The sequence below is a fragment of the Triticum urartu genome, chromosome 2 (assembly GCF_003073215.2).
Source record: "Triticum urartu cultivar G1812 chromosome 2, Tu2.1, whole genome shotgun sequence".
Taxonomy (NCBI): domain Eukaryota; kingdom Viridiplantae; phylum Streptophyta; class Magnoliopsida; order Poales; family Poaceae; genus Triticum; species Triticum urartu.
The window spans coordinates 501014276-501086194 of NC_053023.1; the positions used below are offsets into that span (position 1 = coordinate 501014276).

The following is a 71919-nucleotide window of genomic DNA, read 5'->3' on the forward strand; positions in this document are numbered from 1 at the left end:
ACTTAATATCTGCAGCAAAGTATTTAGTAGCAAAGTAATATGATAGTAGTGGTAACGGTGGAAAAAGTAACGGTAGCAGTTTTGGTTTTATAGTGATTGTAACAGTAGCAACGGGAAAGTAAATAAGCGAAGATCCATATATGAAACGCTCGTAGGCAATGGACCAGTGATGGATAATTATGTCGGATGCGATTCCTCATGCATTAGTTATAACATAGGGTGACACAGAACTAGCTCCAGTTCATCAATGTGATGTAGGCATGTATTCCGAATATAGTCATACGTGCTTATGGAAAAGAACTTGCATGACATCTTTTGTCCTACCCTCCCGTGGCAGCGGGGTCCTATTGGAAACTTAAGGGATATTAAGGCCTCCTTTTAATAGAGTACCGGACCAAAGCATTAACACATAGTGAATACATGAAGTCCTCAAACTACGGTCATCACCGGTAAGTATCCCGATTATTGTCACTTTGGGGTTAACGGATCATAACACATAATAGGTGACTATAGACTTGCAAGATCTTCGTGTGCGAGGCCTTTCTCCGCATCTCGCCACACTTCGGCTTGTGGCTGAAGATCTTCAATGTGAAGCCCAAGGTGGTGAGCGGCGAGCACACCAAGTGCGGAGGCACTATGGTGAGCAAGATGCCCAACATTACATGGCCAACATGTGCTTTTAGTGATTCCGTCAAAGAGTGGCAACAGCAGTGGTTTTACATCACTGAGCCGCACGGCACGGAATGGGCCGCTGCTCCAGAGTTCCGATCCGGAGCCCCTCTGCGGCTTACGTCCTGGCCCAAGAAGGGCCTGAACTGGTCTTCGTCCGACGAACGGTCTATGCTCCAGACGCGAGTTAAAGATATGGAAGAGAAGAACATCGAACTTGTCAATGTAGTCCAGGTGATGTTAGTTCGCCGGATCCTGCCTTGTGAGCACCGGACTTGCAATCTATGGGAATTTGATCCGGCCAAGCATCAGACCCTCCGAAAGCTCTATGGCTCTTCGCACGAAGACATCTGGAAGGTGCTTTTCAAGTCTGGTAAATCATGGACGGACTCGGCCGAGGACCGCGGGTATCAACTGTCCCGCCCTGCAAGCTCGGTAAGTTTTTACACGTTTTATCCGCATGACCCAAGGGAAATGCTTAATGTGTTTTCCTCAACTCCCCTAGGGTTGGACGAAGAAGGCGGGGCGGATCCACTGTCCGGCCCCGTTGCCTGAAGAACCGGCCGGCCCACTTCTGACGAAGATGTTGTCCCCAGCGCCATACAAGGCTCCGAAGAAGAAGACCGAGAAGGAGGCCAAAAAGACCCGGGGCGGCCTTCGTCGACGCGGCACTTCGGGCACAATACCTGAAGGCTCCAACGTCCATTCTACCTTCGAAGAGGAGGAGGAGGCGGAGGAAGACGAATCCCTGGCGGGGGGAAGAAACAAGAGGGCGGCCTCCATACACTTGGAGGCCGAGTCGCCTAAAAGGGGAAAAGCTCCTCTTCCAGAAGAGCCCACTGTCGCCACCGATAGCAGCCCTGCGTGGGATCCCAGGGCCCAGCCCCTGGTGAACTCGTGAGTGTAAAACCCTAACACGTTTACGCGTCCAGACTCATCATGGCATAATATTTTAACCTGAGCTACGTATTTTTTGTAGTCCGGCTAGGTCCCGCACCGTACGATCCTCATCATAGGATTTGCTGAGTTCGTATGCTATGGAGAGCGGGACGCCCCCGAAGGCCCCTTCCCCCAAATATGTGAATAATAACGAGGCTTCGTCCCAGAAAGACCCCGGCCAAGAAGGGGGGAAGGGATCGTGAAAGTGGCGCCTGGAGGTCAAACTTCTGGGGCCGGAGACATGGGGGTCGACGGCGGGAGCCATCTTGAATTCGGCTTCCAGCCGGATGCAATTCTGGAGACCAATACGGCTCCAAAATCAAGCAGGCGGCCTCCCTCGGCTTGAGGGGGCGTGCCTGTTCCACCGGCAATCTCTGTCCAACCAGAGGTGCCGGATGTTTTGTTGGCGGCGCTAGAGAGCGCCTCCATCGTCGATGAGCACCGTGCCCTGATGGGTGCGGTGATTAAGGAGATTCAGTCTGCTGAGAGTGGACTGAATGAAGCCTGTATCAGCCTTATAAAAGGCTTTGAGGTATGTTTTATGAGGTTTCAGAGAGTGTCAGAGTATGGATAGTAGCCCCTGATACACTGTTCGGTGCAAGGAAGGACCGGACAGAGGATAAATTTTATTTTTGCAGGAAGACTCATTTGATGACATTTATCTCTCTTCTTTTATAAGCAGGCGTCTACGGCGGCTGCTGCCTCTCATGCTACGGAGGTCTCCGGATTGAATCAAAGTCTAGAGTGGGCCGAAGAAGAACTTGGTCGGTTGAAAAGGCAATTGGAAGATAAACAAGGTATGCGCCGGCCTTGTTCACGTTTATTGCGAACAAATTCTCAGTATGATAAAAGATGTTTCATCATTTGCGCCAGGGGCGATGACCGAAGTCGAGGTTCTGAGGAAGGCTGTTGCCGAGGCCGAGGAAAAGGAAGCTGCAGAGCAGGCTCTTCGTGAGAAGCACGAGGCCAGTGTTATTCAAGTTGAGAAGGAGCTTCAAAAGTCCGTGAAGAAATGCGAGACCTTGGAGCAGAGTTTAACGGAGAAAGAATCCAAACTCGCCAGGGCTCATCAGGCTGCATGCAATGCCCAGGGGGAAACCCAAGGTGCCCTGCTGGAGATCCAAGAGGCGAGGACGATCGTGGCGGGTAAGGCTTTTTTCATGTAAAGCAAGTATATGAGGAGAAAATCATGTTTCTAATTTTGAGTTCGGATTTCTCCAGGGGTATTTGCAGGACTGCCCCGCAGCATATCGGATGCCGCCCAATTCTACCGAGCCGAAGAAGGGAACACTGTGGATAAGCTCTTCTGGTCGCAATATCTGGCGCCCAATTATCTGGTGCCTTTTGCTGACCAATTGAAACAGTTGATCGAACTGCATAAGGCGGCCGAACTAGCCATGAAGGATTTAATTATCCGACTATGGCATGACGAGCCGATTCCAGGCATCTACTTCGGGCTCGTGAAGCGGCTTGTGAGTGCCTGCCCTCGACTTGACATCATCAAGCGGTCGGTCTGCATAGAGTGTGCTCGAATGGCCTTCGCCCGCGCAAAGGTGCACTGGGGGAAGATGGATTCTGAAAAGCTGATGACCGAGGGACCACTAGAGGGGAAGGAGCACCGCAAGCCCGAATTATATTATGAAAGTGTCCTAAAAGGATCCTGCCTAGCGGCAGAGCAATGCACCAAGGATGTTATATTTCCATGAATACAATCATGTTGTCCTTTGTAATGTTGAACAAGGTCATTTCTATCATTTATTGCCTGTTATATAAAGTTTATCCTCCTGCGGCCGTTTTATATATATATTAATCTTGAGAGTTGGCCAGTCGTCGGCTTCTGCCCCCACATAGGAAGTACGGGGGTGTTCGGGATAAACCTGATCACTCTTTATCCCAGTTTTGGGTCCTTCGAAGTGTTGGAAATATGCCCTAGAGGCAATAATAAAATGGTTATTGTTGTATTTCCTTGTTCATGATAATTGTCTATTGTTCATGTTGTAATTGTATTAACCGGAAACCGTAATACATGTGTGAATACATAGACCACAACATGTCCCTAGTAAGCCTCTAGTTGACTAGCTCGTTGATCAATAGATGGTCATGGTTTCCTGACCATGGACATTGGATGTCATTGATAACGGGATCACATCATTAGGAGAATGATGTGATGGACAAGACCCAATCCTAAGCCTAGCACAAGATCATATAGTTCGTTTGCTAAAGCTTTTCTAATGTCAAGTATCATTTCCTTAGACCATGAGATTGTGCAACTCCCGGATACCGTAGGAATGCTTTGGGTGTACCAAACGCCACAACGTAACTGGGTGGCTATAAAGGTGCACTACGGGTATCTCCGAAAGTGTCTGTTGGGTTGGCACGAATCGAGACTGGGATTTGTCACTCCGTGTAAACGGAGAGGTATCTCTAGGCCCACTCGGTAGGACATCATCATAATGTGCACAATGTGACCAAGGAGTTGATCACGAGATGATGTGTTACGAAACGAGTAAAGAGACTTGCCGGTAACGATATTGAACAAGGTATCGGGATACCGACGATCGAATCTCGGGCAAGTACTATACCGGTAGACAAAGGGAATTGTATACGGGATTGACTGAATCGTTGACATCGTGGTTCATCCGATGACATCATCGTGGAACATGTGGGAGCCAACATGGGTATCCAGATCCCGCTGTTGGTTATTGACCAGAGAGATGTCTCGATCATGTCTGCATTATTCCCGAGCCCGTAGGGTCTACACACTTAAGGTTCGATGACGCTAGGGTTATAGGGAAAGTATGTACGCGGTTACCGAATGTTGTTCGGAGTCCCAGATGAGATCCCGGACGTCACGAGGAGTTCCAGAATGGTCCGGAGGTGAAGATTGATATATTGGACGAAGGGTTTTGGAGTCCGGAAGTGTTCCGGAGGTACCGGGTGATGACCAGCATGACCGAAAGGTGTTTCGGGATCCCCGGCAAGTGTTAGGGGGGCTTCATGGGCTGAGGGAAGGGGGAAAACCAGCCCACTAAGGGGCTGTGCACCCCCCTCACCTATTCCCACGTGACCAGGGGGTTTGGGGCGCCCCATCTAGGGTTCCCACCTCCTGGCTTGGGGGCCAAGTCACCCAAGGGGGAGATCCCATCTGCCCTGGCCACCCCCCCCTAGGGGAAACCCTAGGGCGCCTCCCCTTACCCTTGCCCCTATATATAGTGGAGGTTTTGGGGCTGCACAACACACGAGTCTCTCTCTCCCAAGGTGCAGCCCTACCTCTCTCCCTCCTCGTCTCTCATAGTGCTTGGCGAAGCCCTGCTGGAGTACCGCGCTCCTCCACCACCACCACGCCATCGTGCTGCTGCTGGACGGAGTCTTCCCCAACCTCTCCCTCTCTCCTTGGTGGATCAAGGCATGGGAGACGTCACCGGGCTGCACGTGTGTTGAACGCGGAGGCGCCGTTGTTCGACGCTTAGATCGGAATCGACCGCGATCTGAATCGCTACGAGTACGACTACCTCATCCGCGTTCTAGTAACGCTTCCGCTTAGCGATCTACAAGGGTATGTAGATGCACTCCCCTTCCCCTCGTTGCTAGATTACTCCATAGATTGATCTTGGTGATGCGTAGAAAATTTTAAATTTCTGCTACGATCCCCAACAGTGGCATCATCAGCTAGGTCTATGCGTAGATTCTATGCACGAGTAGAACACAAAGTAGTTGTGGGCGATGATTTGTTCAATTTGCTTGCCGTTACTAGTATTATCTTTATTCGGCGGCATTGTGGGATGAAGCGGCCCGGACCGACCTTACACGTACACTTACGTGAGACAGGTTCCACCGACTGACCTGCACTTGATGCATAAGGTGGCTGGTGGGTGTCTGTCTCTCCCACTTTAGTCGGACCGGATTCGATGAAAAGGGTCCTTGTGAAGAGTAAATAGCAATTGGCATATCACCGTTGTGATTTTGCGTAGGTAAGAAACGTTCTTGCTAGAAACCCATAGCAGCCACGTAAAACATGCAACAACAATTAGAGGACGTCTAACTTGTTTTTGCAGGGTATGCTATGTGATGTGATATGGCCAAAAGGATGTGATGAATGATATATGTGATGTATGAGATTGATCATGTTCTTGTAATAGGAATCACGACTTGCATGTCGATGAGTATGACAACCGGCAGGAGCCATAGGAGTTGTCTTAATTTATTTATGACCTGCGTGTCAATGAAAACGCCATGTAATTACTTTACTTTATTGCTAACTGTTAGCCATAGTAGTAGAAGTAATAGTTGGCGAGGCAACTTCATGAAGACACGATGATGGAGATCATGGTGTCATGCCGGTGACGATGATGTTCATGTCGCGCCTCGAAGATGGAGATCAAAGGCGCAAGATGATATTGGCCATATCATGTCACTTTATGATTTGCATGTGATGTTTGTCATGTTTACATCTTATTTGCTTAGAACGATGGTAGCATAAATAAGATGATCCCTCGCAATAATTTCAAGAAAGTGTTCCCCCTAACTGTGCACCATTGCTAAGGTCCGTTGTTCCGAAGCACCACGTGATGATCGGGTGTGATAGGTTCTAACGTTCGCATACAACGGGTGTAAGCCAGATTTACACACGCAATACACATAGGTTAACTTGACGAGCCTAGCATGTACAGACATGGTCTCGGAATATGGAAGACCGAAAGGTCGAACATGAGTCGTATAGTGGATACGATCAACATGAAGATGTTCACCGATGATGACTAGTGCGTCTCACGTGATGATCGGACACGGCCTAGTTGACTCGGATCATGTATCACTTAGATGACTAGAGGGATGTCTATCTAAGTGGGGGTTCATTGAATAATTTGATTAGATGAACTTAATTATCATGAACATAGTCAAAAGGTCTTTGCAAATTATGTCGTAGCTCATGCTTTGGTTCTACTGTTTTAGATATGTTCCTAGAGAAAATTTAGTTGAGAGTTGACAGTAGCAATTATGCGGACTGGGTCCGTGAACTGAGGATTGTCCTCATTGCTGCATAGAAGGGTTATGTCCTTAATGCACCGCTCAGTGTGTTGAACCTCGAGCATCGTCTGTAGATGTTGGGAAACATCTGACATACACGTTTTGATGACTACATGATAGTTCAGTACGTAATACTAACGGTTTAGAATTGTGGCGCCAAAGACGTTTTTGAAACGTCGCAGAACATATGAGATGTTCCAAAGACTGAAATTGGAATTTCAGACTAGTGCCCACGTCAAGAGGTATGAGACCTCTGACAAGTTTCTTAAGCCTGCAAACTAAGGGAGAAAAACTCAATCGTTGAGCATGTGCTCAGATTGTCTGAGTACTGCAATCGCTTGAATCGAGTGGGAGTTAATCTTCCAGATGAGATAGTGATGGTTCTCCATAGTCAATGCCACCAAGCTATTGGAGCTTCGTGATGAATTATAACATATCAGGGATAGACATGATGATCCTTGAGCAACTCATGATGTTTGACACCGCGAAAGTAGAAATCAAGTAGGATCATCAATTGTTGATGGTTAAACCACTAGTTTCAAGAAGGGCAAGGGAAAGAAGGGATACTTCATGAGACTGCTCTAGTGAAGAAACCAAAGGTTGAACCAAACCCGAGACTAAGTGCTTCTATAATGAGGGGAACGGTCACTGAAGCAGAACTACCCTAGATACTTGGTAGATGAGAAGGCTGGCAAGGTCGACAGAAGTATTTTGGATATACGTCATATTATTGTGTACTCCCTCCGTCCGGGAAAAGTTGTCTTCGTGATGTTTTTGCAAAAAAATCCTCCCCAGATTCCCGACATAACCCGCACTCCTCGCCTTCTCCGGTCAACACTCCGCCGCTCCGACACAGGTGCATGCACGTCGGAGCTGCCCTGCGCCGCGCTACTCTCCTGCTCTCCTGTGCGTCCTCCACCGCTGCCGCTACTGCCTCTTCCGCCGCTCCCTTCTACCTCACGCAGAATCCCTGCCTACCTTGCCTGCCTCCCGAATCTCTCCTCTTTCTCCCCAAAAATCGTTTCTTCTTCCTCCCGCCGCGTCTCCTGCTCGCGCCCACCCCGTCCCTCCTAGCGTTGATGGAAGAAGCGTGGCCGGCCCTCGGCCCGGCGGTCGGCGACGCGGCCTTCTGCCCCCGCCTCCCCCCGGCGCCGCCGCCCCAGCACCCGTGGCGTGGGGCGCGGCCATGATGGCGCGCCGGGAGACGGTGGCCAAGGAGTCGTCCACGCAGGCGGTGAGCCAGGTCGTGTCCAGCTGCGCCAACTCGACCGGCCTGCCCCCGTCCACCCGTCGTCGATGCCAACGCCATCATCTCGCTCGCCTCCACCGCGGGCCGGCTGGTCATGGTGCGAGAGGTGCTCAAGGAGGTGCGCGATGCCGCAGCGCTCTGGAGGCTCGCGCTCCTGCCCACCCCTGTTGAGACCATCGAGCAAGAGAGGTCGAATGTGTACTTTAGCCGGCCCAGACCCTTGTATTGCTGCTTTCATTTACTGCATAGAGCTTAAACTCTGCACTTTCATGGACTGAAGTTCATTTTTCTTGATGCTCTCTGCATTGCTGTATTCAGTAGGGCCAGCTCGAACCATGTGCACCAGGAAGAAGGCTAGCTCAAACACTGTTTGGTGAAGCAAGCAGTTGAGCTGGTTTTGTTCTTGTCTCCTTGGATTGTGCAGCGATTGGAGGACTTGGTGCAGAGGAATGGAGTATGAGTACAGATGCTGCTTCTGTTGATCTCAGGTGAGCTTGCTAGACGAGTACAGATGCGCCCTTGGTGATTTTACAACTACTGTTAGCCATGGAATTTGAGAGAGCAACCACACATTGAAATAGCATTGGGCATACAGTATGTTTTGATCTCCAATGTTCAACTACTGTTAGCTTGAGATGAACATACAGTATGCTTGACTGTATAACTGTAAATTTGCCTAAACATATGCTTGAGATGAACATACAGTATGCTTGACTGAAATAGTTGTTCATACACCTGGAAATGTTACTATGGGTGAAATTACCATTAAAAATGTATAACAATATTTGGAGTATTTATGATGATCAAAGTGTTTCTTACTGAAGTGTAATTTGTTGCCTCATCCACCATTTAGTATCCCCTGCTTGACTCAAGCTTAGAATTTAGGAGTGGAATAGAGTAGGCTTCAATTTGTCAAAATTGAATTTTAGTCACTGAAAATATGACAGTGGAGTACTGTCCAAACTGTATTCACTGTCTAAATTTCATTGATGTCAAATTTTATTTATGTGTCAAGTTTGACATCAACTTGACAGATCAAAACCTGACAGAAATTGACAGGTTTTGGAAGAAAATGACAGGTTCTGAACATCAACTTGACTGAATAATATAGTGTCAATTATGATTGTTAACAGCAGAATAATACAGTTAATAGCAGTGTAATGGAGTGAGAAATCTTATTGTAAATTCAGTTACTGTAGTTACTAAAACTTCACTGTAAACTTCCAGTACACAAAATTCAGTTATCTTTTTAGTAGGAAAATTTCTGTAACAAATTTCAGAAGCTTGTATTTTCACACACATTGTGCTCTAGCCGATACATCTACGTGTTCTAGCATTCTCCTTCCAATGCATACCGATATGAAACTTCCTTTTTGTTTAATTTGTTGAGTTATTGCTACTGTGGTCGGACCCTTTCCCGGACCCTGCGCAAGCGGCAGCTACATGCACCGGGATGCCCCCTTGTTATTGTTGCTGCTTAATCAAACAATGCATACCGATCTGCTGCTGCTTATGTTTGGGACTTTGGGGTGCTGCATCGATGTGCATCAAACATGATTAAGTTTTTTGTTGTTGTGATAATCCAAAATGCTTCAGACTACTAGATTCAGTTTCTAGTGATAATCCAAAATGCTTCAGACTGCATAAAATGCTTCTTTTGCTGTGATAATCCAAAATGCTTCAGACTGCATAAAATGCTTCTTTTGCTGTGATAATCCAAAATGCTTCTTTTGAGTACAGTAGCTGTCAAATTTAGCCTATGTTGAGCTTGGGCTTGAGAGCTTCTTTAGCAAGATCACTGAATGCAGTGTACTCCGCTGGAGCTTCTTTAGCCTATCTTGAGCTTGAGCTTGGGAGCTATCTTGAGCTTGCGAGTATATTTGTAGGTTTGCTCACAATGGTGTACTGAAAATTGCAAGTTATATAGTGTAGTGTTTTGTAAATTCAGACTAGATTTGAGCAAGATAAACTTTACTGTTATGATTGATAAAGAAAACTTTAGTGTTATTTAGATTCAGAGCAAGTAAAGGAAAATTTAATAAAAAAATTTACTGTCAAAACTGAAACATGCAGGATATGGTATTAATGTAGTTTTGTGCATTTCTTTATCAGTCATCCTGATGCCATCGTGTGGACATGTGGTAGCACTGAATAATGAATTTGTGTTAACACTGAATTTGTGGACATGTGGATACTGAATTTGTGTGGACATGTGGTAGCATTTTCTTTATCAATCATTGGTTCATGTAAGTACTATAGACCTTCTATATATAATCTGAATATATAGAAGCATTTCTTTATCAATCATTTTCTTCTCTAAAGGAGTAACCTTGCCCCATCAATGGTGAGATAAACAGTGGTATTGGATATTTTCAGTAGAATCACTAATGGAGATAATGGATAGTGCAAAGGCCAATATGATCTTCTTATTTAACTAATCATCAAAACATACCCTAGTTAGTCTTGAGGAATCTGGTGGAATCATATTGCTTGTTTCCAAAATAAATTGATTGATTGTGCACTAAAATTGATTGATTCTTTTAGCAAATTTAGATATGTTTATTTGTTGTTAGAAGAATCTTTGACTAGTTACAAGATATATTCCTGAACTGTTATTTTTTAACTTTGCAAATAATCTATTTCATTTAAACTACAGATGTACTACAATGAAGCAAATAATCTACTACAGTTTGATCTACTGCAAATTACCGAATCAATTGACAGCTACTCCTGGTTATCAATTTGATCTTCATTTGCATAAACCTGGTTGGTGCTCGCACTATTTACTGAAAATAAACCATTATTTACTGAAGATAAACCTAGTTGACCTTCATTTGCATAAACCTGGTTTGTGCTCGCACTATTTACTGAAAATAAACCATTATTTACTGAAGATAAACCTGGTTGATCTTCATTTGCATAAACTTGGTTGAGTATTACAGAGCAATTGACAGCAAATTGATCTGGTTGGAATTCAGATAGCAGCGGTAACAGTTAACTGAACTTCTTTTTTTGTAACATTTCTTCAGAGGACATGATAAATTGTTTTTCAAATTACAAAGCAAGAAAGGTCCGGCACTGGAGATGAAAAAGCAAGGAGCCTTGTATTTCTTCTCACCGATAGCACCACGAGCAGGGGACCTCCGGCGACAACACACCAGCAGGTGACCTCCGGGCGGCTACACGAGCAGGGGACCATTAGCAACTTCCAGAGGAGAAGGGGAAAGAGCTCAAGCTTGAGGTCCAGGACGAGCTTGAGGGAGCTTGAGGTCCTGGCCGGTGGCGGCACAGATCCTGGGTGGCGGAGGGGATATCGGCCGTGCAGGCCTGGCGATGGCGGCCCAGGTCCTGGGTGGAGGAGGAACACGTCCAGCATGGCGGCGGAGCAAGCAATTGGGTGGTGCAGGTGCTAGGCGGTGGAGGACCACGTACTTAGCGGCGGCGGAGCAAGTAATTGGGCGACGCAGGACCTGGGCGTCGGAGGAGCACGTCCTGGGCGGCGACGGAGCAAGAAATTAGGCGTCGCAGGTCCTGGGCGGCAGAGGAGCAAGCCCTGGGCAGCGCCGGCGTAGGTCCCCGGCGGCGACTTGCCCAGGGGACGCACGTGGGCGACGGACAGAGGAAGAAGGAAGGAAAAGGCGACCTGTTTGTAACAAATTTTAAGCTACGAGGGCATTTTTGCAAAATTCGCAGTACACTAAGCTTTGGACAACTTTTCCCGGATGGAGGGAGTACTTTACTAGTACTCCTAGTAGCACCAGGGTAATAAATACCGGTTTGGTTGCTAAGCGTTAGTAACTCAAAATAAAAGGTTGCGGAGACTAGCTAAAGGTGAGATGACGATATGTGTTGGAAGTGTTTCCAAGGTTGATGTGATCAAACATCGCACGCTCCCTCTACCATCGGGATTGGTGTTAAACCGAAATAATTGTTATTTGGTGTTTGCGTTGAGCATAGACATGATTGGATTATGTTTATCGCCACACGGTTATTCATTTAAGGAGAATAATGGTTACTCTGTTTATTTGAATAATACCTTCAATGGTCTTGCACCTAAAATGAATGGTTTATTGAATCTTGATCGTAGTGATACACATGTTCATGCCAAAAGATATAAGATAGTAATGATAGTACCACCAACTCGTGGCACTGCCACGTAAGTCATATCGGTATAAAACGCATGAAGAAGCTCCATGTTGATGGATCTTTGGAATCACTCGTTTTTGAAAAGATTGAGACATGCGAACCATGTCTATTGGTAGATATGCATGAAGAAACTCCATGCAGATGGATCGTTTGGACTCACTTGATTTTGAATCACTTGAGACATGCAAATCATACCACATGGGCAAGATGACTGAAAGGCCTTGTTTTCAGTAAGATGGAACAAGAAAGCAACTAGTTGGAAGTAATACATTTTGATGTGTGCGGTCCAATGAGTGCTGAGGCACGCAGTGGGTATCGTTATGTTCTTACTTCACAGATGATTTGAGTAGATGCTGAGTATATTTACTTGATGAAACACAAGTCTGAATTATTGAAAGGTTTAAGTAATTTCAGAGTGAAGTTGAAGATCGTCGTGACAAGATGATAAAATGTCTATGATATGATCATAGAGATGAATATCTGAGTTACGAGTTTGGCACACAATTAAGACATTGTGGAAATTGTTTCACAACTAATACCGCCTGGACCACCATAGTGTGATGGTGTGTCCAAACATCACAACTGCACCCTATTGGATATGGTGCATACCATGATGTCTCTTATCAAATTACCACTATCGTTTATGGGTTAGGCATTAGAGACAACCGCACTCACTTTAAATAGGGCACCACACAATGCCGTTGAGACGACACCGTATGAACTATGGTTTAGAGAAACCTAAGCTGTCAAGTTTGGGACTGCGATGCTTATGTGAAAAAGTTTCAGGCTGATAGGCTCGAACCCAAAGCGGATAAATGCATCTTCATAGAATACCCAAAAATAGTTGGGTATACCTCCTATTTCAGATCCGAAAGCAAAAGTGATTGTTTCTAGAAACGGGTCCTTTCTCGAGGAAAAGTTTCTCTCGAAAGAATTGAGTGGGAGGATGGTGGAGACTTGATGAGGTTATTGAACCGTCACTTCAACTAGTGTGTAGCAGGGCATGGGAAGTTGTTCCTGTGGCACCTACACCAATTGAAGTGGAAGCTTATGATAGTGATCATGAAACTTCGGATCAAGTCACTACCAAACCTAATAGGTCGACAAGGATGCATACTACTTCAGAGTGGTACGTAATCCTGTCTTGGAAGTCATGTTGCTAGACAAAAATGAACCTACGAGCTATGGAGAAGTGATAGTGGGCCTAGATTCCGAAGAATGGCTCGAGGCCATAAAATCTGAGAGAGGATCCATGTATAAAAGAAAGTATAGACTTTGAAAGAACCACTTGATGGTCGTAAGGCTGTTGGGTGCAGATGGATTTTAAAAGGAAGACATACAATGATGGTAAGTGTCACCATTAAGAAAGCTCGACTTGTCGTTAAGATGTTTCCCGACAAGTTCAAGGAGTTGACTACGATGAGACTTTCTCACTCGTAGCGATGCTAAGAGTTTGTTGGAATTATGTTCGCAATTACTGCATTATTTATGAAATCTTGCAGATAGGATGTAAAAAACATTGTTTCCTCGACATTTTTCTTGAGGAAAGGTTGTTTGTGATACAACCAGAAGGTTTTGTCAACCCTGAAAGATGCTGACAAGTATGCAAAGCTCCAGCAATCCTTCTAAGGACTAGAGTAAGCATCTCGGAGTTGGAATGTACGCTTTGATGAGATGATCAAAGATTTGGGGTTCATACAAAGTTTATGAGAAACTTGTATTTCCAAAGAAGTGAGTGGGAGCACTATAGAATTTTTGATGAGTATATGTTGTTAACATATTGTTGATCAGAAATGATGTAGAATATCTAGAAAGCATGCAGGGTTATTTGAAAAGTGTTTTTCAATGGAAAATCTGGATTAAGCTACTTGAACATTGAGCATCAAGATCTATAAGGATAGATCAAAAACGCTTAATAGTACTTTCGAATGAATACATACCGTGACAAGATTTTGAAGGAGTTCAAAATAGATCAGCAAAGAAGGAGTTCTTAGCTGTGTTACAAGGTGTGAATATTGAGTAAGACTCAAGACCTGACCACGGCAGAAGAGAGAGAAAGGACGAAGGTCGTCCCCTATGCTTTAGACGTAGGCTCTACAGTATGCTATGCTGTGTACCGCACCTGAAGTGTGCCTTGCCATGAGTCAGTCAAGGGGTACAAGAGTGATCCAGGAATGGATCACACGACAGCGGTCGAACTTATACTTAGTAACTAGTGGACTAAAGAATTTTCTCGATTATGGAGGAGGTAAAAGAGTTTGTCGTAAAGGGTTACGTCGATGCAAACTTTGACACTAATCCGAATGACTCTGAGTAGTAAACCGGATTCGTATAGTAGAACAGTTATTTGGAATAGCTCCAAGTAGCGTGTGGTAGCTGCATCTACAAGATGACATAGAGATTTGTAAAGCACACATGGATCTGAAAGGTTCAGACTCATTGACTAATAAACCTCTCTCACAAGCAAGATATGAACAAACCCCATGGGTGTTGGATTCATTGCAATCACATAGTGATGTGAACTAGATTATTGACTCTAGTGCAAGTGGGAGACTGTTGGAAATATGCCCTAGAGGCAATAATAAAATGGTTATTATTGCATTTCCTTGTTCATGATAATTGTCTATTGTTCATGCTATAATTGTATTAACCGAAAACCGTAATACATGTGTGAATACATAGACCACAACATGTCCCTAGTAAGCCTCTAGTTGACTAGCTCATTGATCAATATATGGTCATGGTTTCCTGACCATGGACATTGGATGTCATTGATAACGGGATCACATCATTAGGACAATGATGTGATGGACAAGACCCAATCCTAAGCCTAGCACAAGATCGTATAGTTCGTCTGCTAAAGCTTTTCTAATGTCAAGTATCATTTCCTTAGACCATGAGATTGTGCAACTCCCAGATACCGTAGGAATGCTTTGGGTGTACCAAACGCCAAAACGTAACTGGGTGGCTATAAAGGTGCACTACGGGTATCTCCGAAAGTGTCTGTTGGGTTGGCACGAATCGAGACTGGGATTTGTCACTCTGTGTAAACGGAGAGGTATCTCTAGGCCCACTCGGTAGGACATCATCATAATGTGCACAATGTGACCAAGGAGTTGATCACGGGATGATGTGTTACGGAATGAGTAAAGAGACTTGCCGGTAACGAGATTGAACAAGGTATCCGGATACCGACGATCGAATCTCGGGCAAGTACTATACCAGTAGACAAAGGGAATTGTATACGGCATTGACTGAATCCTTGACATCGTGGTTCATCCGATGAGATCATCGTGGAACATGTCGGAGCCAACATGGGTATCCAGATCCCGCTGTTGGTTATTGACCAGAGAGATGTCTCGGTCATGTCTGCATTATTCCCGAGCCCGTAGGGTCTACACACTTAAGGTTCGATGACGCTAGGGTTATAGGGAAAGTATGTACGCGGTTACCGAATGTTGTTCAGAGTCCCGGATGAGATCCCGGACGTCACGAGGAGTTCCGGAATGGTCCAGAGGTGAGGATTGATATATTGGACGAAGGGTTTTGGAGTCCGGAAGTGTTCCGGAGGTACCGGGTGATGAACAACATGACCGAAAGGTGGTTCGGGAGCCCCGGCAAGTGTTGGGGGGCTTCATGGGCCGACGGAAGGGGGCAAACCAGCCCACTAAGGGGCTGTGCGCCCCCTCACCTATTCCCACGTGACCAAGGGGTTTGGGGCGCCCCATCTAGGGTTCCCACCTCCTGGCTTGGGGGCCAAGTCACCCAAGGGGGAGATCCCATCTGCCCTGGCCGCCGCCCCCCTAGGGGAAACCCTAGGGCGCCTCCCCTTGCCCTTGCCCCTATATATAATGGAGGTTTTGGGGCTGCACAACACACGAGTCTCTCTCTCCCAAGGCGCAGCCCTACCTCTCTCCCTCCTCGTCTCTCATAGTGCTTGCCGAAGCCCTGCCGAAGCCCTGCTGGAGTACCGCGCTCCTCCACCACCACCACGCCGTCGTGCTGCTGCTGGACGGAGTCTTCCCCAACCTCTCCCTCTCTCCTTGCTGGATCAAGGCATGGGATACGTCACCGGGCTGCACGTGTGGTGAACGCGGAGGTGCCGTTGTTCAGCGCTTAGATCGGAATCGACCACGATCTAAATCGCTACGAGTACGACTACCTCATCCGTGTTCTAGTAACGCTTCCGCTTAGCGATCTACATGGGTATGTAGATGCACTCCCCTTCCCCTCGTTGCTAGATTACTCCATAGATTGATCTTGATGGTGCATAGAAAATTTTAAATTTCTGCTACGATCCCCAACACGAAGGAGGTGTTCAGCACAATGAACCAGGCAATCGGATTATAGGGCTTTATCGCTCTCACTTAGCCATAGGAGCTTTAGAAAATTAAGGTAGGCGCAGCCCCTGGTGTTCGGAAGACCGCCCGAGGGGCTATATAAGCACCTGATCGGAAGAAAGCCGATCCATCGCACACTGCATTGGTTATGGCATTATGCAGAAAAAATCCTTAAAGATTTTACAACCTCTCGAACAGCTGACCAGCTCTCGCCGAATCATGACAGTCAGTGTTCGGCTTTCTCTACTGAGGTGCTTGTCCGGAAGAACTGGGACACAATCGCAGTAGTTCTCCCAGTGCTACCTTAGCCGATATAGCGGAACGTAAGGTACCAAAACATGGGAGCCGGGCAAACCCAACTATTGACCCAAGACATGATTCGGAGCTGATGCATATAATGCTATAAGTTCGGGGTGCCAAACTTCCATGAAGGTGTTCGGACTTGATTGCCGTATTATGGGTAAAACAAAGCCCCTCGCTTATTTGTCGCGGTGTGCGGATGCCACTTGACAAAAGAATTTCAACAAGAAATAATAGTAGATAAGTATTGTATAAATCCACATGTTGTATTTGAGTAGTACGTCGATGCATGTGAGTACATGTAATGTGATGGAAAAGAAATATGACTGTGGAACCTGCTTAGACCAGGGGGGAAGAAGCTGTGTGCGGATCCGGAGTATAGTCGAATGGTCATCGCGGGGAATCTATAAGGATTCCCTTATGCGTTCGAGCTGCTTCCATATCGCCAGTCCTAGTCTGCGCAAAGTTGAACCTACAAACAAAATGTAAGAAATGCTTGTGCACTGCAGAGCGGTTGAGCCGCGGTATGTGGCCTGTCCTGGCCCTCGCTGGAGTGTTTAATTGAGCTGTGGACGAGCCGGGCTATCCTGTCGCGAAGTAGTTCGAAGTCCTTAGGCGGTGTCCGAGAATCGGGTCGTTGACTCGAGGTTCGGTTGGAAGGTGCCACTTGTAGCTTCTGCAGTTAAGGCAGCGGTATACTCCTCGGTGCCAAGGGAAAGTTCGGCCTTGCCATTAACCGTGATGACGCCGCGCGGACCGGGCATCTTGAGCTTACGGTAGACATAATGTGGCACTGCGTTGAATCGAGCGAACGCGGTTCACCCGAGCAGTGCCTGATAATCACTGCAAAAGGGGACGATATCGAAGATTAACTCTTCGGCACGGTAATTGTCTAGTGATCTGAAGACTACTTCCAGGGCGATGGAGCCTGCACAGCTAGCCTCCACACCTGGTATAATACCTCTGAGGGTGGTTGTAGTGGGCTTGATCACCGAATGATCAATGCCCACCTTGCGCAGTGTGTCCTGGTAAAGCAGGTTTAGACTGCTACCTCCATCCATAAGGACTCGTGTGACATGGAACCCGTCAATTATTGGGTCGAGGACTAGTGCGGCTAGATTGCCTTGAGTGGTGTTAACCGGACGATCCGTGTGGTTGAAGGAGATCGGCCCCAGTTTATATTGTGGGACAACTGGTTCCATTAAGTCGACATCCCTGAAGGTGTGCATTCGGTCCGGGTTGGGAGTGTAGGTGCCGTTTACCACGTTCACTGTTTGGATTTGCGGGGGAGGTTTCTTCTGCCCTCCTGTACTCGACGAGCTGGGCTCCTCGTCTCCATCGTCGCTTTGAGACCCCTTATCTTTGTTTTTGGCACCTGACCTGCCGGCTTGTTTGAAGACCCAGCATTCTCTATTAGTATGATTGGCTGGTGTTTCTAGGGTGCCATGAATTTGGCATGGGCGGTCCAGTATGCGGTCCAGGCTGGACGGACCCGGATTGTCATTTTTGAGTGGCCCATTCCGCTGGCTAGACCCCTAAATCCGGCATTGATTATCGTATCTTCGGCGTTTTCACCCTTTTTGCGGCGCTTGTGTTTTTTGCATCGGGGTTTGCCGTTGCTATCTCCGGCTTCTGATGTGCCAGGGTTGCTTGCTGTGTTGTTTCTACGTGCCAACCAACTATCTTCGCCCGTGCAAAAGCGGGTCATGAGTGTCGTGAGGGCTGCCATGGATTTTGGCTTTTCTTGGCCGAGATGTTGGGTGAGCCACTCATCACGGATGTTATGTTTAAAGACCGCTAGGGCTTCGGCATTCGGATAGTCGACAATTTGGTTATTTTTAGTTAGGAACCGAGTCCAGAATTTCCTGGCTAACTCTCCGGGCTGTTGTGTTATGTGACTTAAGTCGTCAGCATCCAGTGGTTGCACATAAGTGCCCTGGAAGTTGTCCAGGAATGCGTCTGCCAGGTTCTCCCAACTTCCAATGGAGTTTTCTGGCAAGCTATTCAGCCAATGCCGAGCCGGCCCTTTGAGTTTTAGCGGGAGATACTTGATGGAGTGTAGATCATCCCCGCGGGCCATGTGAATGTGGAGGAAGAAATCCTCTATCCATACCGCGGGGTCTGTAGTGCCGTCATATGATTCAATATTCATGGGTTTAAACCCTTATGGGAATTCATGGTCCATTACTTCATCATTGAAGCATAGGGGGTGTGCGGCGCCTTTGTGCCGGGCTATATCACGATGTTGTTCATACGAGTCTTGTCTGCTGTGTTCGGCCCGGCCGGATTTGCTTTTAGTATATCCGACGTGATGGTTGTCGTCATGCGTTGGGGCGCGCCCCCGTGATCCGTAGATCGATCTTGCATGTCCTCCCTTGTTTTCCAATACATCTCGTAGGTCCCGCGTGTTACCCCGGGCCTTGGAATTTTTGTGTAACTGGCGACGGGGTGCGGGCTGGACTTCGGCCTGATATGCCTCTTTGTCTCAGCCATGAGGTGGTCGGTCAGCCGCATCATACGCTGGGAGCGTAGGCTTTAATGCTTCCTCCTTAAGTTGGGGTAGCGGCCTGCGTTTTGGGTACCTTTTGGTTGGGCGCTCGAGGTCGTATTCCTTGGCCGTCAGGATCTCAGTCCATCTATCCGCTAGCAGATCTTGGTCAACTTGAAACTGCTATTTATTTTTCTTCAGGTTTTTTGTTGTGGCTATAAGCTGGTGCTTGAAGCGCTCCTGTTCGGCAGGATCCTCGGGCACAATAAATTCGTCGTCGCCGGGGCTCACCTCGCCTTTGGAGAGAGGCATGTAATTGTCATCCTCTGATTCTCTGTCTGCTGCCTGTTCCTTAGGGCTGGCTTGACCATCCTCCCGCTCGAGTCCCGGCTAGAGGGGATTGTCTTCGTCTTCGACGCTATCCGCAACGTTACTGTTTCTTGTGCCGGTATCGCCGTTTTTGCTATGGCGGGGCTTAGAGCAGCACCGTTGACGCCGGTGCTTAAATTGCTTCTCGGGGGGATTATCCTCTGTTGCCTTATTGCCATCGCTTTCTTTGGGGGTGTCCACCATGTATATATCATATGATGAGGTGGCAGTCCAGTGCCCTGTGGGCGGTGGTTCCTGTTCTTCTCCTACATCGTCGTCCATACCTTCGATGTCTTCGGAGCCGAAATCAAGCATGTCGGTTAAGGCGTCGATAGTGGCTATTAAGTGGGTGGTGGGTGGGGGATGAATTTCTTCGTCGTCCGCTTCCCACTCAAGCCGACATAGTTCGGCCAAGGGTCTCCTATCAAGGAGAGAGATTTCAATGAGTTTAGCAAGTCGCCCAAGGGCGAGTGCTGAAAGATATCCGCGGAGGTGAACTCCATGATCGGTGCCCAATCAAATTTGATAGGCACAGACGCGGGCGGTTTAGAGCCTGTGGCCAGGGATGAATCCAAGGGTCCGGCAACATAGGTCTCATAGGGGGTGAAGTCAGTGTTTGGCTCTATCGCCACTGAGTGTGCAGCCTTCGTGGCGGGGTCTATCCACACGTCCTCGGACGGCACGATCTTCTCCGGATCGAAGGCCGGAGTAGCCATAGGCGTGATCTCCCGAACACCGTTCGACGGCAGAGCTAAGTCATGCTTGTAGAGACTGTGCGGCACACCTAACATGGGCTCGAATCCGTTGAAGATCAAGTCTCTGCGTATCTCGGTAGTGTAGTTTAAGCTTCCAAACTTGACCTGATGGCCAGGGGCGTAGCTCTCGATCTGCTCCAGATGGCCAAGCGAGTTGGCCCACAGTACAAAGACGCCGAATACGAAGATCTATCCGGGGAGAAAAACCTCACCCTAGATCGCATTGTTGTCGATGATCGAAGAAGCCATCAAGCCTTATGGCGACGACACAGTGGGACTCTCAATGAAAGCACCAATGTCGGTGTCAAAACCAGCGGATCTCGCGTAGGGTCCCGAACTGTGCGTCTAAGGCGAATGGTAACATGAGGCAGGGGACACAATGTTTACCCAGGTTCGGGCCCTCTCGATGGAGGTAATACCCTACGTCCTGCTTGATTGATCTTGATGATATGAGTATTACAAGAGTTTATCTACCACGAGATCGTAGAGGCTAAACCCTAGAAGCTAGCATATGATTCTGATTGTTTTTTTGTCCTACAGACTAAACCCTCTGGTTTATATAGACACCGAAGGGGGCTAGGGTTACACAGAGTCGGTTATAAGGGAGGAGATCTACATATCCGAATTGCCAAGCTTGCCTTCCACGCAAAGGAGAGTCCCACCTGGACACGGGACGAAGTCTTCAATCTTGTATCTTCATAGTCCAACAGTCCGGCCAAAGTATATTGTCCGGCTGTCCGAGGACCCCCTAATCCAGGACTCCCTCAGATGTCCCTGTTCGTCGCTCTGCGAGACAGGCAGGACATTCCCCCGAGCCGTACCAACCACCTCTGCCTCCACAGCTACATCCGCCTTCCACTGAGCAAATCATGCGAATGTTTGAAGAAAGGAGGAACAACGATCTGCTGGAACTATTGAAAAGTTTGCAAGTTATGGTTGGGCAGAATGGAAATCAGAATGGTAATTACTCCAAGCTATCAGATTTTCAGTGAACCAAGCCTCCCAGTTTCAGTCAAGTTATTGATCCATTGGACGTTGATGATTGGTTAAGGACTATTGAGAAGAAACTGGAAATTGCTCGCACTGAAGATGGAGACAAGGTCCCTTTCGCAACACATTATCTCAAAGGAACTGCCGCGATATGGTGGGATAATGCTAAATTCAGGTGGCCCACGGACGAGGAAATTACTTGGACTAAATTCAAGGATCATTTCCGCAAGTATCATATTCCCGTCGGAATTATGAAAATCAAGCAGCGTGAATTCCTTGCTCTCACTCAAGGAAGCATGTCAGTAAGCGAGTATCTGAATAAGTTCAACCATTTGGTCCGCTATTCTCTCTATGATGTGGCCACTGAAGAACGGAAGATCGACAGATTTCTTGGAGGACTGAATCAACATCTCAAGTGCACTCTCAGTATGTTTGATTTTCCGGACTTTCAAACTCTGGTGAACAAGGCCCTCATCGCAAAAAGGGAACACAAGCTCATGCACGACAATAGGCCAGCTAATAATGGCCACAAGCGCAAATTCGAGCCTAAGAAGGATATGCAAACCGTGCAGAAGGCTCGTACTTGGCAACAGACTCAGATTGACTACCAACCCAACTGGCAGCAAAATGTCAACAAGACCACCACTCAAGTCATAGTCCAGTATGGGAAGAATGTCAGCGCAACAATTCATGTTTCAACTTTGGACAAACCGGACATTACGCAAGACAGTGTCCCAAGAACAGCAAGCCAACAGCTCCATTCCGTCCGCAAGTCAACTACCTGGAGCCAATATTCCGTCTCGAGTGCCATCCAAGGGCAAATCCATCATATCTCCGCCGATGAAGCCCAAGAGGACCCGGAAGTCATCATTGGTATGTTTCCTGTTAATAACATACCTGCCGTAATTTTATTTGACTCTGGGGCTTCCCACTCTTTTATTTCATGGAGTTTTGCTGCCCAAAACAAATTTCCTTGCTCGATTTTGGGAAAACATATGTTGGTACAATCCCCGGGATCCTTGCTTAGAAGCAACCTGGTTTGCCGTAATTTGGAAATTGATATCAAGGGAGTCAAGTTTCCAACGTCTCTGATCATCATCAAATCTGACAAATTGGATATTATTCTGGGAATGAACTGGTTAACCCAATACCAAGTATGCATCAACTATACGACCAGAGAAGTTACCATGGCAAGTCAGGAGGGTCGCACCGCAAGTTTTTATGCCCGCAGAAGTATACCCAAGAAGGATATGGTTTTCACAGCTGTGGAGGAAGAAATGGAATTGATTCTAGTGGTCAGTGAGTATCCAGATGTATTTCCTGAGGAATTGCCAGGAATGCCGCCAGACAGAGAATTGGAGTTTGCAATTGACTTGGTGCCTGGAACCACACTGATACACAAGAAATATTATCAGATGCCTTCATCATAATTGGTGGAATTAAAGAAACAGCTGGATGAGATGCTACAGAAAGGATACATCCGCCCAAGCTCTTCACCATGGGGATCACCCGCAATATTCGTGGATAAAAAGGACGGCAGTCTTCGGATGTGTGTGGACTACCGACAGTTGAATGACATCACCATCAAAAACAAGTATCCATTACCAAGGATTGTTGATTTGTTTGATCAACTCAGTGGGGCCAAAGTATTCTCCAATATTGATTTGAGGACCGGATATCATCAACTCAAAATCAAGAAGGAAGATATTCCCAAGAACGCGTTCACTATTCGATACGGCCTTTATGAGTATACCGTTATGTCATTCGGTCTCACCAACGCCCCTGCCTTCTTCATGCATATGATGAATAAGGTGTTTATGGACTTCTTGGACAAATTTGTGGTGGTGTTCATCGATGACATCCTCATTTATTCAAAAAGCAAAGACGAACACAAGGATCATCTCCGAGCAGTTTTTGCAAAGACTCCGCGACCATCAACTCTACGCGAAGTTCAACAAATGTGAATTTTGGCTCAAGCAAGTGGGATTTTTAGGGCATGTTCTCTCAGCAGAAGGAATAGTCGTGGATCCAAGTAAGGTGAAAGATGTGCTTGATTGGTCCGCACCCACGACAGTCTCAGAAATCCGAAGTTTCCTTGGACTAGCCGGGTATTATCGCCGCTTTATTGAAGGATTCTCTAAGATTGCCAAGCCAATGACAGAACTCCTAAAGAAGGGTAAGAAGTTTGAATGGACCGAGGACCGCGAACGGAATTTCAATGAGTTAAAAATCAGACTGTCGTCAACACCAGTATTGACTCTTCCCCACATCTACCGCAGTTTTGATGTCTATTGCGACGGCTACAGAAAAGGCCTTGGATGTGTACTTATGCAAGATGGCAAGGTTGTGGCCTATGCATCCCGACAACTATGGCCGCACGAAGGAAATTATCCCACTCATGATTTGGAATTGGCTGCGGTGGTGCATGCTTTGAAGATTTGGAGGCACTATCTTATTGGAAAGAGGTGCCAGATATTTACCGACCACAAGAGCCTCAAGTATATATTCACTCAGCCCAATCTAAACCTTCGGCAGCGAAGATAGCTCGAGTTGGTTAAGGATTACGACCTTAGTATAAATTATCACCCGGGTAAAGCTAATGTGGTGGCTGATGCTCTCAGCCGAAAGCCTGACAACCTGAATGCTCTAATGGATTCTTTGCCTCCTGAACTTTGTGAAGAAATCGCTCAGCTAAATTTGCTAATCGTGGATGCCAGTCTTGCCAGCATATTGGGAATTTCTCCTACCCTCGAGGCAGAAATTCACAGCCCTCAAGAAGATGACACAAATCATTGCAATTATATGCCAAGCATTTGCAAGAAGGACATACACAAGATTCCTCTAAGGATCAACAAGGTACACTAAGGTTTTGAGGAAGGATTTGCGTACCCAACCAAGAAAGTCTGAGAAAGAAGATATTGGCAGAAGCACACGAATCGTCATACTCAATTCACCCAGGTGGCACCAAAATGTACGAAGACCTTCGTCAGATATTCTGGTGGGATGGAATGAAGAAAGACATCGCTTACTTTGTGGCTTGTTGTGATATATGCAACAAGGTAAAGGCGGAACACCAAAAACCCACCGGACTCCTTCAACCCTTACCTGTATCGCAATGGAAATGGGACGATGTCTACATGGACTTCATCACGGGTTTACCAAGGACTCACCGAGGGAATGACGCAATATGGGTCATAGTGGACACATTGACGGAGGTAGCCCATTTCCTTCCCATCCAGACCACCTACCGTGCCGATCAACTTGCACAATTGTATGTGTCCAGAATCGTCAATCTGCATGGAGTGCCAAAGACTATCACCTCAGATAGAGGATCTCTCTTCACTTCAGCATTTTGGTCCCAACTAAATCAAGCCTTGGGGACTGCCCTGAAATACAGCACAACTTATCATCCCCAGACAGATGGACAGACTGAGCGAGTAAATCAAATACTCGAGGATATGCTCCGAGCAAGTGCATTGGCCCAAGGATCCAAGTGGGAAGACTGTCTGCCATACGCCGAGTTTTCTTACAACAACAATTTCCAAACCAGCTTAAAGATGTCACCCTATGAGGCCATGTATGGCCGTAAGTGCCGCACTCCACTAAACTGGTCTCAAACAGGAGATAGTCGTATTTTCGGGACTGATTTAATGATCGAAGCTGAGAAGCAAGTCAAGGAGATCTAAGACAGACTGCAGTTAGCCAAGTCACGACATAAAAGTTATTATGACGCAAAACATCGTCAGATCATCTTTGAACCCGGAGAACACGTGTATCTCCAAGTCACCCCTATGAAAGGAGTTAAGAGATTTTAGACCCGAGGAAAATTGGCACCCAGATATATTGGTCCATTTCCAGTCATGACCAGAGTCGGAACAGTAGCCTATCAGTTGGAATTGCCACCAGAACTGTTAGAGGTACACAATGTGTTTCATGTCTCACAGCTAAGGAGATGTATCTCGCCACCGGAGAAAATGACTGATATGGCAGAGATAGAACTGGCTAAGGATTTAACATATTAGGAAAGCCTGGTCAGAATATTGGATGAGACAGAAAGAGTCACTCGCAACAAAGTGATAAGGTTATACAAGGTTCAGTGGGAGCTTCACACTGAGGAAGAGGCAACCCGGGAAAGAGATGAATTTCTAAGGACTGCTTACCCAGAACTGTTTTCCCGAGCAACTGAATCTCGATTACGAGATTCATCCTAAGTGGGGGAGGTTTGTGACAGGCTGGATTTTGCCTTCTCTCTTTTTCCGGACTTGATTTTGCCTTTGCCTTGGATTTGAGTTTTTGGAATCAATTCAAATGGACTTATCACTTGGGCATGCCCTTGACCTTCACCCAAGTGACCCATCTACCTCTCATTCAATCTCATTTCTCTGAAAAATCCCAAAATGGTCAAATGTATATTTTTCATAAAAGAAAAATATTCAATTTCTCTTCTGAAACTCATTTCAGAAACTAGTGCTCCAAAGCAACCCTCATTTTTATTGCTCCAAAAATCCTGAATATTCTTTGAACCTTGGCACACCTCCCCAAGCAAAAATATTGCATGACTATTTGTAATGGCTACAGAAAATCATTTCTCTTCTGGCCCAAAAATGCACTTTGTACAGCAAGTGTATTTTTCCTTGATCCTTTGGCCCCGGTTTTTCTTGAGCCTCATTACCCTCCTAAGTAAACCCCAACCCCAGAAGATCAGCCCTAATGGCCTTCTAGAAGCCCTCCAAATGTAGCGGCCAAGTTTCTGGCCAGAAACTTGCCAAGAAGCTTGAGTCACTTCTGGTCGGCCTGGCAGTGAGTCCTCAGCCTCCCTAGCCTAACACTGCGTGGACTATAGCCCAGACAAGGTTTGGTCGAGCATGGGCATCTGACCATGCCAGGGCGATGACTGCGTGTGGACACGGGGTCTGGCATGTGTTCGACGCGCTCTGCGTCGTGCCAACGCCTCTGTTCGGCGCGTGCTCGAGCCAGAGCTCGCCGACGACTGCCACGCTGCGCCACCAGCTTCGACTCATCACCCTTGACCTCTCCCTGGCGCTCGCCGATGCCGGAGACGCCACAGCGAGCACGGGCTCGTCGCGACGAAAAGCCACAGTGTGCTCGTGCCCTTGTCTTCTTCTTCGCTGCCTCCTGTGCTCGTCCGCGAGCGTGGACAGCTCCCGCCGGCTTCTAGAGAACTCCGACGGCGCCACATACCCCCTACTACTCTGGCGGTGCCACATACCCCCTACTACTCCGGCTATATACAGAGCCCCTCCCTCCATTCCGAAGCCACACACCGCACTTCTCAACCACCACAACCACGTAGGATAGCCATAGCCCGGTCGGGCAGGCCTCTGGCCATCGACCACGACCAGAGATCATCGGCGATCCCCGCAGCCCAGCCACCCTGCTCCAGAGCCCCTCGAGCTCAACCAACCTCTCAGGCACATCATTGGAGGTCCACTAGCATCACCTGGAAGCAGCAGAGCCCCTAGAGTCGCCCCTCGTCGTCGCCTTCTTCCTCTCCAGCAAAACCCGACCACCATCGCCGCTTGAGAGCTTGGTTGCGAGCAGCCCCGGCCATCCCCCGACAAGCCACGGGTATGGGCAGGTGCGCCATGACCCCCTCTCCACTTCTATCCCTCTGGCTTCGCCCAAGAACCTCTCATCACCGGCGTAAGCTCCGGCGGAGCACCGCCGTGCTCTGTTTCTTCTCTCCCCCTCTCTCTCCTGACCGGTGGGGCCCGGTGTCAGCCTCCCCACTCGCACCCGAAGCGGTATGAATGGAGGCATATTCTACCTTTATGCCATCGATGTCACCCCCCAGTCTTCTGTTTTATTCAAATTAATTCAAAAATTTGACCACAACTTTGACCAGTGATAATTTCTAGCCTATAAGTCCAAATGAGTTGATTCTTTTTGCATTGTGTTTGTTTCAGAAAGCTCTAGAAGCACACCAAAATGTGGAATTTTATTTGCTTTCTAGAATTTCTGATGATTTTCAGATTGGTTTTTGACTTTTTGTTTTGTGGTTCTTAAATATTTTCAGAAGGAGAGACTTGCCTTGAAGAAAAACAGGAGGAGTGTGACCCTCCTCTGCACTAAGGCAAGCCACACTAGCATTTGGATGGTTTCATTTGAATATCTATGATTTTTCTTACTTGAATATGAGTTCTTTTATGCATTTAAAATTTGATAAATAAATTTGGTTGAATGCTAGTTACCTTGTCATGCTTGAAATGTTTGTTTAAGTTACTGCATGGAGTAGTTTGGTCTAGTAGAATAGAGTTTGACTTAGTTATATTGCTATGATAAATAATGATAGTTCTTTTGCTTAATGAGAATTTCATATAAATTATGAGTTAATCAAAATATTGCATGATTATAAATAGTGAGGTAGAACCAATAAAATTTAATGATGAGTTATTGCCAGAAAATTATATTGATAAGGTTGATCCGTTCTTGTGAGTTGCATGTTTTGCATATCCTTTAGTGCATGCTCATGGCATCGTATGACTTGGCATAGTAGTTTTTATTTTCAAGTTAAACCCGATAATAATCCAACTTGAAGATAACGTTGATCAAGTCATGGTGCCACTGAATCGGGTTTTTCCTCAGTGCGGCCACATTTACCTTTATGGGGGGTCTTGATTCGATCCCTTGTCATGTCTCTCGCCGGTGCCTCCAACAAGGGAAGGTTATGTGCGTGCAGTACCCTGGCCCCGTAAGCAGACATAACCTTGTGTGGTTGTTTGTTTTTATGGTACCTTGTCCCTGTTTGGGACCGTTTTTGCCACGACGGTGGTCGTTGACGCCTTTGGTAGGCACGGGGCCACCCAGGACTTAGCCTGAGAGGGAGTTGGTCAGAGTGGCCGGGAGAGTGTCATGGCAAGGGGAGGGTTTCATCGGAGCACCATTGGTCCATCCGAATGGGAGTGCGAGGCTATGAGTTCCGTGGTGTGGGTAAAGTGCTCTACCTCTGCAGAGTGTATTCAATCTATCGATAGCTGCGTCCTCGGTTATGGACACAACTTGGGAGTAGGTCACACCATGGATTAACTTTTATAATTAATCCTGCACACTAAATATTTATTGTTGGCACTGATTTAGTGATGATTTGTGAGATCATGAGCTGATCATGAGTGATTGGCTCCAGTTGTGATCCGGGTATGATCACCGTTTGGTTACGAGGTAACTCGTCTGGTAAGCGAGTCCAAGGGACTCGATGCACATGTTGGATTCATCGTATTAGTAGCATTACTTGCATAGCATTAACCTGAATAATTGTCATGATATTGTTTGTCATCGTGCTTATGTTTTTTGTGAGCTTGCAAGTACATTCAATGTACTGACCTGGCGTGTCATGCCAGATTTCAGGCAAGTCGTACCGCATCGGAGAGCTTCCCGCGTCTAGGCCGTGTCCACGTCGGTGTCCTTGTGCTATGGAGTTCCACTTCATCGTCATTCCGCTGCCACGTAGTTTATGTGCTCGAGGCCCCTTCATGTTCATTAAATAATGTACATACTATTCAGCCGCACCGTGTGTGTCGCTTGGCCTCTTATCTCGATGTAATATCAGACTTATGTACCTGCTATCATCAATAAAGCAGTTGTTTCTGTACCATGTTGTTGTGTGTTGCCAGAAGACTTGATCTCTGGGCTAGCAATGCAAGGTAAACCGGTTGCTCTGAGCCGGGGTGCCACAAAAAGCATGAGAAAAAGTAGATACGTTGGAGACGTATCAGTTGGTGGTAAGAAGTATGACTATTATCGCCCACAACTCTTTGTGTTCTACTCATGCATATAACATCTACGCATAGACCTGGCTCGGATGCCACCTGTTGGGGAACGCAGTATTTCAAAAAAAATGCCTACGATCACACAAGATCTATCTAGGAGATTCATAGCAACGAGACGGGGAGAGTGTGTCCACGTACCCTCGTAAACCGAAAGCGGAAGCGTTTAGTAATGCGGTTGATGTAGTCGAACGTATTCACGATCCAACCGATCCTAGCACCGAATGTACGGCACCTCCGTGTTCAGCACACGTTCAGCACGATGACGTCCCTCGAGCTCTTGATCCAGTTGAGGACGAGGGAGAGTTCCGTCAGCACAACGGCGTGGCGACGATGATGATGAAGTTATCGGCGCAGGGCTTCACCTAAGCACTACGACGATATGACCGAGGTGTTGAACTGTGGAGGGGGCACCACACACGGCTAAGAGATTGTCTATTGTGCTATTGGGGTGCCCCCTGGCCACATATATAAAGGAGGGAGGGAGAGAGGAGGCCGGCCAGGTTGGGCGTGCTAGGGGGAGTCCTACTTGGACTCCTAGTCCAAGTAGGATTCGCCCCCCCTTTTTCCTTTCTTCCAGCGGAGGGAAAGGAAGGAGGGGCAGAAGGATAAGGAAGGAGGGGGCCGCGCCCCCACTCCTAGTCCAATTCGGTTTGGGCAGGGGGAGGCTGGAACTACCTCGTGGCCCTTCTTCCCTCTCTCCACTAAAGCCCACTAAGGCCCATTAACTTCCCCGGGGGGTTCCGGTAACCTCCCGGTACTCCGGAAAAATGCCCGAACTACTCAGAACCATTCCGATGTCCAAATGCAACCTTCAAATATATGAATATTTACCTCTCGACCATTTCAAGACTCCTCGTCATGTCTGTGATCTCATCCGGGACTCCGAACAAACTTCGGTCATCAAATCACATAACTCATAATACAAATCGTCATCGAACGTTAAGCGTGCGGACCCTACGGGTTCGAGAACTACGTAGACATGACCGAGACACATCTCCGGTCAATAACCAATAGCGGAACCTGGATGATCATATTGGCTCCTACATATTCTACGAAGATCTTTATCGGTCAAACCGCATAACAACATACGTCATTCCCTTTGTAATCGGTATGTTAGTTGCCCGAGATTCGATCATCGGTATCATCATACCTAGTTCAATCTCGTTACCAGCAAGTATCTTTACTCGTCCCGTAATGCATCATCCCATAACTAACTCATTAGTCACATTGCTTGCAAGGCTCATAGTGATGTGCATTACCAAGAGGGCCCAGAGATACCTCTCCGATACACGGAGTGACAAATCCTAATCTTGATCTATGCCAACTCAACAAACACAATTGGAGACACCTGTAGAGCATATTTATAATCACCCAGTTACGTTGTGATGTTTGATAGAACACAAGGTGTTCCTCCGGTATTCGAGAGTTGCATAATCTCAAATAGTCAGAGGAACATGTATAAGTCATGAAGAAAGCAATAGCAATAAAACTAAACAATCATTATGCTAAGCTAACGGATGGGTCTTGTGTAACGCCCCGGATATAACTTTCCCAATTTGTACTCCAACTCTTGCCGTTTCCGGCTTTAAGTTATATTTATTTCTCGGGTTCGGGTCTTTGTCTCCACGTATTGTTTTCTTTGTCATGCGTCTCATATCATGTCATCATGTGCATTGCATTTGCATACATGTTCGTCTCATGCATTCGAGCATTTTCCCCGTTGTCCGTTTTGCAATCCGGCGCTTCGTTCTCCTCCGGTGGTCATTTCTAGCTTTCTTTCGTGTGTGGGGTTTAAACATTTCCGGATTGGACCGAGACTTGTCATGCGGCCTTGGTTTACTACCGGTAGACCGCCTGTCAAGTTTCGTATCATTTGGACTTCGTTTGATACTCCAATGGTTAACCGAGGGACCGAAAAGGCCTCGTGTGTGTTGCAGCCCAACACCCCTCCAATTTGGCCCAAAACCCACCAAACTCTGCTCCATGTCCTAGAGCGTTCGATCACGATCGCGTGGCCGAAAACCGCACCTCATTTGGACTCTCCTAGCTCCCCCTATGCCTATAAATAGACCCCCCGAAATTCGGATCTCTCCCCCTCTCCGAAACCCTAGATCCATTCCCCACGCCACCGCCGGACAAAATTTGCCGGGCCGGACATGTCTGACCCGACCTCCGCCGCCGCCCGCAGCCAGTGGCGAGCCGCCACGTGGCCGCCGCCGGCCCGGGAGGCCCAGGAGGGGCCCCCGCGAGCCCATCCACGCGCCGCCGCCCTTCGCTGCCATCCCCGCCGCCTCTTCCAACTCCGGCGGCCGGAGCCGCCATCGCCGCCGCCGCCCGGCTCCCGACGCCCTCGTCGCCCGGCCCGCAGCCGGCCCCGGCTCCGGCCACCGCGGCCCCCGGCGCCGCCGCCCCGGCCACCGGACGTCGCCCCCGCCGGCCGCCGTCCTCGTCTTCGCCGGATTCGCCTCGGGAGGTGCGCCCCGACCCGGTTGCTACAGTGATCCGAAACCGTAGATCCAGATCTGGGTAGTTTTTTTTTCACCAAGTCCTCAGAATTTTAGTCCAAGTGCCCTTGTTCGAGGCTCCGTAACTTTGCATCCGTAGCTCCGATTTGGGCATATAGCATATCAAAATGTTCGCCTCGATGAGTACATCATTTCATTCCATTGCATCATTTGCATTTGAGTTCATCTTGATGCCCGAAATGCTGTTAGAAGGAGGCTTCGTGAGTTAATTGTCAGATCTGCTAGTTCATCTTAGACTTTCGTCATTTTTGCCATGATTATTGTGTGCATGATATGCCTGTGAGTTCTTCATATGTTTTGTTAAGAATTTTGTCCTCTTTCCAGAGGTACAACCCATGCATTTTTAGGATGTGTGTGGTGACTTGTGCAAGCTTGCAAAGTGAGGCACCCGGTGAATCTGTTTTCAGGGACTTAGTAGTTTTCACTAAGTTTGGGATTATTTAGTTCATGATGCCATATGTTCAGCTTGTTTCCTAGTGATCCGTGCCTCTTTTGAGGATGATCAGTAAAGGAGTTTTGTTAATCATGTTATGCTCTATCCATCCATGTCTTTGTTTGCAATTATGGAGCACCCTAGCTTGAGTCAATCGAGCTCTACTTTTGCTTCATTGTGAATCTGGGCAGATCGTCAACTTGTTTGCGATTTTGCTGATGTTATTGTAGTTGATCCGTGCATGCTATGCCATTGTTCTTGCCATGTCTAGCTAGCATTTTGTGCCTTCTTAATGGATGTATGCTTTCCTTGCCATGACTTGCACCGTAGTGAGTGCATCGAGCTCGTTTACATGCCTTCGTGAGTTATATTTCAGCATGTCTCAGTTTTCACTAAGTCTGAAAACTGATTGTGTTTTAGCTATGTTCGTGTGCCCGTTAGTATATTTTGTGAACCCTTTTGGCCCCAGCTCACTATTCTTGGACTTCTCAGTGCTGTTCTCCATTCCACTCCAGCCAGAATGCAGACCAAGTAACGATCTTTAATTTTCTTTTTGTAATATCGAGTGAAATGCATGCTAGTATTTATATTTTGGATATGAGGAAATTATCCTCGTCTTTTTTTATCAGAATTATATACTACTAGAAATTGCAACATAAACATATGTTCACTGCAGTTTGCAATAGCTTATTCCTCTTTTGTCATAACGTTTCTTCTAGATAAAAATGTGTGCATATATCTCACATGCTTCATGATCCTTTTGCAGAGGAGGGTTCAATGTTCAAAAGCATGGGTCTGAGCTGGACATTGAGAGCAAGTATGTTAAAAGTGCCTTTTCCTAGTTAGTTCCTGACATTTCTTTGATTTTGGAGCACTTAAGGAAGCATAAAACGCTGAACGATAGCAGTTACACGATTAAGAATATTGCCAGACCATGTTCTTAATTGGTTCATCTTTTTTTTTCGAAAAGGAGGCGTACCCCCGGCCTCTGCATCTCTTGATGCACACAGCCATTTATTGAAAAAAAAGATCCAAAAGGTTCCAACCAGTAGTCTCAAAACGAAACAAAAAGTCTTGGAAAATAAATAAAAGCCACAACCGGCTGAAAATAAAAGCCACAACTGGCAAAAGTGGGATTAGGAGACTAAACGCCTATCCTATTATTGGACCGCCATCCAAACCGGTTGTATGTATCCCGTGCAACCATCTCCCATCGGCTGCACCCAATATACATATGCGCCCCATGGTCCGCATGGCTGAGTAAAGACCACGCACGGATCCAAGTAGGCGCTCTGAAGATGACCTGCAAAAAGTTGGTGATGGTTTGTCTGTTAAAGGCAACGTCATTTCGACAATTCCATAAAGCCCAAAGTAATGCACATGCTCCCACTCGGATATGTGCCGCCGTCTTTGGCGCCACCCCAGCCAACCAGCTATCAAACATATGTGATATCGTGAGAGGCGGAATGATGTTAAACGTAATGTGAAAAGTTCTCCAAAGTAATTTAGCAAGCGGACATGTGATAAATAGATGCTCTATTGTTTCATCCTGATCACAAAAGCAACATCTTTTACTTCCTTCCCACTTTCTCTTAGCTAAGTTATCTTTAGTTAGAATTACGCCCTTATGCACGGTGTGTGGCACTAACTAAATTCACCTCAGTTCTTGGCACTGTCATTTTCCTTTGATTTCTCAAATCCATAGGGTGTAACCAGGCTTTAGCGGAAGGATAAGATTGCTGTGCTTTACATTTGCACTATCATTTGTAGCGGTCCTTCAGCATCTAGCTTCATCTGTTGTGTCAGGTTTTTGTATGGGCGTTTTGGTTGCGTTTACTGTTATGAAATTCTGGAAGTCACTAGGCTGAATGATTCTATTGCAAGTACTTGTTAGCACTTTCTTAGTGCAGAGTTTACATGACAGGCTTGCAAACTGGATGAAAGCATCTCCTTGGCTGATTGGTGCAAATCCTCGAGATTTGATTATGCCTGTTGATGGTGATGATGGTTTTTATCCTACTGGGAATGAGCTGGTACTCTTCCGTACTCAGTATTTTGCTATATTTTGTCATGCTGCCTGATGTGGATGTTTTATTCCTTGCATGGTTAAAACATTTATGGGCAGAAACCTGAAGTCATAAGTTCCAGTCGCAAGTATCGGGCCCATGTGTTGGTTTGCGCTCCATCCAACTCAGCACTTGATGAGATTGTATTGCGTGTTCTTCAAACAGGTTAAGGATTTTGGTTCTATGTCATCTAATGCTGAAAAATGTTCTCACGATAAAAGTATTCTTTCATTGACAGCGCATCAAATAATATTAAGTAGTGAAGTTATTGTATGTTTTCAGGAATACGTGATGAAAATAACAACACTTACAATCCCAAGATTGTGCGTATTGGATTAAAGGCACATCATTCTGTCAAAGCAGTTTCCATGGATCATCTTGTATGTGATTTGAGTTGCTAAGCATTCTGTCTAACTTGTGTCAATTACAATGAGTTCAACTATTTTCAGATACAACAAAAACTTTCTGGTGTGGATCGCTCATCAGATGGCAGGAGAAGTGGAGCTGGTGAATATGATCGAATTAGAGCTTCTATTCTTGACGAAGCAGCTATTGTACACACATCTGTTCTCATCAATATTCACTAATAATATTTTAAAATGTTATTCTCACTATGAAGGAAAATTCGTAGGTATTTTCTACCCTGAGTTTCAGTGGATCAGCCATTCTCACCAGGATGACTCGTGCTTTTGATGTTGTTATAATTGATGAAGCCGCGCAAGCTGTGAGTATATTTTTTGTGCATACTGTCTGTCTAATGGAGTGTTAACACAATCATGTTTTGTGAAATACTTCTGAATTTGTGTTCCTCTTTGTTTTCAGGTAGAACCAGCGACTCTTGTACCCCTGGTTCATGGATGCAGACAAGTTTTTCTTGTATGCCATCTACTTTTCTCAGATGATTTACACATACGTTTTACTCAGTTATTTACCTTTTCCTTGTCAACGTGTTAATCATTTATCACTATACTACTTTGTAATTACTTAATTTACTAAGATCTAAACAGAGGGATCATACACAGGACATTATTCTAATTGTCCTTGTGGATTAAATTAAAAATCATTTCACTGGCTTAGGTTCTGTAGAAATTTTGCTTGATATCTTCTGAACTCTGTGTATGCTTGTGTGTTTACGTGCGCATTTTGCTTGATATCTTCTGAACTCTGTTGATATCTTGATACATGAATACCTTGAGTATTCTGCTAACCATGGTGACCTTGTAACCTCACTATCACTTTTGATATTCGTATCAGGTTGGCGACCCAGTTCAGTTGCCAGCAACTGTAATTTCATCGACTGCTCAGGAGTTAGGGTAAGATGTCTCCTTATTTTATTTAATTAATTCACACTGTTAGCGCATTGCAATGCTAATACAATACTTATATCCATCAGGTATGGAACAAGTTTGTTCAAGAGATTTCAAGCTGCTGGTTTTCCTGTGCAAATGCTCAAAATTCAGTATCGTATGCACCCAGAGGTAGCATCCCACTGTCAATTCATCTAAGCTGAAAACTTGAACGGGTTTTTGATTTTGTTAATCCATTCAATAACAGATCAGTATATTCCCTTCAAAAGAATTCTACGAAGGCATCCTACAAGATGGGGAGGGACTCAACAAAAAACGTCCATGGCATTCCTACAGCTGCTTTGGACCATTTTGCTTCTTTGATATCGATGGGGTTGAATCCAAGCCGTCTGGAACTGGTTCATGGGTGAACGAGGATGAAGTGGAATTCATAACCCTCCTATATCACCAATTGGCCACACACTATCCAGAACTCAAATCCAGTTCCCTAGTAGCTGTTATATCACCATACAAGCATCAGGTGAAACTCTTGAAGGACCATTTTCGGTCGACCTTCGGCGATCAATCTAAGGAAGTTATAGATGTAAACACTGTTGATGGATTCCAGGTAGCTAGTTTATTATCATCCATTTGCAGATGTGCTTTGTCTACTCTAGCAAGTAGCAGTGATTAATATTGTATCTTGTTGCTCACATATAGGGTCGTGAAAAGGAAGTTCTCATTTTTTCATGTGTTAGATGCAATAAGGAGCAAAATATTGGTTTTGTTTCTGATTTCCGACGAATGAATGTTGCCATCACCAGAGCTAGGTCTGCTGTACTAGTAAGTGCTCTTTATGCACCCTCCCCTCCTTGTCATAATATTTTTGTTATGCCATATGAGCTATGGAGATTATTATGGTGCCTGAGTTCCTTCTTGAGATGAACAAGCTATGTGATTTGTAACTTGAGTTCATTGATTCCATCTGTTCTCCATTTCTCCGTAAGTTAGTGTTGGAAATGTGAACCATACAACCATATAGATCTGTTTCTGTCGGTACCCCAATTTGTTTATATCATTGTGCTTTGTAGGCTTACTTGCAAAACCCAAATAACAAATTAGCGCAATGCAGGTCATTGGCTCTGCTTCAACATTGCAGCAAGATAAACACTGGAACAACCTTGTTGAGAGTGCCAAAGAGCGAGGGCGCTATTTCAAGGTGAGATTACTACTCTCCTTCTCTCTTTTTTTCATTGTCTTTTGATATAGCTCACCATTCATTCCAAATGGTACTACTCTCTTTCTTTTAAGCTTAGGAAACAACATTAGGTGGACCTGACTACGAACATCCTTGCAGGTTTCGAAGCCATTCACCATGTTCTTTGCTGAGGATAAGTTCAAAACCATGAAGGTGGAAAGACTTGCTCCAGACACAAGGTTCTCTCAGGCAATAGAAGCAATTAACGAAGTTGTTGCAAGGCAAGAAGTCATGGATGCCGATGATGCTGGTGACCAAGCGGATGGAGACGATTATGATGCCATGGAGGCTGACGATGGAGGTGGTGATGATTAATGTAGGCTACAGTGTAGTGTCAGGTCCGTTTGGAGGAATCCTATTGGAGGCCAGGTACATAGGGGAGCAAAATTTTGCCAGCTTTGGGGGGGGGGGGGGGGGGGGGGATGTGACTGTTCTAGTAGAATTGGAACAAATATATTAACCGCGGAATTGCACCACCTGCTTTTCTGCACTATGCTTACAAATATTTTATGTGTATGTTATTCATTTAAGTCTTGTACATGTGCTTTCATTTGGTGAAGAAGTTAATGGTCAGTACTTGGGCAAAGGCACATGCGCAGACCATCCCATTGAGGCTGGGATGGATTATAGCTGCTGTACCACTGCAAGGACCTTGACAGTGAAGATGTCTTGCAAGAAACATTTTCTTGAGGGCTATAAAACGTAGTGGAAGAGGGCACCAAACCTTGCCTCCTAGGCAACCAGCAACGTAGAGGGATAGAATGGAGAGGCTTAATTGGCTTGCACAGATTTCCTGTTGTCTGATGAACTGTGGGATCGGGAGACATCTGGATAAGAGGTAGTCTCGGAGATGTCGATCCTCTTGGAGACCGTTAGCCCTAGAGATGTCCATGCTGCTGGATTATCCAAGGAAGCTAGGTCCAAATTTTGGTACCTAGGACAGGGACCAAGTGGATACGAGTGTCTGAGAAAATGGAAGTTTTCTGCTACAATACCTTTTTCTGGGTCAAGTACAAGAAACGACTGAAGAAGAAGCGTCATGTGCGTGTATGTGTGGTCAAAGAGTGTGGTACGAGTGTGGAGTATATCTGGTGCACCGGGGCATTTGGTGCTACCGATGCATTGGACCCTTGTTGCACATTTAAAAATATTCAAAATATCCGATATTTTTTTAGTATATTGACCTAACATCAATATATGTTCTTAAAAAATTCAAGTTAAAATTCGTAACATTTGCGTACAATTTTAAATGTGCAATGAGGGTCTGATGCACCGGTAGCACCAAATGCCCCGGTGCACCAGATACGTACCGAGTGAGGTTATCATTTGTTTCCATCCATCTGAGATCATTCTGTGTCATAAATTTAAGGTGCCGTTTGCAAGTCATGCCTTTTTTTTGTTGGTCAACCATGTTGTGTAAAATACAGTTAAGAAATACTCCTACTATTTGAAATATCTTATTCAAGCAAATCTAGCGCAAATCACGGAGATTGGTTCTGGTCACTTTTCTATCATTGTGTATCTGATGAAGAGTGGTTACTTTTATCTTTGAACCAAAGACACTACGAGTGCATACACATTGAACAAACTTTCATGAATTTTGCGGTTTGGCTGCAAAACACCACTAGTTTGGACTGTTACTATGAGTACTAGATCATTGTTGGCGCGTTGCTGCGCCCATCTATTTTGAAGTTTTTTTGACAGAGAGATATATTTTTTTTGTAAATGGGAGAAAGAGAAAAATAATTAAAAAATACACCTGAAAAACACTGGTGGTAGTAAAGATCAAATACCACAGTTGACGGAAATGCTGGCCACTTCAGTAAGTATTCCTTTTACTCGATTGTTGCAAGCATATTCCAGAGTGCAGACCACAAATAGATGTTATGGAACCAGAAATAAATCACATTGTTGTAATGTATGAAGATTTTTTTTAATAATATTCATCGATATAACCTAATCTGCAAGGTTATATAGGGCTGGAGCAATGGATAATACTGAGTAAGCGAATCCTTGCTGCTGTGTTAGCCGATGAAGAGGTCCTTACCACATTCAAGTCCTCTCAATTCTGCACAAGACAGAGAAAGCATGCTTAGTCATCTCCATTTTGAAAATTTAGCCTACTGATCTATCTAAATGTAGAAACAGAAGTCAATACCTGCACGTCGACCGTCGCAAGATCATGTGAGAGGAGATCCGTTGGGGACAAAGAAGATCAGGCAGCGTAGCAGTACCTCACTTTCCTGTATTTCTCTCCAGGAACATAATTTAAGACCGGAATGATATTCAAATATCCGAGGGGATCCAGTGCGGGAGGGAGACAACGTGCTCGAGGAAATTCAGCTGCGGCAAGGCACCCGAAGGAATCCAGCGCTTTATGGTATCCAGTCGATCAAGCCGAGATGCGTGATGCAGGTGAATCGGGGGGAGGTCAATCCAGCCGACCATGGTAATCCGCCTGCAGAGGTAGAGGGTCACCTTGAGCATCGGACAATTGCCGGAAATCAAGGACGTATATAACCATCACAACAGGACCTTAATGGCGACTGATGTACGCCACTCGCCAGCGACGGGTAATTGCAGGATAATTGTACACCAGGTATCTTGGATAGGATATAACTCATCCACTCAAACTTCCTTCATATCTCCTAATAATCTACATAATTGAGAAAGTTACCAGCTCTTTTGGAACATTTATCCTCTTTCTTAAACTACACTATTGTGTGCCGGAAAGGACACAGTAAATGGATATTTATATTGGAATCTCACACTACATTTGCAAGACACAAAGAATTGTTTGTACGGCCAACTACATATACATAGTAAAAAAAAAGGAGCCACTGAAATGTTCTTGGAATCTAATGGAATCATCAATCCGTACATCTCTATCACTAATTTGTATTCTTGACATCATTGAGTTTAGATATATTCTTCAGCTTCTAACTGATAGAAACAAACATTGTTCTTTCACATCGTACAACTCCACCAAATGTACTAATCTAATTATTTGCCTCAAGCAACTGGGAGCAATGAATACCAGAATTGTCATATTATATAGAACTGCAAGTGATATCCGACAATCATTTTTGATGAACAAAATGATAGGAGAGCGGCTGAATCTATGCGAATAACCTGCAATGGCGGAGTGGCATCAAGCTGACGCAAGCACATGTCTTCGGTGTTCCAAGCCTCGGCCTCCTCCAAATCTCCCTTGAGGCTAGTGGCGCACTGAATCTAAGCATCAGAAAGTGTCTCATATACAGAAGCGATTGAACTAAACCTGGCGGTGACGTGCACGAGCACGAGTGGCTGCAGCTAGGAGCAACGGTGACGGGGAAGATGGGACGTCGCACATCTGCTACCGGCGGGATCCTGTTGAACATCGCATCCTCGCACGCGTCGCCTCGGGTTGATCCCCTCCTGCGCCGGATCACTGGAAAGCATCGCCTCGGATTGATCCCCACCCGTGTCGGAATCCCTCGCGAGGCTCGACTTAGGCTGGATGGAAGAAGAACGCCCGAAGTTGAGGGAGGCGAGGAGATGCCGTCGTGGGCGGCGGCGGGGAGAGGAGGGGGCGTCGTGAGGAGCGAAGGGACGTGCTGGTTCGCTGTTTTATTGTCTTCGCTGAAGCGGGCTTTGCTGCCTTGGGCCGAGTAGAAAACTGGCCCGATTAACCCCTGGGCTCCAAAATAGCTACGGGAGTAGCTGCCCTTGCGACGTTAGGCCCAGTTCGCGGCTAACATAGCGCTAATCCAACGGCTGACCTTGCTAATGCCCTGAGATGGCAGGAAAACTGCTCAGTTATAATGTTTTTAAATAGTTGTACTGCTATTATAGGGTTTGGCACGGTCAATTATACTCCACACCACAATGGCCTCTCTCATGTTTTAAATGGATTCTTAGAAGGTTCTTTCTTTCAGAAGAGAAACTCTTTGTGTGTGTGTGTGTGTGTGTGTGTGTGTGTTTGTTTTCTCTTTTGACTTGAATGTAAAGGCTGGGAGTACAAAAGAAGAAGGCACTTCTATCTTCTCCACATTCCTAGTCCACAACCTCACGAGTTTAAGGGTATATATTTTTTACTTTGACGACGAATAGTAGGGAAATTCCCTACTAGTCCCTCCAACACTTATTACGGAAGGGAGGGAGTACAATTTTTATATTAGTATAAAGATACCTGTACAATATTTTTTTAAAGGAAGAAAACTAGGGCCTACCAGATTTGAAAGGTACGTGTAACCAATCAGAAAACTGTGAAAAATAATTTTGTCAGCCCTATAACCCACTAAGTCCATCCTGCGATACTGTATTTTGTATTAATGCATCAGTCATGAGAGTATTGAGCATACACTCAGTCTTTATAGACGGCACATATATTTAAGAAAGAGCACTGGCATATCGATACACATGTGACTTGAGCAATGAGAGGTCATGGTCCAGATAACCATGACATCTTCACATACACAGAAAGAGCGAGTACACACTCGTAGAGTCCAAGTTTTGCCAACGATCCATGAGTGAAAAGTAAGCATGGGAGGCAACAGGAATCAGGTCGTGCAGTGTTCATATGTAGACCAACCAAATAAGTCCGGTGAAGCGATGACTACGTGTAGAACTCCAGTGATGTCGCGGGATTCGCTGATAGATCATACCTCCGTAACCTGTGCAGATTTTCCTCAAAGCTGATGGCAATTGGCAAAGAAATCATGCATCTCATTAGTAGCTGAATATGAGAGTCAGATGACAACCGGGCAGAGGCACATATAATTATTTTGAACCATCATCTGCTACTGTCTGTGACGCAGGTGATTAGGAGGTCGATCCGTCTCAAATGCCTTTAAACCAACATGTAGTCAGACTCATTTTTCAAGATAGTGTCGCTTGTTAGCTTGTGCTTATGGGTTTCCTTGAACTTTTTTGAATATGTACGTGTTCCTGCTATCGATGGTAATCCAGATAGAAAAGAAGGTACAAGCTGACTTGAGTGCAACAATATGCACTCGATAGTTCAGTCAAGTATTCAATTTACGGCAGAACTCGATGAACCGAAAGTACCAACCATGCTCGGCCCTCTGAATAAGCTTGGTACTTGGGATGCAATTTCATGTTCATCTTTTTGCATGCTAAATTGTTAATTGCTTATGCAAGTTGCACAGTCGACAACCTGAAAGTAGTCACAGTAATGCGCCTGCCAGTGCCACCATGCCAATCCATGCGCTCTCCGTGGTGATCGCTCATCAATAATGTTGCAGTGCTGTTGTTGCACAGAAGATGATAAAAATGTAAGCGACCATGGCTTTAAGAGGCGGCTGAGAGCTTGAAATACTCCTAAAATGTTCAAGTGCCATGGATGGATGGGCAAGGGATAATGCGTCGCTGGGACAAAGCAGAAGTTGCAGCTAGTGGAGCGATGAATTATGAATGAAGTGTACTGGTGTGCTATGGAAGATGCCAGGAATTCATATCCATCAATATTGTCACACGTGCGAGTGATTGCCTTTTGAAGATTTTGTCTAGGAATAACATACTTCTGTTGCGACTTCTATTGTTTCTGTTGAGGGTTTGTCCCAGGCAATAGGTGCTTTTTTAAGGAGGGTTGAGGCATATGCATCAGTATGGTGCACACAATTATTTTATTTATTAAATTTGATGCAAGGGAATGTACAAAGCATACACAAAAACAACAACATATGCCATACAAGATAGTATAATTTAACACCTAGGGTCAACTTGACTTCTTTCGCAACAACGCCTTTAAGAAGAGATAAACATCATCACCGTATCCGACTGGAGATGACCTGAACAAGGATTTTCATCCTAATTATTATGATCAATTAGTGAAGGCCGGTATGACAAGGAGATAATGCTTTCAACAAGGTCACGACGCAAGTTCGTCATTGTCGAGCCCGGCCAATAAAGACCAGATAAAGGGTTTTCATCCCGGACATGAAGCGGTGTTGCGATAGATGTTCCTTGTACTCAACTACCATGACAGATGATGAATAGAATGAAAATTTTCAACAACAACAAAATCGTAAGACTATGCATGAGGACTAAATAACTCCTCTTTAACTTCTTTTATGAAATAATATGAAAGCATAGGGAGTTCGAAATTTATTTAGCTCTTGCCTGTGTATCCGTTGTCTAGGTATGGGTTGCCTTCGTAGCCATTGGTGCAGATGCAGGTATAGCCAGGGCCCGGACCACCATGTGCGTCCACACACTCGTTGTGCTTGCTGAGGCAGCTGTATCCTGGCGACTTGGCTACCTGGACACATGACATGGACTTATTGCCGTGGCCGATGGTAGGGAGGGAGGGAGTACAACTTTTATATTAGTATAAAGATACGTATACAATATTACTTTTTAAAGGAAGAAAACTAGGGCCTAACAAATTTGAAAGGTATGTGTAACCAATTAGAAAACTGTGAAAAATTATTTTTTCAGCCCTATAACCCACTAAGTCCATCTCATGGCTGCGATACTGTATTCTGTATTAATGCATCAGTCGTGAGAGTATTGAGCATACACTCAATCTTTATAGACGGCACATATATTTAACAAAGAGCACTGGCATATCGATACACATGTGACTTGAGCAATGAGAGGTCATGGTCCAGATAACCATGGCATCTTCACATACATACAGAAAGAGCGAGTACACACTCGTAGAGTGCAAGTTTTGTCCAACGATCCATGAGTGAAAAGTAAGAATGGGAGGCAACAGGAATCAGGCCGTGCAGTGTTCATGTGTAGACCAACCAACTGTGTCCGGTGAAGCGATGACTACGTGTAGAACTTCAGTGATGTCGCGGGATTCGCTGATAGATCATTCCTCCGTGACCTGTGCTGATTTTTCTCCAAGCTGATGGCAACTGGCAAAGAAATCATGCATCTCATTAGTAGCTGAATATGAGAGTCAGATGACAACCGGGCAGAGGCACATATAATTATTTTGAACCATCATCTGCTACTGTCTGTGACGCAGGTGATTAGGAGGTCGATCCGTCTCAAATGCCTTTAAACCAACATGTAGTCAGACTCATTTTTCAAGATAGTGCTGCTTGTTAGCTTGTGCTTATGGGTTTCCTTGAACTTTTTTGAATATGTACGTGTTCCTGCTATCGATGGTAATCCAGATAGAAAAGAAGGTACAAGCTGACTTGAGTGCAACTACATGCACTCGATAGTTCAGTCAAGTATTCAATTTACGGCAGAACTCGATGAACCGAAAGTACCAACCATGCTCGGCCCTCTGAATAAGCTTGGTGCTTGGGACGCAATTTCATGTTCATTTTTCTACATGCTAAATTGTTAATTGCTTATGCAAGTTGCCCAGTCGACAACCTGAAAGTAGTCACAGTAATGCGTCTGCCAGTGCCACCATGTTAATCCATGTGCTCTCCGTGGTGATCGCTCATCAATAATGCTGCAGTACTGTTGCACAGAAGATGAAAAAAATGTAAGCGACTATGGCTTTAAGAGGCGGCTGAGAGCTTGAAATACTCCTAAAATGTTCAAGTGCCATGGGTGGATGGGCAAGGGATAATGAGCCGCTGGGACAAAGCAGAAGTTGCAGCTAGAGGAGCGATGAATTATGCATGAAGTGTACTGGTGTGCTATGGAAGATGTCAGGAATTCATATTCAGCCTGTGGTTGAATCCATCAATATTGTCGCATGTGCGGGTGATTGCCTTTTGAAGATTTTGTCTAGGAATAGCATACTTTTTGTTGGGCCTTCTATTGTTTTTGTTGAGGGTTTGTCCCAGGCAATAGCTAGTTTTTTTTTTTTGAAAAGGAGGTTGAAACCCTCGGCATATGCATCATTGTGGTCCACAGAATCATTTTATTTATTAAAGTTGATGCAAGGCAATGCGGCCAAATCCATCAACAAGTGAAGTACAAAGCATAGACAACAACAACATATGCAATACAAGATATGAATTTAATACCTAGGGCCAACTTGACTTCTTCCGCAACAACGCCTTTAAGAAGAGATAAACATCATCACCGTGTCCGAATCGAGACGACCTGAACAAGGATTTTCATCCTAATTATCATGATCAATTAGTGAAGGCCGGTTCGAGAAGGAGACAATGCCCTCAACAAGGTCACGACGCAAGTTCGTCATTCTCGAGCCCGACCAATAAAGGCCAATACGACAAGGAGACAATGCCTTCAACAAGGTCACGACGCAAGTTCATCATTGTCGAGCCCAACCAATAAAGGCCAGATAAAGGGTTTTCATCACGGACATGAAGGGGTGTTCCAGTCATAATGTTGATGATGGATCTTCCGAAAGTAACCCCAACCAGTAATCCCATGCCAGGCTGGTTCTAGCAAACGGTAAGAAGTATTCCCACCTTGGACCGCTTACACAGTCATCTGGAGGCCGGAGTGATTCTAGCAAACCGGTAAGAACCATTGGTGCTGGTATAATTTACTGTTACCTTTTTATCTTGTTAAATGTCGATGCATAATGTTTCTGCAACTTTTTTTTTACTATAAAATGCTACAGGTGAGGAAAGCTGCCTCAAAAAGTTGGAATGGTTCTGGACATACTCACATCATTCTTTTAAGATATGATTTTTGAAGTGTCATTCCGTTCTTCTAGAATGGGAACTCAACAGTGCCATTGAAGAACGCCCAGTAAGCAAATTCGGTGATGCATTTCCCTGATTCAGATCAACTCCAGATAAGACTGCCTTCGTCCTTTCGGAAACCTGAAAATGTGGAATTGATTCTGCCAGTTGCAGGAATGCGGTCATTGCCTGAGCCAAGAGTGCGCCAACAATATACTGGATTCACCTGTTGTTGTGAAGGTCATCGCATACAGTACAGTCCGACAGTCCGGAGTTGGCAACAGAGATGCGGCTGTACTGTACAGCTTGGAGGACGGTTGGAACAACATCTGCTGGTGAGCGATCATCCATCCGGCAGTCAGTCCAGAAGCGGGTGTTGCGACCATTGCCGACAGTTACATAGGTGGAGGCTTGGAACAATGCATGTACAGTGTTGGTGCAGGGCAGTCTGAATTCTTGCCACAACCATGACGGCGATGTGCCCAGCAGCCACGACCACCGCAGCCGAAGTACCCACCCTATTTTCTGCAAGTCCAGAATGCCATGTTCCCCTAGCTCAATTGGCTTCTGCTGCCTTATGTCGACATCAGAATCAGGCTTCAGGTTACCTGCATCAGCATTTGTAAAAGAACATGCGAGTGAGATAGCGCCAAATCCGGCAAACTTGGGATCCAGACATATTTTGTTGTATCAGCATTATTTTAGGAAAAAACAGTGAGATTTCCCCAGTTCCATTACTTAGGTTGGATGCAGCCTGATCAGTGATCACAGGTACACAGTATGATTTGATAAGTTGCATCACACTCTAGAGTTATTAAAAAAAGAGTAAAATTAACCACTTAGTATTACAATCCCATAATAGCTAAGAAAACACAGCTAAACAGAATGAAACCCATGCAGCTGAAAATATTTCTTTCACCTGCTGCTCCAATGCTTATATTGACATGAGCTTCTTGCCCTTTTTGTGTCGACATGTTTATTCCGGCCATCAGACAGGCATGTTTGTTGGGCAGGGGGTCTTGAGAGAATAACGGTGGGGGTTGATCTTCATCTGGTCTGCCAAATCAGTGGAACATAAATAAACAACTGTTGGCAGCTTCTTAGCTAGAATAGATCACTTCATATTTGAAGCACTCTCTGTTGTCAGCAGCACATATTTCATATCTGAAGCCTCTTCATGCCTGGAGATGACTGGCGAGGGTGAGAGCGGAAACATGGCTAAGATGAGGGAGCTTCCAGTTTCAGACCCCAGGCACCAGATAAAAGGGCTTTGCGAATCTGGGGCAATCAGTAAGCAACTGCTGAGGTACAGCATTATTCAGAAAGCCTGAAGTGAATACTCTGAAGTCTGCAAGAGTCCACTAGCTGTCATGGACACTGCATTCTTCAGATGCAGAATGTAACGCTGATATTGGCAAGCAGTTGAGCGAAACTGGCACAAGAAGAGAGCACGATTCTTCAAAAGCCTGTGGCAGAAAAGGCAGGTGGTTGACGCATTTCGTCGAACAGGCGGCCTTCGGGGCGCCGCGACTGACTGCCGCCCATGATCCGAGCCTTGCAGCAGCGACGAAGCCGAGCGGCCTCGCCATGCTCCGCGCTTCCACCCCGACCCCGCCCCTCCCTCTCGTAGTTCGCCTGAGCCCCCCTGGCCGCCTGCGCGGAGGGCGGCGCCGGCCGACTCTGCTGCCGCGGGAGCGCGCAACTTTTTTTTTTTAGGCAAGCGGGAGCGCGCAACTGGTGTAGCTTTGCTTTGCTCGCACGGGTGTGGGTGTGGGTGTGAGTGTGAGCCTGTGAGGTGAGCCGGTGGCGCGGGCCGAAAGAAGACTGGAACCGGTGGCGCGGCCGATCAAGTCGGCCCGCCCCACGACGGTTGCCGGCGAGGCCGAGAAGAGCAGAGAGGCCGACGGTTGCCGGTTGGAGCCTTTCTCTTCTCCCTCCCTTTCGTATACGCGCGGGCGCGGCATCCCTCCCGCCTCCCCGAGCCGACGCGTAACAGACAAACTCAACGGCTTTTCTTCTCCCTTTCTCTCCACAAGAACTCCTCGCCGCCGATCGACCTCCTCCGCCCGCCCATGGCGTCCTCCTCCAACTCCGACTCCGACGGCTGGGAGCCTGCCCCCGCGCCCCCAGGAGCGTTTCCGCCCCCGCCACCGCCGGCGGCGGCGGCTCCTAGACCTCGTTCCCAGGCTCCTCCCCGTCACCAAGCTCCTACACCTCCTCCTCCCCGGGCTCCTCCCCGTCACCCACATCCATCTCATTATCTCAACCAACCATCGTACACGTACATGGCCTCCTCCCTCTACGCCCGTGCGCCAGTCTTCAGGTCCGGGCCCGTCGCCCCCTTCCCGACGGAGAGCGAGTTGATCGCGTCGTACCCTCAGATCGCTTGGGGAGCATTCAGGTTCCAGCCCCCGACCTCGGCGTCGGCGTCTGCCCACGCTTCCTCCTCCAAGGCTTCCTCGAGGACGGGGAGGGGGTCGTCGATCACCGAGTTCGCGCCTGTGTCGTCCTCCACGGGGGCTTCGGCGAGCTCCGCGCCGACCGCTTCCTCCGCGCTCGCGGCTTCGCTTGCCTGGTCCTCGACCTCCACGGGGACTTCGGCGAGCTCCGCGCCGACCGCTTCCTCCGAGCCCCCCGCGTTCGCGCCTTCACTTGTGTCGTCCTCGACCTCGACGGGGACTATGGCGTCTACTATTTCCTCCGTGCCCTTGGCTTCTGTGCTAGCTCCATCCTCCTACTCCGAGTCCGCGCCTCGTCACGAGCAGACATCCTCGGGATTGGCGTCGTCCTCTTTCTGCTCGCCAGCACCCACCCCGGTCGCACGATTCTTGGCGTCCTCTGCGCCGGCATCCGCCACGGTCTCTAGGCCCGTCGTGGTCGCCCCCTTCGCACCCCAGGCGTCGATATCCTTACGCCCCTCGACGACGCCCTTGGCTGCCCACCACACGTACTCGTCGTCCATGGCTTCCTCGGAGACACAGCTGATCACCTCGTTTGCGCCTGTGTCGTCCTCGACGGGGACTTCGGCGACCTCCGTGGCCTGCGCTTCTGCGCTCGCCTCTTCTTCAGGTATGCTTTCTTGTTCCACCGAAAGGATCTGGTCATGCTCTGTCTCTGTGATGTACTCTGTTTATTTTCCAGAAAATGGATGTTGCATTGTACTACTACCAAGTATGCGCATTGCTTGCCTTGTTCTGTAGCCAAGAAAAGCATATAACCGAATGGACTTTGGTACTAAAATGGACTTTGCCTTGTTCTGTAGCTGTAATGCTAGGTTGCTGGCCTTAATTACATTTTTTTTATATCGACCGACCTTACACTTACATATTCTGATCATGGATTTTAAACACACTGCTAACAAAATGTTGGGTTTACCTAGTTCAAAACATGGCCAACACTGTGATGTTACCTTTGTACTTGTTTATTAAATTTCATCTTCGTCAGTATATCCCATCTAAATTGCTTCCATTACAAAAAATCTGAAGTTTATGTATGAACAACACGTGCTACAACTAAATCTAGCAGCTGTGCTCCGGAACACGGTTCGGTGGAGCAAGTTAATTTCTGTTAGACTCAAAGTAGTTTCACGTTATTGTGCAGTGGGTCTTTTTTTTTGCGTTTGGGATTCAATTGGTTTTTGTGCAGCAGGATGGTAGAAGCCGTCCTGGTACTAGTTCATTTCTTGGACGGCATTTATGATACTTCAATTTTTTATCTACTGTATTCGGTTACTTGTGCAGAACTTTATTTAATTGCTTAAATTGATCTTGCATGCCCGGATGCTCATTGGCAGCTTCTGGCCAGCCGGTGTGGAATTCGATGTTTTGGCCGGGGGAATATTGGGAGAGGCCGGAAGAAATGATATTCCCCCAGCCACAGTCCCAGCAGCAAAACGAAGAGCATGTCGAGGAAGAAGCCGCTGACACAGAGCAGGAGGAGATAGTGCACCGTGCAGTGGAATGGGTTCTTGAAGAGCCCTAGCTAGCTATCGGCGCTTATCATCATCATCACATGCATGCACCGAGTCAGAGACAAATCCTTCAGTTCTTGGGAAAAGATGAATAGTTGAGCAGCTACTAGGCGGGACTAGATCTTAGGATGCTTGGATGTTGTACGAAATGAAACACATGTGAAACAAATCTTCTGTCGAGTACTCGAGTCGTCGTTTGTTACCCTCGATCGTATTCAGATCAGTTCAGGCCATGGGTTGTCTGTTATATGAAATGCAAACTAACTCTGTGTGAATGCAGCTAGAGGCTAGAGGCTACACATACTAGTATCGTTCCAAGTCAGGGCATCCATTTTTGGGAACCGGATCCTCTAACATTAAGAAGGAATGTCACGGTGCTACAGTGTTAGCCTAGTGTAAAATGAAGAAGAAAAGTTAGTGACTGTTAGTAGATAGTTAATAGGTTGTTTAGTGTTGGTATTAACTGTAGATAAAAATAATTTAAATTTAATTTTATTTCACCATCAATTTGTTTGCATGTAATTACTATAAATATACACGGTAGATCATCAATTTGTAAATTAATTTAAATCATTTTAGCCATAATCATATGAATAGAAAGAAGGAAAGTTAGGGTGCTGTACCTTCTCTAACATTCCTTCTCAATGTTAGAGGATCTGGTTCCCTATTTTTGCTGCCAGTGATGTTGGTACAATTTGCTGTTATCTGAGGTGAAGTCAATGTACAGACTTAGCTAGCCTTCCCGCAACAAGAAAATAAGTACCCCTCCATCTCATAATATAAAACGGTTTTGAAACAGTTTTTTAACTTACAATATAAGACGTTTTTGCAAGCTGTGTTAGCTTGCAAAAACGCGTCTGATACTAGAAGGGATGGGCGCATGTTGTTGGGTTTATTAAAAAAATACTCGCTCTATTTCAAAATATAAGGTATATTTCTTTAAGTTAAACATTTTAAGTTTGATCAAATTTGTAAAGAAATATATCAAAATCTATAACATCGAATCAGTATGATTAGATTCATCATGAAATGAATTTTCATACTTTTTTTGTTTAATATTATGGATGTCGATATTTTTTGCTCTAAACTTGGTCAAGTTAAAGAAATTTGACTTTCCAAAAAACTAATATCCCTTATATTCTGAAACTGATGGAATATTTAGTTTGGCGGGTAGGGGAGATGATGGAGTGTGTTTTATTTTTATTTGTAATACAGTGATTTCATGGGACTTTTATTATGTGGTACTGTGTTATCCACTAACATATATTTATGTGGGGAAGACCTCAGTTAATTGTGAGGCCTTAAAAATTAAAAAGTATAATGTATAGTATAAAACATAGTGTATAGTACCCTTTTTTGAGAAAAGTATACTTTTCGTCCCTCAACTCGAATATGAAAGGTGCATCAATTTTAAAAAAAATAAATGAACTTTAAAAATATGGATATTTGAAAAAGTACATGAACTTGGAAAAAAGTATGCCGATTTAAAAAAAGTACAGACATTTTAAAAAGGTTCACGTATTTAAAAAAAGTAACCGAATTTGAAAACATTACGTGGACTTGGAAAAGGTAGGCAAATTTGAGTCGGAACGGTCAAAACCGGGGTGGGACAGCACCAAAACCGGTCAAAACCGTGACCAGGGATGAATCTTGGACGGTTTGAGAAGGTAAGGGTGCAAGTTGTCTGGTTTTGGAGTTGAGAGACTGTCGGTGTCAAAACCGGCGGATCTCGGGTAGGGGGACCCGAACTGTGCGTTTAGGCCGGATGGTAATAGGAGGCAAGGGACACGAAGTTTTACCCAGGTTCGGGCCCTCTCGATGGAGGTAAACCCTACGTCTTGCTTGATTAATATTGATGATATGGGTAGTACAAGAGTAGATCTACCATGAGATCGGAGAGGCTAAACCCTATAAGCTAGCCTATGGTATGATTGTTGATGTGTATGTTGTCCTACGGACTAAAACCCTCTGGTTTATATAGACACCGGAGAGGGTTAGGCTTACATAGAGTCGGTTACAATGGTAGGAGATCTGAACATCCGTATCGCCAAGCTTGCCTTCCACGCCAAGGAAAGTCCCTTCCGGACACGGGACGGAGTCTTCAATCTTGTATCTTCATAGTCCAGGAATCCGGCTGAAGGTATAGTTCGGCTATCCGAACACCCCCTAATCCAGGACTCCCTCAGTAGCCCCTGAACCAGGCTTCAATGACGACGAGTCCGGCACGCAGATTGTCTTCGGCATTGCAAGGCGGGTTCCTCCTCCAAGTACTTCATAGAAGATTTTGAACACAAAGATAGTGTCCGGCTCTGCAAAATAAGTTTTCACATATTGCCATAGAGAGAATAATATTTACACAAATCTAATCTGCTGACGTACTCCGTAGTGTGACATCACACCACGGCCAAGCTTTTATTCGAACCGTTTTACTGTCCCATCTTAGCGCGTTATGCGAGGCGGTTTCTTTGGCACGTCTTGTTGAAGCAGAGATCGTGTCCCCTTATTCCGGAATTCTCATTAATACGGGCGTGGGTAACCCCACCGCGCCATTGATTACGGCACTTGGAGATAAGCGAGTTTTACCAGGCTGGTGGGGACACGTAGTTGCGTCCACCCATATAAGGGGATAAGGATCCACCTTTTCACCCACGCCTTCTTCCTCCTTTGCCTATCCATTCTTGCACACTCGAGCTCCAGCGCCCAAGTCCGCATTACCACCTCAACCTTCTCCAGTCATGTCCGGAGCGGGAGGCAAGTGGATGGTCTCCTCCGTCACGGAGGGACACATCAAAAAGCTGAGGAAGGCCGGATATCTGGCTAGCGACATCGCGCACCGGCTTCCCGAAAAGGGGCAGCTCATCCCCACTCCTAGGGCCCATGAGAGGGTGGTATTCCTCCCCCATTTCCTCCGCGGACTGGGCTTCCCTCTGCATCCACCATTTGTCCAGGGGCTCATATTCTACTACGGCCTGGATTTCCATGATCTGGCCCCGAACTTCGTCCTCAACATCTCAGCGTTCATCGTCGTGTGCGAGGCGTTCCTCCGCATCCGCCCCCATTTCGGCCTATGGCTTAAGACTTTCAACGTCAAGCCAAAGGTGGTGCGCGGCAGCCAGGCGGAGTGCGGCGGTGCCATGGTTGGCAAGATGGCCAACGTCCTGTGGCTCGAGGGCTCCTTTGTGGAGACCCTGAAGGGGTGGCAATCATGGTGGTTTTACGTCACCGAGCCGCGCGACGCCGAATGGGTCACACCCCCTGAGTTTCGATCCGGCCCCCCTATGCGGCTCACCTCCTGGAAAGAGACGGGCCTGTCGTGGGGCAACCAAAAGGAGGTGACCGGACTGCAAACATGCATCCAATCCCTGGTGAACAAGCAGCTCAGACTCGTCAACGTAGTCCAGGTTATGCTCATCCGCCTGATCCTCCCGTGTCAACGACGGGCCTTCAATCTGTGGGAGTTCGACCCGGCGCAGCATCAAACTCTAAACAGGCTCTTCGACACGACGTATGAAGATGCCTGGAGGGTGCTTTTCAAGGGCACCGAGGCTCCCGCATCCGCTACCGAGGATCGCGGATTCAGCGCGCAGCGTCACGCGCTCGCGGTAAGCTGTTTTTTCCTTTTACAGGGTATCAGTTTTCCATAGTTTGACTCTATGCGGGATCTAAACTCCCTTACCTTTGACAGGATTGGCAAGTGACGTCCGGACAGATCAACTGTCCGGCGCCTTTGCCCGAAGGCCCAGCGGACGCTCAATTGGCGAAGCTGCTGGTTCCGGCACCCTATGTGGTGCCGGAGAAGAAGGTCAAGAAGAAGGCCACGGGGACTCGAAAGAGTGCCCGACGCCCGGAGGTGTCGGATTCATCATCCGACGAATCCAATACGCACTCCTCCCGTGAAGACGAGGAGGAGGAAGAAGAGACCCCTCCCCCTCCAGCGGGGGAAGGGAAGAAAAGGAAGGCCGCCCTCTCTGAGGAGGCCGGAGGGTCCAAGAAGGGGAAAACCCTTCCTCCGGACTACTCCGCCGACGCTGACGACGGCGGAGATGAGTGGCAGCCCAGGGCCAAGCCCCTGGAAAAATCGTAAGTATCCGGATACTGGAGTAATTCATAGTATTCGTTTATTGCACAACTTTCCCTTATGTCGAATATGCTTATGCAGCCCACTCAAAGACCGGCTCGACGCGTCGTCGAGTGGCTCACTGGACTCTTCGGAGGTGAACTCGCTTCCGACGGCTTCCTTCCCCCGCCCTACGGACGACACCGAGGTGTTGTCCCAACAGGTTCCAATCCGGGAGGAGGTGGTCCTGGAGGCGCCGCGAGGCGACCTCCCGGACTCCAGGAGTAAGGGGGATGAAACCCCCCAGGGCACCAAGTCCGGCCCTAGGCCGGACACCGCTCCGGAACCTTCAAAGGTTCCAGAGTCCGGCGGGGGACCTCCTTCCAAGAGGAGCAAGCCCGCCGTGCCGGTGACCTCCGTCCATCCGGAGGCGCCGGACAATATGTTGGAGGCGCTCCAAGGCGCCTCCATCGACGAGGGGCACCACACTATTATGAGTGCGGTGATCCAGAAGGTTCAGTCCGCCAAGAGCGGACTGACTGAAGCTTGTACAAGCCTTTTAACAGGCTTTGAGGTAAGTAAAGAAAGTGTAAATAATAGTACCGCATAGACAGTAGCCCCTGATGCTCTGTTTGGCGTTCGGGAAGAAAGTCCGAATAGAGGATCAAATAGAATTTGCAGGAGTCTAACAAAAATGAGTCAATATGCATGTGCAGGCTACCCTGCTTGCGTCCGCCGCACTGACTGCGGAAGTGGACATGCTAAAGCAGGACCTCGAAAGGTCCGAGCAAGAGCTCGAGCGTGCCAAGAAGCAGCTCGAGGACAATGAAGGTAACAAATACCTTGTTAAATATATATATATATATAAAGGTGCAATTGCGAAAAATGACAGAATTATCGTGGCTATTGTAGGGGCCACGTCTGAGGTGGCGACCCTTAAGCAAGCGCTGGACGAGGCCGAGAAGAATTCGGCCTCAGAGCGCACCGAGCGGGAGAAGTATGAGGCCGAGGTTGGCAAGGTGCGGCAAGAGCTCCAGGCTCTCATGGAAAAACATGAGAGTTTGGAGCGTGACTCGAAGACGCAAGCGTCCGAGCTTGCGGTGGCTATTGAAAATGCCAAATCTGCCAAGGCCGAATCCCAGAAGACCCTCCAGGAGTTGGATGAGGTGAAGAAGATAGCGGCGGGTAAGGCATTCTTTATGCAGAGTAAACACATAAACGTGAGTTACTTGATACTTACCCGAATCCGGAGCTCTCCAGGAGCGTTTGCAGATCTCCCCCGGAGTGTGTCCGATGCCGCCGCATTCTATCGAGCCGAGGAGGGCGGCTCGACGAAGAAGGTGTTCTGGTCTCAGTACGCTGAGGCCGGACACCCCGTGCCCCTGATCGACCAGCTGAAGCAACTGGTCGAGCTCCACAAGGCGGCCGAACAGGCCATGAAGGGCCTCATAGTTCGGCTGTGGCCTGGAGAGGCTCTGCCTGGGAGCTATTTCGGGCTGGTGCGGCGGCTGGTGGAGGCCTGTCCAAGGCTTGAAGACATCAAGCGCTCCGTCTGCATTGAAGGTGCCCGTAGGGCCTTTGCCCGTACTAAGGTGCACTGGGGCAAGCTGGATGCGAAGAAGCTTGTGAAGGACGGGCCACCGCCGGGGAAAGAGCATCGCAAGCCAGAGAATTATTATAAGGATGTTCTGAAGGGTGACTGCCTTGTTGCGGATGAATGTACCAAGGATGTATTTTTTGAGTAAAACCCGCTCGTGTTATCCTGTGCGCTGAAAACTTGTTCATATGCGCTAAGCAATGCTGCTTGAATTTAAAATATTACCTTCTGTGCGGCTATTTATCAATACTGAGAGATGGCGTGTCATCGGCTTCTGCCCCCTTGCCGCTAGTGCTGGGGTGTTCGGGGATAAACCTGGGCGCTCTTTTTCCCATATTTGGGTCCTTCGAGGGAGGCGCTCAGCCCAACGAACGAGGCAATCGGACTATAATGCGTGAACACTCTCACTTAGCCATAGAATTCTATAATTTTAAATTTTGGCGAAGCCCCTAGTATTCGGAAGAACGAGTTCGGGGCGCTATCCACGCCTTGGCCGGACAGAGCCAACTCCTCGCCCTAAGCAGCATAAGTCTTTAGGGACTCGAAAAAACCTCTCGAACAGCGACCAGCTCTCGCTTCATCATGACAGTCAGTTTTAGCTTTCTCCACTGAGGTGCTCGGCCCATCTCAACTGGGGCACAATCGCAGTGGTTCTCCTAGTGCTACCTTAGCCGATATAGCGGAACGTAAGGCACCAAAACATAGGAGCCGGGCAAACCCAACTATTGACCCAAGACATGATTCGGAGCCGATGCATATAGTGCTATAAGTTCGGGGTGCCGCACTTGTGAAAGTGTTCGGACTTCTCACACCATATTGAGGGGTACTAAAGCCCCTGGCGTATTTTGGCCGTACCAACGTGTACGGGTGCAACATGTCGTTAAGGAACATATAAAAAAAGGTAATGCAAAAAATAGACAAAAGCTATGCATTGTTTACTAAAATAGCTGCGATCTAAGCAGAACGATACAAGTAATGCGATAAACGAAAAGTTGGACTATTTAACATGTTTGCTCCAGGGGCAAGCTACGGAATAGTATGCGAAACAGGTATACTTCTCGTGATAGAGACCACCTGGGGTTTCCGTAATGCGGCATGGCTTGTCTGCTTCCCTGGTCCTTGCATCATTTGTGCGGCAATTGAACTGCCGAACAGGCCTTCCGAAGAGTAGAGTCCTGGAAGTAAGAGAAAAGTAAAAAATCGGCTGCCCCTGGTGCGGTTTAAGCCGTGTTTTGGGCGTGCCGTGATGGTGCCCCTCCCCCTATGCCCATGGTATTTCCAGAGCATAGTTATGGACGCGAAGTACTGGCGTCGCCTTTTTGCGAGGGTTGGGGTTGGGGCCGCATTGCTACGCCTGCTCGGAACGTGTCAGACGGTCTTGTTGTAGGTTACTCCGGGCGCGCTTGACGGTGTCTGGACGTTTAATGGCCGGACTGGAGAACTGCCTGGAGAGGCTGCTTTGTACTTCCGCTGCAAGGGCCGCCGTGTGCTCCTCCGTTCGGAGGGAGTGTTCGGTGTTTCCATTGACCGTAATTACTCCACGAGGGCCTGACATCTTGAGCTTAAGGTATGCGTAGTGCGGTACCGCATTGAATTTGGCGAATGCGGTTCGCCTGAGCAGTGCGTGATAGCCACTGCGAAACGAGACTATGTCGAAGATTAACTCCTCGCTTCGGAAATTATCCGGAGATCCGAAGACCACTTCAAGTATGATTGAGCCTGTGCAGTTGGCCTCTACACCTGGTATTACGCCTTTAAAGGTCGTTTTGGTGGGCTTAATCCTCGAGGGATCTATGCCCATTTTCCGCACTGTATCCTGGTAAAGCAGGTTCAGGCTACTGCCGCCATCCATAAGGACTCTAGTGAGATGAAATCCGTCAATAATTGGGTCTAGAACCAATGCGGCGAATCCGCCATGACGGATGCTAGTGGGATGGTCCCTTCGATCAAAGGTGATCGGGCAGGAGGACCATGGGTTGAACTTTGGGGCGACTGGCTCTACCGCGTATACGTCCCTTAACGCACGCTTCCGCTCCCTTTTGGGGACATGGGCTGCGTATATCATGTTCACTGTCCGCACTTGTGGGGGAAAACCCTTCTGTCCACTGTTGTTCGGCGGCCAGGGCTCCTCGTCGTCATCGCTATGCAGCCCATTGTCTTCATTGTCGGCGCTTAACTTGCCTGCCTGCTTGAACACCCAACAATCCCTGTTGGTGTGATTGGCCGGCTTTTCAGGGGTGCCATGTATTTGGCACAAGCGGTCGAGTATTCGGTCCAAGCTGGACGGGCCCCTAGGATTCCTTTTGAATGGATTTTTCCGCTGACCGGATTTAGAGCCTCTGAATCCGGCATTAACTGCCGTATCCTCAGCATTGTTGCCGTTAATGCGGCGCTTCTGCTTGTTGCGACGCGACCTGCCACTAATGTCCCTGGTGTCCGAACTACCAGGGTTCTTGGTCATATTGTTGCTACGAGCAAGCCAGCTATCTTCTCCCGTGCAAAAGCGGGTCATGAGTGTCGTGAGTGCTGCCATAGATTTCGGCTTTTCCTGTCCGAGGTGCCGGGCCAGCCACTCGCCACGGATATTGTGCTTGAAGGCTGCTAGTGCCTCAGCGTCCGGACAGTCGACTATTTGATTTTTCTTTGTTAGGAACCGTATCTAGAATTGCCTGGCCGATTCATCTGGCTGCTGAATTACGTGACTTAGGTCATCGGCGTCTGGGGGTCGCACATAAGTGCCCTGGAAATTGTCGAGGAATGCGGCTTCCAGGTCCTCCCAACAACTGATTGATCCTGTTGGCAAGCTGTTGAGCCAATGCCGAGCTAGTCCTTTAAGCTTGAGTGGGAGGTATTTGATGGCGTGAAAATCGTCGCCGCGGGCCATGTGGATATGAAGGAGATAATCCTCGATCCATACCGCAGGGTCTGTTGTGCCATCATATGATGCGATGTTTACGGGTTTGTAACCCTCGGGGATTTGATGATCCATTACTTCGTTTGTAAAGCACAGTGGGTGTGCGGCGCCTCTGTACTGGGCGATATCATGACGTAGCTCCAATGAGCTTTGTCTAGTGTGTTCGGCCCTGCCAAATTTGTGGCCGGCGTGACGGTTACCGTCTCGAGCCGTGGGGTGCCCACGCGATCCGTAGATCGATCGTGTTTGCCTTGCCTTGTCCTCCAACATGTCTCGTAAGTCCGGCGCATATTCCCGTGCCTTGGTATGGGGTGCGGCTTGAGTGGAGGGCTGGGAGGCCTCTTTGTCGCGGCCACGAGGTGGCCGGTCGGCCGCATCAAGTGCTTCCTCTAATTGGGGTAGCAACTTGCGCTTTGGGTAGCTCTTGGAGGGGCGTTCGAGTTTATGCTCTTCGGCCGCAAGGACTTCAGTCCATCTGTCAACTAGCAAATCTTGATCAGCTCTGAGCTGTTGCTGTTTTTTCTTGAGGCTTCTTGGTGTGGCCATAAGCCTGCGTTGGAAACGCTTTTGCTCAACGGGATCCTCTGGTACGACGAATTCGTCGTCGTCGAGGCTTGCCTCGTCTTCGGAGGGAGGCATATAATTATCGTCCTCAACCTCTCTGTCTGCCGCTCTCTCATGAGGGCTGGTTTCTCCATCCTCCTGTGCTAAACCTTGCTGGAGGGGGTTTTCTTCGGCACTCTCCGGAGTATTATTATCTCCCGTGCTGGAATCACCGTTTTTGTGTTGGCGGGATTTTGAGCGGCGCCGCTGACGCCGGCGCTTGGGCTGTTTCTTGGAGGGGTCATCCTCCGCTGTTCCATCGCCCTCTCCCTCTTTTGGGGTGTCCACCATGTATATGTCATATGACGAGGTGGCTTTCCAAGGCCTAGTAGGCACTGGTTCTTCATCATCTCCTTCATCGGCGTCCATACCGTCGATGTCTTCGGAGTCGAAGTCGAGCATGTCGGTTAAGTCGTCGACAGTGGCTACAAAGTGGGTGGTGGGTGGGTTTTGAATTTCTTCATCATCCGTACCCCAACCTTGCTGACCGTAGTCCGGCCAGGGCTCTCCTGATAAAGAGAGAGACTTCAGTGACTTCAGGATATCACCGAAAGGCGAGTGCTGAAAGATGTCTGCGGCAGTGAACTCCATGATCGGCGTCCAATCGGATTCGACTGGCAGGGGTGCGGAGGGTTCGGAGTCCGGAGAGGAGTCCGGCTCCTTGGAGTCACGAGCCTCGCAGAGTACGGGGCTGGTGTTCGGCTCAATCGCCGTTTGGATCGCAGCCCCCGAGGTGGCGTCCAACCGCCCATCCTCGATCGGCGCGGTCGGCTCCGAACTAAGGGTCGGAGCTGATGCGGGTGCGGCCTCCAGGGCACTGTTCGGCGACAGAGCTAGATCATGATCGTCGGGACAGTGCGGCGCGCTCGGCAATGGTTCGAATCCGTCGAAGATCAAGTCCCAGCGGATGTCAGCCGTATAGTTTAAACTTCCGAATCTGACCTGACGGCCAGGGGCGTAGCTTTCGATCTGCTCTAGATGGCCAAGTGAATTGGCCCGCAGTGCGAAGCCGCCAAAGACGAAGATTTGTCCGGGGAGGAAGGTCTCACCCTGGACTGCATCGCTATCGATGATCGTAGGAGCCATCGAGCCTGACGGCGACGACACAGAGGAACTCTCAATGAAAGCATCAATGTCGGTGTCAAAACCGGCGGATCTCGGGTAGGGGGTCCTGAACTGTGCGTCTAGGTCGGATGCTAACAGGAGGCAAGTGACACGAAGTTTTACCCAGGTTCGGGCCCTCTCGATGGAGGTAAAACCCTACGTCCTGCTTGATTAATATTGATGATATGGATAGTACAAGAGTAGATCTACCACGAGATCAGAGAGGCTAAACCCTAAAAGCTAGCCTATGGTATGATTGTTGATGTGTATGTTGTCCTACGGACTAAAACCCTCCGGTTTATATAGACACCGGAGAGGGTTAGGGTTACATAGAGTCGGTTACAATGGTAGGAGATCTGAACATCCATATCGCCAAGCTTGCCTTCCACGTCAAGGAAAGTCCCTTCCGGACACGGGACGGAGTCTTCAATTTTATATCTTCATAGTCCAGGAATCCGGCTGAAGGTATAGTTCGGCTATCCGAACACCTCCTAATCCAGGACTCCCTTAGGGACCAAATCTAGACTCCGCCAAAAATTAAGGGACGAAAAGTATACTTTTTTTTTGCGAGAGGAACTGATAGTACCCTCGGTAGGGTGGCGAGTGTTGCCGCCATTGGGCAGTGATGGTACAGAAAACCGAGAGTACTCTCGGATGGAAATATTGTAAGGCCTTAATGATTATTCGGTGAACCAATCATATAGTCACTGAATGAGTTTACACTCGGATTTTGTATGCATCTTGTAAAAATTGAGAAAGAGTCTACAAACATCATGAATGTTCTCAATGTCTAATTCTGTAATGCATTTGATGCAATGTGATTACGGGTAACATAATAGCAATCTATGTTCCCTTTTTCTTAAATGGTCCAATAAAAGTGAGAAGTATGAGTGGTAGTTCCATAAGTTTAATCTGCTTTAAGCTGTAATGTATTCCCTGCTTGTTGTAACTAGGTTATGCTTGGACAACCTTTCATATGTACTCCCTCTGTTCCTAAATATAAGTCTTTGGAGTGATTCCACTATGAACCACACATGAAGCAAAATAAGTGAATCTATACTTAAAATGCATCTATATACATCCGTATGCGGTTCATAGTGGAATCTCTACATAGACTTATATTTAGGAATGGAGGGAGTATAATGCAGCGTCTGAACAGCTAATCTGCTTTCAACTTTAATGGATTTCCCTACTTGCTGTCACTGATAAGCGACGTTCTCAGTTACATGTGAACCTGTCCTAGCCATTTTACAGAAAAAGTCAGCAGAAGGGGCACCAGCCTACCTGGCACCACAGAGGATTGCCTCAGGCAGCGCGCCATGGGTGCGCCCCAGCCCCTAGTTACACTAGTTATAGTCATGAAATCATGTGGTACTTCAGATGTCGGCGAACTCGTCATCTTTGACTTCATCTACCCACTCAACCTGAGAATAATCCGTGCATTTCATCAAGTCCGTCAGGCCGGTAAGGTCTTCTAGATAGGTTGGTTCATTGATCGCCTGCATCACAAAATCCAGTCCTCTAACTCATGTATTCTCACAATACCTGCCATTTGTTTTGCACGAGATCAAGTGAATGAATAAGCAGTATGGGTTTCAGCAAAATTTAGAAAACATTGTTTCGAATCATATATAGAACTAAAGAGTTTGCTTACCGCGTTGGAACATGCAACGCATCTGCTTGAGGCATATCCCAAGAGGGTTAATAAGTTGTACTGCGATATTGATCCCCGTATCTGGTGCGGCAACAGATCAAATGGACGCTCACTGGTCGCGCCAGAAGTATCTCCTGGAGCATGTATCCTGCATAAGATGGGAATCAACTATCAGTTCACATTGCCTTCTCATCATGAATGCATCTGTCGTCTTACATAGAAACCATATAGTACACGAGTTCATGCTGTCCAGCTTCCAAGTGTTCAGCTGCTTAGCCATCTGGATGATTTAAGATTCTTGCGAAGAGGTCTGCAGCATACCCAGATGCAATGGAGGCCAGTCCAGGTCGTGTTACTGTGCACTGTTGGTCCAGTGTTCGGTTGGAGACTGACTGCATCAAAAGATCATTAAAACATATCATGGTTGTACGTAGTAGATAGCACATTGAGGAAACAAGTGCAACTCAAAAATCTCTGGCAACAAACGTTACATCAACTGGAGCAATAACGTCGTTGCAAAAGTAACAGCCCAGCCTTTGACGGCGAAGAACATCTTCTGCAGACAGCTTAGTTGTGGCAGCAACCACATTTGAAGTTTCAGAATATGTTCCTGGACCAGCTCCGTGTCGCATGGCAAGGTAGCTATCAAATCCTAGGGCTGCAGTAATAGCAATCTGCAGTTTGACATGAGGCATTGGATTTAGAACTTCCAATGTGTATATTATTCAAGAATATGGACATAGTTTACCTTGTTTTCATTCGCACGGAGAAGTGTTGGAAGCCACCTGCTTTCCCTTGTGTCAGTCAACAAGAACACAACATCATGGGTTGCTACTAACTTCTGGAGACGCTTGCAATTATCAAGCACACCAGCTGCTTTCTTACATGACACTGGATGAGGAGCGGCGCACACGTGACCCCCTTGCATCGCCTCCCTGGGCGACGCCAGGGGGCCAAAAAACCAGCGCCGCCAGCAGCCTCCCTCGGCCATTCTCCTGCCGCCACTGCCGCCGGCGAGGTCCGCGGTGGCGGCGGGCCCAGTGCCAAGGCGCTAGGACGGGCGTATCTGTAGCGGGATCCCCTTGAGGTGGCAGGGGCGTCTCTTGTGGTGCGCTCGTGGGCAGTAGGCAGGGCGGCGCTCCTAGCCTGGGCGACGGCGGGCAGCGGTCCAAGACGGCGATGGGCTTCCCTTCGTGCATGGATGGTGGCATCACTTCATGGATGAACTGGTGGATGGCTCTGCCTGAAGATGGGTCGCGGCGGCCGCGGATCTGGCGTCCCGTCCAAATCCACCACGGCGTGGTCTTGGCTGGCCGATGGTGCATGGAGGGACCGGTGAGGGTATGGAGGATCTCTACCAGAGTACCAGTAGCGGCTTACGTCTTCATGGCGAGACTCTGCGCGGTTCTAGCCAGCCACGAGATCAGGACGACACGGCTTCCGGTGAAAATCGCGCCTGACTGCGGTCTTGGCGGACGATGGCGGCATCTCTGATGTCGTTTCCTTCTCGAGGCATCGTTGTTGCAGGTCACGTCAACCTGATCGGGAGGTTCCGGGGGAAACCCTAGATCTGGGTCTACCGGATCGAACGATGTTGACGTTTCGATGTTGTTCTCCTTTCTGGGGGTATCGTTTTGGACCAAGTGTTGGCTGGAGGGGACAAGAGGAGGAGCGGTGTTTCATCTTGTCCATTGATGACGACGGATCTCGGCGGCGTGGCGCAGTGGAGACTCGGCGCCTGATGAGCGGAGATGGACTCACGCAGGAGGGTGACGCTGCCTGGCGTCGTGGTGGCGTCGGTGGCAGCTAGACCGGGCAAGGTTGATGCAGCAGTACAGCTCTGAAGATGGATTGGTGGCAGGTGGCTACGGCGGCCTCATACCCGACAGGCGTCCTGGTTGAGAAGCACGCCGGACTGGTGGGTGCCCATACCCGGTAGGCGTCCTGGTTGGGACCTCAAGTCTTAGATGTTAGGTTTGGCTACGAGGTCTGTTTGGTATTAGGCCTAGACTTTCAGTGCCCCTTCATCAACTAGATAGGAATAACGACGGATGTTGCTTAGCCGGTGGCTTTAGTCTTACTGTTGTATGACTTTGTAAGGTCTTGTGTCAATAATTAATAAAATGACTGTATGCATCGTCCAGATGCAGAGGCCGGGGGCCGTCCTCCTTTTCTAAAAAAAAGATGACACTAGATGCCCTGGCATCGGTATTTCCATTTGAATTCCTTCAGTCTCCTACAAGGCAGAAATTGAGATGAAAATGTTCTAAAAATTTGAAGTACTGTCTTGAGAGGAAGTGAAAACTCACCGCTGATGATTATCTCTCTTTTAGATGCGTGCATATTGCTGTTGCTTTCGGGACATCACGGTCACCAAATGTGTAAAGTGATTGCCTTGCCAACACACCAACACTACCGCTGTCAACCACTGTCAGCTTCCGAACACCATAATCCTGACAAGTTGCTATCCAGCATGATTAACAAGATGTTCTGTGAGTATACTCTATAGTTCAACATAAAAGTAGCATCAACCATAACACTAACCATAAGAATGCGAGCTACATCACACCCAAGAGTTCCAGCACCTAAAATTAGACATCGAACACTAGACAACTTCCCAGAATTTACAGGGAAGCTGACAGGCAATGTCAAACAAGTGTCCAGCTTAATCACATTATTAGAAGCACCTGTAAGGTCCTTCAAATATGTTGGTTGGTTGATGGCTTTCATAATAAAATCCAATCCTTCTCTTCTATATTCAGACAATACCTGCAATGTTTAGGAAGGAGAAGCATCAGAAAATATACAGAACTCTTATAATATACTGTTAGGTGTGCTATAATCTGGAACGTCAAAATCAATAAAAAAAATCTTATAATATAACGCCATGTGTCCTATAATATACTTGCACCACTGGAACATGCAGTACAATCGTTTGAGGAATTGCCTATCACAGTTGATAAAGCACACTCTAGGAGTGATCCTTGCATCTGATGCGGCAATAAACCAAGCCAATGTTCAGTGTCCATACAAGCAATATCTCGTGGAGCATGTATCCTGCAAGAGGTGTGAATTATGATACAATCCTTGAGGCACAATGTACATGGACTGTAAGTTTCCTTTACTTTTAGGGTTGAGGCGCCTATTTACATGGGCTCTTCGGGGATGTAGCACACATTACCCTTCCTTTCCAGTCCAATTAAACTAAATATCAAAACGTGCAAGCAATCAAATCTGGATCTCAAGGACTCAACTTTTCATTCAAGAACACTTAAAAAAAGTTTCAACTCATGACATTAAAATTTCAACTCCAAAGAGGCAAAACAAAAAAGGCATTGGATATGGCAACTTGCTCCTCGGGAAAATATCTGGTGCCAGGACCTGTCGGTGTTCTGGGAACGAGGGTCCTCAGACTTGCCTGCCTGCGGCCCACGGCATGGCCAAGCCAGCAGGCCATACGGCCCATCTTCACCAACAAAGCTTCCAAGACCCTCGCGAGGGTCCAAGCCTCGCGAGGCGGACGACGCAAGACCTCCTCTGGAGTAGCCTAGCCAGGCAGGCTCACGAGGAGCGGAGATATCAAGGCGGGGCAAACCTCATGAGGCTCTCGTGACGTGAGCCATGACGCACGACACCAGGCAGGCGCCAGGCAGGCGCCAGCGCGCGCAACGTCCTTGTTTCCTCTTTGGTGCTAAGGAGGCCAGCGCAGGCGAAGAGTACTGAAGCATCAGGCAAAGGTTGCTATATCGGTGCAACAAGACCAAGACCAGGAGGACGGTAAGACAGAGGTCATCGTGGAGCCCAAGACGGCGTCACCACCAGAGCTTTTCGCAGGCGAAGACCACTTTTGTTAGGATAGCTTGTACTAGTTGTCCCCCTTCAAATTTGCCCTCCGTTGTTGGCTCCCTTCCCGCTCGATATTTGGGAAGAGGACCAGGGCCTATATAAGTAGAGCTAGCCACCATAGTAGGGGGACGGGGGCTGAGCTGAGCTGAGCTGATCGCATCTCATCTCATCTCATCTCATCTCATCGTAGCTTGATCCAATCCGATCGAGAGCCTACTCACAAGAACACCTCAACCTCAGGAGGCTGTTCTTCCCTTGTACTGTTCATCTTTTGCCCTGGAGGCAATCCACCACCACCACCACACTGGAGTAGGGTATTACACCACAACGGTGGCCCGAACTAGTATAAACCTCGTGTGTTTCTGTGTTGCGAGTTCGTTGAGTCCGTCCGCGAGATCTTAGCGTGCTAGGGTGTAAATTGGTGGGAAGGAAAGACTTCGCGTGCACCCCAGTGTTCGAACCTTAAGGGTTTGTCGGAACCCCACATCCGACATTTGGGGCGCCAGGTAGGGGTGCGCCGGAGCTCCTCCTCCATCGACCAGCTCGTCGACGCTCCTCAGCCACGATGTCCGGCGAATCAAGGGTCGGCTCCGACCGCTGGGCAGCCTGGCCAGCCCGGGCAGCGCCGCCTGCCCATGAAGGTCTCGACCCCCCACTCCAGGCGGCACGGGCGCCGCCAAACCCCGCCGAGTGCGGGCAGCACGGCCAGGCATCGTCCACCCTCACCCCACGGCAGGTACGGGCCGCCGCAGCAACGGCGCCGCACTCACGGTGGGAACAAGCAAACATGCGGGCAACACTCACCGTGGCAAGGGAGCTACTACGGTGCAGGCTGATGGAAAGCGGTCAGGACACACTGCTGCAGCGTGTTGCCGAGCTGCTGGATGCAGCGGCGTCGGGAGCACCACCCTTCTGCTATCGACTTCCTCCCCAGGCTACTGCAGGGCCATGCGGCGAACCTCGCCACATCCGCGCGCCATCAACTACGCCCGGGGGCTTCATCAACATCAGCACGACCAGCGGCCTAGGGGGCTCCAACTCCCCCATGCTGCCCGCGGCGGGCGCGGGCGCAAGCGTCGCCCCCCACGGTCCCAGCCGGATGCCGTGCTGTCATCCCCAAGGCGCCACCATGGGCCGAGCAACATGGAGCGTGGGGCACCATGGTGAGGTGTTCGGGGTGATGGCCCCAGAAGCCTACGTGCCCCGCATGATGGACCAAGGGTACACACCAGAGGACGACCCTGGCTCGTTCATTGGAGAAGATTGGGGAGAGGGGGCGCTAGGAGTCGAAGCCTTCCAAGAACCAACGGAGAACCACAACAATCGCGCCGACAACGGCAACTACAGGGTACCGCTAATCTCTCAGGAACATGCTTATGCTAACCATGGGCTGCAGATGAATCAGGTTGCAGCGTCGATCGACGACCCTGGCACGGCGGCACCCGTTCCAACAAGGGAGACACGCTGGGGGCCGCCGGGAGGGAGCCAGGAGCAAGGCCCCTCCCCAAGGCACGCGAAACCAGGGGACACCCGGAGGTAGGCCCTCTGCCGGGGTGGCTTCTACAACCCTTCCCTCGGCAGAGGACCCGTGGTCGCCGAGGGAACCGCTGGCATCCCCTTTCCCTCTTTTGTGTCGTCCTGGTGACCGGTCGGCTCAAAGGAGGTCGAGGGTGGCGCAAGGCGGGGCCCTCGTCTGTCGATATGAAGCAAGGCCGGTACCTGTGAAGAAGGCCCGGTGCCTATGAAGCTCGCCGCCCGTGACACTCTCACGTAATAATGAGTTGGGGCTGTTGATACGTCTCCAACGTATCTATAATTTTTGATTGCTCCATGCTATATTATCTACTGTTTTGGACTATATTGGGCTTTATTTTCCACTTTTATATTATTTTTGGGACTAACCTATTAACCGGAGGCCCAACCCAGAATTGTTGTTTTTTGCCTATTTCAGTGTTTCGGATAAACATAATATCAAACGGAGTCCAAACGGAATAAAATCTTCGGGAACATGATTTTCTCACCGAACGTGATCCAGGAGACTTGGAACCTACTCCAGGGGGTCAAAGAGGAGGTCACGAGGGTGGGGGCGCCCCCCCTAGGGCGCGCCCCCCTTCCTCGTGGGCCCCTCGGTGCTCCATCGACGTACTCCTTCCTCCTATATGTACCTACGTACCCCCAAACGATCAGAACAGGAGCCAAATACCTAATTCCACCGCCGCAACTTTCTGTATCCACGAGATCCCATCTTGGGGCCTGTTACGGAGCTCCGCCGGAAGAGGGCCGTCATCACGGAGGGCTTCTACATCATCATAGCCTCTCTGATGAAGTGTGATTAGTTTACCTCAGACCTTCGGGTCCATAGTTAGTAGCTAGATGGCCTCTTCTCTATTTTTTGGATCTCAATACAAAGTTCCCCCCTCTCTTGTGGAGATCTATTCGATGTAATCTTCTTTTTGCGGTGTGTTTGTTGAGACCGATGAATTGTGGGTTTATGATCAAGTCTATCTATGAATAATATTTGAATCTTCGCTGAATTCTTTTATGTATGATTGGTTATCTTTGCAAGTCTTTTCGAATTATCCGTTTGGTTTAGCCAACTAGATTGGTAGTTCTTGCCATGGGAGAAGTGCTTAACTTTGGGTCCGATCTTGCAGTGTCCTTACCCAGTGACAGAAGGGGCAGCAAGGCACGTATTGTATTGTTGCCATCGAGGATAACAAGATGGGGTTTATTTCATATTGCATGAATTTATCTCTCTACATCATGTCATCTTGCTTAAGGCATTACTCTGTTTTTAACTTAATACTCTAGATGCATGCTGGATAGCGGTCGATGAGTAGAGTAATAGTAGTAGATGCAGAATCGTTTCGATCTACTTCTCACGGACGTGATGCCTATATATATGATCATGCCTAGATATTCTCATAACTATGCTCAATTCTGTCAATTTCTCATCAGTAATTTGTTCACCCACCGTAGAATACTTATGCTCTTGAGAGAAGCCACTAGTGAAACCTATGGCCCCCGGGTCTATTCTCATCATATCAATCTCCATCACTTTAATCTTGCTTTTCTTTTTTACTTTGCTTTTACTTTTTACTTTGCATCTTTATACCAAAAATACCAAAAATATTATATCTATCAGATCTCACTCTCGTAAGCGACCGTGAAGGGATTGACAACCCCTAATCGTGTTGGTTGCGTGTAGCTATCACTTTGTGCAGGTACGAGGGACTTGAGCGTGGCCTCCTACTGGATTGATACCTTGGTTCTCAAAAACCGAGGGAAATACTTACGCTACTCTGCTGCATCATCCCTTCCTCTTCGGGGAAAACCAATGCAAGCTCAAGACGTAGCAAGTAGGATTTCTCGCGCCGTTGCCGGGGAGTCTGCGCAAAAAGTCAACATACCAAGTACCCATCACAATCCCTATCTCTCGCATTACATTATTGCCATTTGCCTCTCGTTTTCCTCTCCCCCCAATTCACCCTTGCCATTTTATTCGCCCTCTCTCTCTATCCTCCCTCTCTATTTGCTTCTTTTGCTCGTTTGCTCTTGTTTGCTTGCGTGCTAGTTTGTTTTCTTGTCGTTATGTCTGAAATTGGGGAAGTTATCGCCAATATGGGCGATAACAATATCATGGAAAATTCTGACGCTCCTACTGAAGAACCCCCTACCTACCATACAAAAAGATTTCGAATCGGTAGTGGTAATATTATTGGAAAAGGAGTTATTCAAGATTTCTTTACTTGTGCCGGTGCTTTGCCTTCTATGGGCGGTTCTATTCTCCATAGAACTAGTAGTCTTGCGGACGCTATTGCCATGCTTATCGTTGAACTTAAAAGGCAATTTATGCATATGCACCCATCTATACAAAGAGTTTTCCTAGAATTTTCTAATATCGAGCATTCCTCTGTTAAGCGTACCGCTACTATCTTTCTGGCTCATGAATTCAGATTTATAATAAAAGAAGCCAAAGAAATCTTTGCGCACTATAGGGTGGACGCTGGTCGTCCTCCCATAGAATCTATCCTCTTCGATCAAGAAGAAATTATGTGCTTTCAATCTCTTGACTATGTTTCTTTTAATGAAAACCTCAGAAAAAGGTGCCAACCTATATTTTAATTGATAGAATCTCTGATCTTAATGATGATTTGGCTATTCGAAGTAATGAGCTAGGATACTCTCTTGAGTCTAGGCTCACAAAGTTCTGTCAAAGGAATGCTTATAATGATGAATTGGTTGTGCATTACGAAGGACCAAAGGAGGAACCTATACCTCCCAAGGTTGATCTTGGGGACTATTATCCCATTAAATTTAGTCCTTTTGATTACTTTTGCTTGCCTCAAATAAAGCTTTCTGCCGAACATAGAGAATATGAAATGAGCTTCACCGATCTATCTTATTACTACGGCACAACTATTTTTTATCCTCGCTTTTATGCCTAGCTAGGGGCGTTAAATGATAGCGCTTGTTGGGAGGCAACCCAATTTTATTTTTATTCCTTGCTTTTTGCTCCTGTTTAGTAATAAATAAATTATTTAGCCTCTGTTTTGGTTGTGTTTTTTGTGTTTAATTAGTGTTTGTGCCAAGTAGAACCGTTGGGAAGACTTGGGAAAAGTCTTGTTGAACTTGCTGTAAAAAACAGAAACTTTAGCGCTCACGAGAACTGCTGTCATTTTTATTTGAAGAGTGATATTTAGTTAATTATTTTTGAAGATAATTAATAGATAAATTCCTCACGTCCATAAATTTATTTTAGAATTTTTGGGTTCCAGATCTTGCTCTAGCTATAGATTACTACAGACTGTTCTGTTTTTGACAGATTCTGTTTTTTGTGTGTTGTTTGCTTATTTTGATGAATCTATGGCTAGTAAAATAGTTTATAATCCATAGAGAAGTTGGAATACAGTAGGTTTAACACCAATATAAATAAATAATGAGTTCATTACAGTACCTTGAAGTGGTCTTTTGTTTTCTTTCGCTAACGGAGCTCACGAGTTTTCTATTTTGAGTTTTGTGTTGTGAAGTTTTCAAGTTTTGGATGAATTCTTTTGATGGATCATGGAACAAGGAGTGGCAAGGGCCTAAGCTTGGGGATGCCCATGGCACCCCCAAGATAATCCAAGGACACCAAAAAGTCAAAGCTTGGGGATGCCCCAGAAGGCATCCCCTCTTTCGTCCACTTTCATCGGTAATTTACTTGGAGCTATATTTTTATTCACCAACATGATATGTGTTTTGCTTGGAGCGTCTTGTATTATTTGTGTCTTTGTGTCTTAGTATACCACAATCATCCTTGCTGTACACACCTTTTGAGAGAGTCATACATGAATTAAAATTTGATAGAATACTCTATGTGCTTCACTTATATCTTTTGAGCTAAGTAGTTTTGCTTTATGTGCTTCACTTATATCTTTTGAGCTAAGTAGTTTTGCTCTATGTGCTTCACTTATATCTTTTGAGCGTTATAATTTTGCTCTATGTGCTTCCCTTATATCTTTTGAGTGTTATAATTTTGCTCTATGTGCTTCACTTAGATCTTTTAGAGCACGGTGGTGGATTTGTTTTAAAGAAACTATTGATCTCTCATGCTTCACTTAAATTATTTTGAGAGTCTCTTAATAGCATGGTAATTTGCTTAATAATAATATGCTTGGTATTCAAGATTTGTGAAACTTTTCTTTCGAGTGTGTTGAATACTAAGAAAAGATTGAAACATGATAATTGTTTTGAGATATGGAGGTGATAATATTAAAGTCATGCTAGTTGAGTAGTTGTGAATTTAAAGAATACTTGTGTTAAAGTTTGTGATTCCCGTAGCATGCACGTATGGTGAACCGTTATGTGGTGAATTCGGAGCATGATTTATTTATTGATTGTCTTCCTTATGAGTGGCGGTCGGGGACGAGCGATGGTCTTTTCCTACCAATCTATCCCCCTAGGAGCATGCGCGTAATACTTAGCTTTGATAACTTCTAGATTTTTGCAATAAGTATATGAGTTCTTTATGACTAATGTTGAGTCCATGTATTATACGCACTCTCACCCTTCCACCTTTGCTAGCCTCTCTAATACCGCGCACCTTTCGCCGGTATCATACACCTACCATATACCTTCCTCAAAACAGCCACCATACCCACTTATTATGGCATTTCCATAGCCATTCCGAGATATATTGCCATGCAACTTTCCACCATCTAGTTCATCATGACACATTCATCATTGTCATATTGCTTAGCATGATCATGTAGTTGACATAGTATTTGTGGCAAAGCCACCGTTCATAAATTTTTCATACTTGTCACTCTTGATTCATTGCATATCCCGGTACACCGCCGGAGGCATCCATATAGAGTCATACTTTGTTTTAGAATCGAGTTGTAATCATTGAGCTGTAAATAAATAAAAGTGTGATGATCATCATTCAATAGAGAATTGTCCCAAAAAAAAAAAATAAAAAAAGAGAAAGGCCAAAGAAAAAAAAGAAGGCCCAAAAAAAGAAAATAAATAAAAAGGGGCAATGCTACTATCCTTTTTTCCACACTTGTGCTTCAAAGTAGCACCATGATATAGCGAGTCTCATATATTGTGTTTCAAAGTAGCACCATGTCCTTCATATAGAGAGTCTCATATGTTGTCACTTTCATATACTAGTGGGAATTTTTCATTATAGAACTTGGCTTGTATATTCCAATGATGGGCTTCCTCAAAATTTCCCTAGGTATTCGTGAGCAAGAAAGTTGGATGTACACCCACTTAGTTTCTTTTGTTAAGCTTTCATACATTTATAGCTCGAGTGCATCCGTTGCATGGCAATCCCTACTCACTCACATTGATATCTATTGATGGGCATCTCCATAGCCCATTGATACGCCTAGTTGATGTGAGACTATCATCCCCTTCTTTTGGTCTTCTCCACAACCACCCTTCTATTCCACCTATAGTGCTATATCCATGGCTCACGCTC

General features: G+C 47.0%; 1 protein-coding gene, 1 long non-coding RNA gene and 1 pseudogene across 7 annotated transcripts; 1 reads left to right on the forward strand and 2 right to left on the reverse strand.

The window, feature by feature from the left end:
• The first annotated feature begins 7434 nt into the window (after nucleotides 1-7434).
• LOC125538234 (probable helicase MAGATAMA 3) lies at nucleotides 7435-37789 on the forward strand. Of its 4 annotated transcripts, XM_048701509.1 has the most exons (17): nucleotides 7436-8071; nucleotides 8201-8370; nucleotides 10539-10648; nucleotides 27308-27364; nucleotides 32782-32832; nucleotides 33940-34048; nucleotides 34141-34246; nucleotides 34364-34461; nucleotides 34531-34635; nucleotides 34713-34805; nucleotides 34904-34957; nucleotides 35336-35394; nucleotides 35475-35559; nucleotides 35636-35995; nucleotides 36088-36210; nucleotides 36500-36586; nucleotides 36725-37789. In XM_048701509.1, exons 6-17 carry the CDS (start codon nucleotides 33953-33955, stop codon nucleotides 36938-36940), a joined length of 1482 nt encoding a protein of 493 aa, XP_048557466.1. In that variant the 5' UTR covers nucleotides 7436-8071; nucleotides 8201-8370; nucleotides 10539-10648; nucleotides 27308-27364; nucleotides 32782-32832; nucleotides 33940-33952; the 3' UTR covers nucleotides 36941-37789. The 4 variants fall into 4 exon arrangements, with proteins under 4 accessions (XP_048557465.1, XP_048557466.1, XP_048557467.1 ...); XM_048701510.1 differs by lacking the exon at nucleotides 10539-10648; XM_048701508.1 differs by lacking the exons at nucleotides 10539-10648; nucleotides 27308-27364 and having other exon boundaries at nucleotides 7435-8071.
• On the reverse strand, nucleotides 32852-40224 carry LOC125538236. Of its 3 annotated transcripts, none has more exons than XR_007296277.1 (4): nucleotides 39758-40224; nucleotides 38784-39083; nucleotides 38419-38693; nucleotides 32852-33318 (listed from the first exon to the last, which is right to left on the reverse strand). It is a non-coding gene; the product is annotated as an uncharacterized LOC125538236 (long non-coding RNA). The 3 variants fall into 3 exon arrangements; XR_007296276.1 differs by having other exon boundaries at nucleotides 38385-38693; XR_007296275.1 differs by lacking the exon at nucleotides 32852-33318 and having other exon boundaries at nucleotides 37915-38693.
• Nucleotides 40225-60592: 20368 nt separating this feature from the next.
• Nucleotides 60593-65109, reverse strand: LOC125537136 (annotated as a pseudogene).
• Nucleotides 65110-71919: the final 6810 nt, after the last annotated feature.

What these genes read in the sequence shown, in the direction of transcription:
- LOC125538234 (XM_048701508.1), top strand. Translation starts at nt 8,339, where the DNA reads ATGAGTACAGATGCTGCTTCTGTTGATCTCAG. An exon ending in CAGTTTCCATGGATCATCTT is followed by an intron (nt 34,462 to 34,530) that starts GTATGTGATTTG and finishes AACTATTTTCAG; the next exon opens with ATACAACAAAAACTTTCTGG. An exon ending in TTGATGAAGCCGCGCAAGCT is followed by an intron (nt 34,806 to 34,903) that starts GTGAGTATATTT and finishes CTTTGTTTTCAG; the next exon opens with GTAGAACCAGCGACTCTTGT.